Source organism: Alexandromys fortis, unplaced genomic scaffold (genome assembly GCF_014885135.2).
Source record: "Alexandromys fortis isolate MF-2015 unplaced genomic scaffold, M_Fortis_MF-2015_v1.1 scaffold_76, whole genome shotgun sequence".
Taxonomy (NCBI): Eukaryota; Metazoa; Chordata; class Mammalia; order Rodentia; family Cricetidae; genus Alexandromys; species Alexandromys fortis.
Genome location: NW_026067997.1, coordinates 5120052 through 5192140, shown reverse-complemented (window position 1 = coordinate 5192140; position 72089 = coordinate 5120052). Strand labels below are relative to the sequence as shown.

At 43.9% G+C, this 72089-nt stretch overlaps 1 protein-coding gene, 2 long non-coding RNA genes and 1 pseudogene across 17 annotated transcripts in view; 2 read left to right on the top strand and 2 right to left on the bottom strand.

The window, feature by feature from the left end:
• Positions 1–8517, top strand: part of Adamts6 (ADAM metallopeptidase with thrombospondin type 1 motif 6) — a 216220-nt gene extending 207703 nt beyond the window's left edge. For all 15 annotated transcript variants that reach the window (XM_050160420.1, XM_050160418.1, XM_050160419.1 and 12 more), the window contains one exon: positions 5396–8517. In XM_050160420.1, coding sequence (XP_050016377.1) covers positions 5396–5505 — 110 coding nt within the window. In that variant the 3' untranslated portion in view covers positions 5506–8517. The remainder of the gene's footprint in view (positions 1–5395) is intronic.
• A 25697-nt stretch (positions 8518–34214) lies between these two features.
• Positions 34215–51615, top strand: LOC126512570 (uncharacterized). Its single transcript, XR_007595088.1, has 4 exons — positions 34215–34278; positions 47205–47384; positions 48002–48195; positions 48666–51615. It is a non-coding gene; the product is annotated as an uncharacterized lncRNA (long non-coding RNA).
• On the bottom strand, positions 41332–41754 carry LOC126512569 (60S ribosomal protein L35-like; annotated as a pseudogene).
• An 85-nt stretch (positions 51616–51700) lies between the features above and the next one.
• On the bottom strand, positions 51701–59589 carry LOC126512588 (uncharacterized). The gene is made up of 4 exons (XR_007595092.1): positions 59479–59589; positions 57398–57867; positions 54050–54256; positions 51701–52820 (listed from the first exon to the last, which is right to left on the bottom strand). It is a non-coding gene; the product is annotated as an uncharacterized lncRNA (long non-coding RNA).
• Between the last annotated feature and the right edge of the window lie 12500 nt (positions 59590–72089).

The following is a 72089-nucleotide window of genomic DNA, read 5'->3' as shown; positions in this document are numbered from 1 at the left end:
TGCCTGTTGACTTTAGAGGGAACTTGGATTTAAATTGGGATTACACCATCTTGAGGCAGAATGTGGGTGATGTCCAGAGATAAGACTGAGGCAGGAGGAGGATAAAAAGCAATAGTCTGTGTTAATGTGAGGTCAGAGTGACCTGCGATGGCTGATGTCGCTTTGCTTCAGGAGCTTGTTAGTTCATCCCTTACTGCCTTAATGTACCCAAAGCCAAAGGCACTAGTATAGTCTTATCTGAAAAGTACACCAACACCAGCTCCGGCGCCAGGTGTGCGTACACCCCTTGGCTCTCTTATTTCTTGCTGGGCTCTCCATTTCCACAGATAAGTTGCGGATCATATTTTTAATTTAAAAGCTAAGCCTCGGATGTTCAACTTAAAGTTCGTTTGCTATGCTCGTCTGAATCTCACAAGGAGCTTACAGTATGGAGGGGCTGCAGTCTATGTTCATCCTGCCTTACTGTGTACATGCTGAGCACTCCAACTTGCTTAGGAAACTTCTTTCACTGGGTGTTCTAGCTCATCCCTGTGATACAAGTAGGCAAGGTCTGCAGTGTTTGATGAACTTAGTACAGGTGCATTATTGTCTGAGAAGCTGGTCTTATGTTACTTGAACCAGTCAGATTTTACAATCATAATGAATCTGAATCCAGATGCATCCTAAACCCATAGTCTCTGTTTAATTTTGAAAGCAGACCTTCTGGGTCAATGTTTTAAAAGATGAATGTAAAATACCCAGGAGAAACTCACTGCACCCCAATGATAAGTACATTCATAGATTTTCTTTGAAGTTGGTTATCTAATTTTGTTATTCAAATCTACTAACGTCTATATTTCCAGAGTGTGTAGCAGGTTACTTAGAATTCTAATAGTAGATCTAGTTTATATAAAAAGAGTTTGGGAGCACTGAATGAGTTATTCTTACTGTAAATACTTCATGGCAGTATTTCTTCAAGACTGGGGTAAGGTGTAGAGAGAGGAGACGAATGTTTCCTATTATTCACACAGTGAGGACCTCTCACTCTCCCAGTGTCCTGGGCAGAAATCAATAGAAAGAAGGTTTTCTTCCAAGAGCACACTTGGCTGGTACATGATGATAAAGGAGACAGAATCAGACTCCCTCATTTTAAACCCTCATCTTCTGCCTCTGCTTCTACTGTGTAAAGGCAACAGAAGAGTAGCCCTGCTAGCACATCTGCCTGTAGTGGAGAAATATGATAGTAAAGACCAAATCTTTAAACAGATCAAGTACGGGAGACATTATGGCCTCCCCTAAACCTAAAGAAGCCATTTAATATTTTCCCTAGATCATTTATTTGCACATTATGTACTACACGATACAGCAAAACTTTTAAGTGCTAACTGAAGATCATCCAGAAATTAATAAACATTCCTGTTGTGATTTTTTTACATCAGTGGTGGGAAAATGTGATTTTGTTTGTTTGTTTATTTTTCAAAAAAGTCTGCCTTGCTGTGGTATAATCATGCCACTCCTGGGCTCCAAGCCAGCATATCACAGCAAGACTTGTTTGTACATCCATGGTATTGCAAACTCTCAATATCTAAGTGATGGAACCACCCTAGCTGTCCCACAGCAAAGGAATAGAGAAAAAGTAGACTTCTTAAATATATAAAGAAAAATAAATTTATTTCATGTGGAGGAAAATGGATGCAACTGGAAATAATCACATTAAGTGAATTAAACCAATCTCAGAAAGACAAATATCGTATGTTTTTCTCACTTGTAGTTTACAAATTTCAAATAGGTACATAAAATAATTTATATGACATAAAAATAGAAGGAAAAATTTCTAGGCAAACAAAGGCAACTAATGGGAGGGGTAGTAAGATGGAGGGAGATAGAGAGGGTTCATGTTTAGTGCATGGTATATACTTGTGTGAAGATGTTCTTATGCAGCTCAGTACCATGCACACTGAATACCAATGAAAATTGTTTTAAACTATGATAATTAGCTTATGATATATTAGCTCAAGATTAGATGACAAGAAACTGCTTCATAATTTTAACATATTTTGAGAATGAGGCAGACTAGTAAAGGGGTAAGTTTTATAACTAAGACCTCTCAAATACATCAGGAATATGTCAGGGCAAGACAGTCTTCTCTTGCCAAATGAGAACAGCAGTGCTCAAGTAAAAATCGCCAGTACCTTTAGTCCTGGCGCAGAGATTTTGGAGAGTCTGTTCGGCTTTCTATTACAATGAGGCTTTAAAACTTCATATATCTCTCATTTGCTCATGTAAGTATGATGAGAAAAAGTTAAGAGGAACAATTCAGTCTACTGTGAGTGCAATGGCCTACAAATGGTCTCCTTTTCTCCCAAACATTTCCTCCTTCTCTAAGAAAGTAGGTTAAACTCTCAAAAGTTAAGAGGACCTGAATGTGGTCTCCTCCAGACTGGCCTGCCACTGTGTCAGCTGGGGTGGAGACTTCTGTAGGCAGACGCATTGTCATTTAAATTCCAAGAAGCCGCCACAACAAGAGTGGCTTCACAGTCAGACAAACCTGAGGTTTGACCCCAGGCTTCCTAGGGACTAGCTCCATGACCCAGTGTGGGTTCCAAAACCCTTTTGAGCTTAATCTTTGCTGTCTATGTAAAGCTGACATTCCAAGTACTGGAAAGCAGTAAATATAAAAGTATAATGCTGCCTGAGGTTCTGCCTGACATAAAGGAAGTGCTTGTATAAATTACACTTTTTAACGCTGTCACTAAGTTAAGCTTTTGTGGCATTAAAAGACTGAGCAAATAAAAAGCCTAGTTGTGGCTGAGCTTTGGTGATCACACTTGTATCAATCCAAATGTGCCATGAACTGATTTTTCTAGCCACATCAGTTTCTAGAAGACAAAACCAAAGAGTAGGAACTGGATCTTCCACCTGGCCATGCTTAGGGGCTCCACACAGTGACAATGTCCTGCATTGCCTAGGTACCTCATCAAGGTCTGCGATCCAAGTCTAGGCCACCATCCTCATCACTTGCCCAGGCCTGTCCTGGCGCTTGGCTGCTGGCCCCATCATGGTCTGCCTGCTCTGTTTAATAGCTTTCTGTTAATTTGCCTTCTGCATAAATATGTAGCCTTTTCTGGCAGCCGGTCCTCACCTGACAGATCTCAGAGAAATGATGGATGATGGCTGCTGTCAGAGACTAGTGAGAGGGGACAAACTGTGTGCTCGCTGGGCTGGATGCCTTGGCCAGTGTTTTCCATTGTATGCATTGCTTTACACATACCTTGCCAATGGAGCAAGGCTTGTTCTGCTCTTCATTTCTGAGCTATAGCACTGAGGTATGTAACAAAGGCCACGTGGATGTTGAAAGTGGCAGAACAAGTGCTCAGCCCCTCCTCTCACTGTGTGCTCACTCAGAATCAGCAACTGCCTTGCCAACCTTGATCCTGCTTCTAGGGCCCGATGAGTTTCCACTCCCAAGCAAGTTAGCTGGGAACTAACTTAGCAAGGGTATTAGGAAGTTCAGAGGAACAGGCACCCTGGACTAACACCCACCCACACTCCCACCCCCTGCTGATTGGGTACAATGCAAGGCCTCAGCTTACAGAAGAAGGTCCAAAGTCGAGCACCCACCAATGGAAAGATCCTCTACTGTTTGTTTTTCAGTTAGGTAAAGACAGAAGAATTTACAAATACCCAATTTTGTTCATTATGCATTTTAAATCAGTTCATAGAGTCTAAATCTAAGGGTTAAAGCATCTGTGAATTTACTCATACTTTGCTCAACTCGCAGTTTTCCCAGTCTAGCAACTCTTCCAAAAATGGAGTGGTAATTCTTCCAATAAAGTTATAGCCCAAAGAATACTGCTCTCTGTTGGGTCTCCAAGCTGATTTGCGTGTTTGGGGCAATATCTGAGTAGTAATCAAAATACTGTGTCTTCGTTGAGTTTAGCAGGTAACCTTTCACTTCCTTTCCAAAATCAGGCAGAAAGACCCTAGCAACTGCCAGTAACAGTAGCAGAAATTCCGTCTCCTGCCCTGTTTGTCTCCTCACTACAGAGCAGATGTGTCAAAGAGTCTATCATCTAGTTTTCTTTTTAGTGTAAAGTTTAAAGACGTTTTAATGCCCCTCCATACCATTTCAACCCAAATTTAAATTTACTGAGATTTTGAATATAAAATTTTTTGATCAAATATCTAAATGTTGTTCTCTTTTGTATTTACTCTTGAGTAGGGGAGCTAGACAGTGGCAGAGTTTATAGTTTTAGAAGATTTCAGGGCTCCTGTTTCAAATTCTAAGACTTACTGAAAGAGCCTTTAAACTGAGAGCATGAGACAACACCTCACTCTTTAAGAGGAGCTGGGAGTGCTCCCCTTATTTTATACTCAGTCCTCCATACTTATCACATACAATAGATCTTTGCAATTTGGGCAGATTTCTGAAACCAAGACAAAAGAAACAAACAACAAAAGTTGTTGTTACATTGGACTGTACTCAGGCCTTCATAAGTCTAACTTGCCTTAAGTGGTTTCCCAAGCTGCTGCAATAAAATCAGATGGAGAAATGAGAAATACTGTGTTGACAAATATTTTTAAATCCCCCAATAAAATGACCATAATGCTAGAGAGGGGTCAGTTTTTGCAGCAGGGTGGTGGACTGATGGAAGAGAAAGGTGTGACTCCTAGTCATGGAGGCCCTGTGACCGGTGCACTGCTGCAACCAGCCCTGGTGGGGCGCGGAAAAGAGTCATTCATTCCCTCTGGTTCAGGGATTACAGACTGCAACTGTGGTAGCTCCAGTACTGAGGAGAAAACACACACAGGAGCAAGGAAGGCCGTGTCTCACTTCCAAATTAAGAAAAGCCATTCCTACATGTTTCCGTAGCCCACAGACTGCTGCCCGTTGGGGCCAACCCCTCCCGGCTTTCCTCTTTGTCTAGTGGAGTTACCGAAGCTCGGCCACTGCCAGCGGTCCTTTTCATGCAGGGATTCTTGTGAGACATGTGGACTTTGGGATCAGATAATGCAACTCATGTTTGATTTTGGATAACCTTACATGTTGAATAAAAACCTTGAGAAAGGAGCAATAAAAGCACTGTAAGAAAAATGACTCATGTTTCCAAGATGTCTAAAGTGATCACTCATCCCAACAAACAGTAATTCTTTCAAGACACAGTGGGCATGTACCACACTTAGAAAAGTCTGGAAGAAAAGCCTTGCATTTTTTAATTGTGTTAAAATATATCAAAAGAATGTTTTTGGTAGGCTGTTCCAGACAGTGTGCTTAAAAACAGAAACAAGATAAAAAAAATCACATGGACATACAAGTGAAGGGGGATTGGCCAGAGAGATCCCTGCTAACAGGGCAGGCGTATCAGCTTGTTTATGTGACTCTAATTGTTTTCCACTTTCTGCCTCTATCTGTTAGAGTGCAAAGATGTGAACAAAGTGGCCTATTGCCCACTGGTGCTGAAGTTCAAATTCTGTAGCCGAGCATACTTCAGACAGATGTGTTGTAAGACCTGCCAAGGACACTGACCCACGGAAGCCAGCGAGTCCTGTCATCTCATCGTGGAAATGCGCCCATCAGAGAGAGCCGCCCAGAGGATGAGGACTGATGTCCTTATGAAGCATTACCCTGTGGAAGATGTAACCACTGGTCAGCACCAGCTGACAGGATTTCAATATTATTTTTACTTCTGTGAAGTGGGATTTATTGATCCAAAGTGCTGGACACGCTATTAGGAGGGAATGCCAGATCTGAGAGATCCAAACAACACAGGGAGACTCGCTTACTGTGGAACGTTTGTGTTCTTTCAAGTAAATCTAATAGCCTGTTTACCTCCTTGGACCATTAAGATAATTTTTATTATGGACTTAGCAATGACACTGAATCCATTTGTATTTAAGACTGTTTAAATGTAGTTATTATGACTTGGTCAACTATGGAAGTAGGAGAGATTCAGAATTCTTAAGTCATAGCTTAAAAATATTTACGATACTTTATCTCACCACAGTAGCAGCACAATTTAAATTATAAAATGGGCTTTGAACTGTAATTTAACAAAAAATTATAAATCAAAAGTAATGAAAGTTTGTGTTATTTTTCTTTATCCCACTTAATTTCCTTAGGAATAACCCCCTGTTCTGAACACTGCTGTGAGCCATGTATAAAACTCTATTAAACTGAACAGCGAGGGACTTGGTTTGAAGCCGTGCAGCAATCACTGCAGCTGGGCAAGTCTATAAATTCAGTGCTAAGAAACTGTGGCCAACTTGCCATTGTGCAAGTGAAGCTGAGATTTCCATTAAAACTTTAAGAGAAAAACATTTCAATTTCATGCAGCAGCCAGACCTAGGGTATGGCAGAGCCTGAAGTACCAGGCCCTTTGCAGCCATCACACAGGATGCTGTACTTTTTGTTTGAGTCACCGTGACTCCTTAGTGTTTACATCCCCACCAGCCACAGACCAGCTCCTGCCCTGTTGGACTGTTGCACGCATGCTAAGCTTCTGGAGATGATGCCATGCAAAAGATAGAGCCTGGCTTGCTAAAGTCAAGCGGCCCTTTTGCAATTTGCTGACAATACGATGGGTTCCAGATGTCCCTTCTTTGATATGGTGGAAGGGCATTTATTTATAAGAGAGCAAGTGTGTATGTGTGTATATGTGCGTGTGTGCAGGTGCGCCTGAGTGTGGGGACAGATGAATTTGCTTGCATATAAATGTGCTATTTCTGCGCGTTTTAAAGTAGGGAAGGATAACAGCCAAAGAAGAAAAGCTCATGCAGAGAGAACACAAAGTATAAGTTTAATAGTCACTCAGCCAAGTAATTTTTATGGGTGTTCTGAATGGCAATTAAATGTGAAACCTGGTTTCCTGGGCAAGTCAAGCCCTAAAATCACATATTACTGAACGGAACTGACTAGCTTAGGTCTTCCCATCTTCAGGCTTCACAACTTGCCGTCAAAAGACTCTACAACTAGATTTTTTTAAGGGTACTTGTTTATATTAATACTTTGTACTTGAACACTTGTGGCTTGCGGTAGGTCTTTGGTGGCTGTGCTTTGTGTCTTGTACACCTCCTTGGTCCTTCATGTATGTGCACATATGTGCCCCAAGCATAGACCGTCATCTAAAACACAGACTAAATGGCTACTTTGTAACGAAGAGAATATTCTCACTTAAGAGCATGTCTCATTTATATCTACCACTGTGCTCTGAAGTTACACTTGAGTGTGTCACAGTCACCAAAAGCCTCCTCAGCTTCTGGCTTGCTGTGTCCAGCTGGGCTGGATACTACCCCACCCTCCAGAGTAACCAGCCACATATCATTCCCTGCTTCTCTCTCAATACCATCCCCAAGTTTTCCAGAGGAGGCTTTCAAGGAAACAAAAAGTATTGCCAAGACCTCCATCTGACTGCCCTGAGAAGACCAGCCCAAGTGTCAGCGTAGTCCTTCCATTAAAGGAAGGCAGCCCACGGAAGCCTGGCCTAGACTTGAATCCCCTTGGTCCTTGTCAAAGGACAGTTGACTTGGTGCTAATGTGCCCTGGTAAAATAAGGAAGACTGGGTGATTGCTGAGGCAGTTTAGACATAGGCTTGCTATCCACATCTGATTGCTACCAACTTAAACATTAGTTCACACTTTTATCTCAAGAAGATTTCTTACAGTACTTGTAAAAAGCTGTATTTACCTCACTTGGAAGCTAACATCACAAGGGCTGTCCCCAGGTACTGTGCAGCGCCTGCTTCAGCTGCTGCTAATGGAAGAGATCAGCCTGTGTTCTCTCCAGAAGTATACCAGCCAGCACTGAGGGCAGGCTGCTTCCACGGGTAGCACAGCCTCCCACAAGGGAACAAAGCGTGGATATATCAGGACTCAGTATTTTCAGTTAGACCCTGGATTTAAATCTGAGCAGGTTAAACAAATCAAAAAGCATATCCCATAACACATCACAACACCGAAGTTGCTGCAGCCACTCACGTGGCTGCACGAGTCTCTGTTCTACCTGGTAACAGAAGGATCTCCGCGGAGGCTGAACTGCTCTGGCAGGCACTCCAAAAGTTGTGAGCTATATTGACTACTTAGGGTACAAGAGTACCCATGGCTGGGAGCAGTGTCTGCCACTGGTATAATGGCCTACCCCCAAAAGAACATTAAATGTACCCAAATAATTGAACCCCTGAAGACAGGTATGGTTTCCCAGTAGTCCATTTCATTAGAAATTTATGTATTTGAGTGAATGTTTTATAGGCATCCTTAATAATACAGAACAAAATTACCTTTGTATCATTGTGATTAGTTGTTGCTTATTATTTTATACTCAGTATTAATGTTGTACACTGTTGCTTTTTTTGCTTTTGTAAATTATATTCTAATTTATTGCCATGTTCCCTAACACCTGTCCTTTACTCATCCCTCTGCTTGTAATGAGAATGAAAGTCATTTAACACTTGATGGAGTGAAATTTCATACCAGGCACAGATTTTTTTTTAACATAGATAATTCAGTAAATAATAAAATAAAATTTCAGCTTGTAAAAATGATGCAGATGAAACTGTCTATTTCTTGAAAAGCTGGTGTTACATTTGAAGCAGAAAGTGCCTAGTACCTTTGGCTACGATCCCTAGCTTAAGTTTACCCAGGCAGCGCCATGACGGAGGTGTTTACAGTAGTCTTATCACGCCCTTAGGGATTGCACCTGTCTGAATGTATTAGTTCTAATAAACACAGTGGCTGAAGATTTCCAGTGGCTACCCTTGCAGAATAGCTAAGCACCCACCAGCCCATTATTCTAAAGCTAGATAGGAACCCATGGCCACTGCCACGCACCATCTTTCACCCCTTACACATTTTCTCTCCTCCCCTATAAATTATTCATGTTCTTAAAGATACATGATGGTTCACTGTGGAAAGAGAACTAGACAGTGAACTCATACTTGAAGGACTGTTCTATGATATGTCCATCGGGTGCATAGAAACATAATGGGCACACCTTCACCTCTTCAGACATTTCCCCTTAGGCTGACAATAATACAGAAAAATGTGACCCTATTTAATGTTTTCTTAGTAATAACCTCATCTGTTTTAACTAAGAAGACGTGATTTTTTTTTAACATGATGGTGTTTTTTACTCCACCATCCCTTGTTCCATACATACAAATGCAATATTGCACATTAAAATTAACTGGGCCAGACATGGTAGTATATATCATCACAGCACTTGGTAGGTGGAGGCATGAAGCTAGCCCTTTTTGTATATCAAGACCCTGTCTCAGAGTAAACCGGTCAATCATCAATCAGTCAGTAAGACTGAGCCAAATGAGCTGGAGAGTGTTTCCCCTAGGCTCTCCTAGGCCCCAAATGTGATAACACTCAACTAATGAAGAGAAGATGGGAGCCAAGCATTTAGCCATACACCGCATTTGTAAAGCTTAAGTCTACTAGGGTTAGTTGGGAGAAGGGACACCCAAGAAGGAAACTTACATTAACTTAAGCTCCTGGGACTGTTAACAGATTTATTTTTGTGCTTTGCTTTCAAGAGTCCAGTGAGATGCTCTCTTTCCTGCTGATGTATATCTGTAAGATGCTACCCTGCTACTCTGACTCCCAGCAGATTCTCCTGCTCCCTACGGTGCACTAGTCCAACCCCTAGGCCAAAAGGCATGGTATTTGCCCAAGTAAATTAAGAATAAAATTTTATATTGACCTGGGTCACAAAAGTGTAAATTTAAATGGCTGGCATACAATTAATTCTTTTAAAAAGAAGGAGAAAGGGGGCTGGAGAGATGGTTCAGAGGTTAAAAGCACTGGCTACTCTTTCAGAGGACCGGGGTTCAATTCCCAGCACCACACGGTAGCTCACAAATAACTGTAACTCCAGTTCCAGGGAGTCTGACACCTTCACACCAAAGCACATAGAATAAAATAACATANCTCTCTCTCTCTCTCTCTCTCTCTCTCTCTCTCTCTCTCTCTCTCTCTCTCTCTCTCTCTCTCTCTCTCTGTGTGTATAAACAGACTAGTGCTTATATGAGAGTAGTCTGAGCTCCCAACCTGGAAGGCCAGCAATATGTGGCTTCATTCGTACTTAGGTAATGTCTTTGTTGCTCAGATCACAAAGGATAAAAACATTCAAGTTTTAAGACAACGGGCTCTGCCATATATTTTGAGGTACCCTGAAAAAACATTCTATAAACATAATAAATCACTGCTTGTGTAATGATAGTTCACGACCCACTTAATAAGCTTATAGTTGTGGTATTATATCTCAATTCCTATTACTTTCAAATAAAAATTAACAGCCTCCAATGTTTTACACAATAAATTTAAGTAATGAATATTAATACATGTTAATTTTTAACTGCTACTTTATCAGTGATCACGAGAGTTCAAAAGAATTTGTTCCTCAAAGATATTATCTCACCTCTTATATCATTTAATGAATATATGAAGGCAGCAAGAATGTCTCTAATGCATCCATCTTTTGTTTCCCTGGGTCTTCCTTCTAGAAGCCTTTTTATTCATTACCCACAGATAAGTTATATCACTCTAAATGCAGTTAATGAATTTTAAATCATTATTAAATTTCAATTAATGCAAGCACCATTTACTGAGCAGCTATGTGCAAGGGTGATGAAAAACAAAGAACTGACCGTCATTCATTAGAACAGGCAAATTAAACAGACAAGCACAGTCATATTGCTCAGGCATTGCGGTAAGGTCACATCTCTAAGTAATCCTTTGAATCAAAGTAGTATTTAGTAAACCTGAACTCAGATAGATGGGCCCTGAGCCTACTGCTGGACAGTGAGCAAGGACATTCAAGAAAAAAAGCAAACAGGTGAGGTCCCAGCTTTCAGCGTTCTAACTGAGGGAGAGATAGGCACCATTAAATCTGATTCAGAACAGAGTGTGGCAAGCGTTATAAAAAGAACTGAGCACAGTGAGTCCTGTGGAGTGGGAGAGGGGAACAGCAGTGTAGCAGGAGGTGCCCCGAAAGGTGGGCAGTAAGGCAGATTTGAAGTCAGGCTTGGGCAGGGAGCCTAACATGCACAAGAAAGCCTAACATGAACCGCTCTATCAAACTCAAAATTACAGCCTTTCCCACACCTCAAGCTTGGAAAAGGAAACTTGGTACTTACAGAAGAAGTGATCTGATTGGCCTCATCTGTGGTGTGGGGGCGGCATGGCAACGGGAGGGAGGAGAGGGAATGAGTGCTAGCTAGTTCTTTCTTTCTCAATTAACCTCACCCACACACCAACTCTAGGCATCGTGTGTTTGTTCCGCTCCTGGGCTAGCTTTGAGTAACAGTGGATGAGGGCAATTCAGCTCTCGTTTAAGTGAATGAGTGGATGGCACAATTAAGCTCACCTTAGATGGCCACTTCAAGAGTATCCGCGATTGGCATCTACAACACCCTGGATTTGATCCCCATTCTCACATACACACAAAGAACAGCTTGCTGCTGTAAGGTCACTCCGGTTTTGACTGTCTCTTCCCTTCTTTACGATTTCCTTTCGGTGGAAGTTACCTTTCCTTCTAAGTGTCTCAACCTGGCTTCCACACTAATAAATGGGCTTCAGGTGAGACCGCCTGTGCTTAGAATACTGGCTTCCAATTCCAGGCTTTAGTAAGCTTGGAACATTTCCTAAATAAGAGACAATCACTAGTGCCCCTGTCTAGAGGAGAGTCCTGCTCTTAGGGACAAACAGGAGAGCAGTGAACTGGTTAAAATCCGAGGGAGAAGAACTGATAAAGTATCCTGGCAACGACAAACGTGCATGCTGCGAGAGCAAGGAATTAAAAATGCCACGGTGCACTCACGTTCTCATCCTGGATCTGAGTCCACATTCGGATCTCACATCTACCTCTGTCTGCTGCTGCTCCCCAGTGTTCCGAAAAGCATGGTATTTGTGTGTGGAATGTGCTTCCACTCCACATTTCTGTAAGGAACCACTACATCAGAGCTCGCAGACCCAAGCCACAAACTCCAACGAAAGGCTTCTCTACAGCCAGGTAACACAAAGGAGAAAGCCTTCTAGAAACATTCTTCAGCTTCCTTGTGGATGGCTCTCCTCATCTTTTTGGCCCAGATTCATAGGCACCTGGCACACATGGGCTCAATTATGATTTGAGGAGAAGTTATTAATTTGTTACCTGTTATGCTCTGAATGTGCAATGTTCTTCTGCAGGCTGGGGTGGGGGGGGGGGGGTGGGGGGGTGGGGAGAATGCTGTCTACATCTGGGACGGGAAATTGGGGAAGAGGCTCAGAGGCCAGAGAGAAGCTGACTCATGAGTCCAGAACAAGTGGGGTCCTCATTCTTAGAAAATAGTAGGAAGGACCCCAGGGTTCAAGTTGGATGAGCCTTGGTACAGTGGGTGCTCATGTTCCGGGAGGAGAAGCAGTGTCTGATGGCAAAATGACGGTTGAGGACCAAAGCGGTTTGTAGGTGTGTAGTTAGCATCTGTGGGAAAGGAGGTCAGAGCCATTCTAGGACAAAAGATGTCTGTCACAACCATCTGCAGGGCATAGTCACTGTCCCTGGAAAGCCTTGCTGTAAGTCATGGATCCCATCCTTGCTCGACAGCTTCCACCTCTTTTCCAAACATCTCCAATGACCTCCTTGAGCAGAGAACACAATGATTCCCATGTTGGCTTCAGCATAGGAAGAACGGGGAGTTTTTCTCTATTTCAGTCCGAGTAGGACCACTGGGACCTGAAAACTTAGGCCATCAGGTTGCCGCCAGTGAGAACATTCTTTGACCTTCTGTGGTAGGTCCACAGAGTGGAACCAGGTGTTCTTTCAGCCTATGCCAGAATGTACTGGCCACCCAACTGGCCTCCTGCCTCCAGCCCATGATGGGCTTTGTCTGGCCCTCTACCAAACAGCTGTTCTGAGAGTCACAGGTGCCTGCCCACGTTCGTGCCCAGCCAGCAGCTGCGCTGGCCTGACTCAACCTGGCAAGATATGTGGCTCTGCCCCCTCTGCCCCTGTTTCCCCCTAGGCCAGGTTACTTGGGGGATGAGCAGGGGAGCAAGCCAGCGTTTCATGAAATACACTCACAAACGCATCAGATTGCATAGTGTGCTCTTCCTGTTCTTTAGTGTCATTGGGATTGGTGTGCTTCAAAATCGTGTTAGTCTGACATGAGTGACTGGAACTTCATCTCCCATCTGTTGCGTGTATGATTGATAAAATTTTTTTTTTTTAAAAATCATCTCCTGGTGCTACTCATCGTTAATCTGAAGATAAAGGACAATGACATCCTCAACTGCTGTCAGAGAGACCCTCCTAAGGGCTTAGATGGTAGTGGCATACAAGAGCATATTGGACAGACATTCCTCGCAGAGGTGGCTGAAGTGTGTGGTGTGAGCCAGTGCGGACGGGCAGAAAAGTAACCACAGACAAACTGATAGAGCAAGGAAGGATTTTGGTTCATGGTTTTAGACTTTACCAATAAGAAACTAGCAAGATGGCTTGTCAGGGAAAGGCGACTGCAGTCAAGACCGGCTACCTGAGCTTGGTCCCTAAGACCAACACGACGGAAGGAGAGAACTGATCCCTGTGGGTTATCCTTTGCCCCCACACACGTGCTGTCTCTCACACACACAGACGTTAAGTAAACACACAAAGCCTTTTAAAAACTTTCGAACACAAAATAGCAAAAGTAAGCATTTTGTTTTGAGATTTAAAAGAGAACTGAGAGACTGGCATGTCGTAGGAGAAAATATAGCACACCATTCTATTCATGTAGAGTCCGTGTATTGAAAGATCACAGAGAACTGGGCACCACACATACTCAGTGTTGCTGGGTACCAGAAGATGCAGTTGCCCGATGTGCTAAAGGCCTGTCTCTCCATCAATATGGGAAGATACCACTGAAGAGAAGTGGTAAGATTTTAATCTCACATTTAATATCAATTTCAGAAGTAATTTGTGCAAACTAACCCCATCTCTGACTTTTAAAATCCCGTGTCAGAACTCACCTCCCCAGATGACTCTCCTGTGTGGCCCTCGAGATCACTCCGGGCTCAATTTAACAGTAAAATAAACATTCAGATCAGTCTTAAATCTGCTTCTCTAGACCATTTCCCAATGGAGGGTAGATTCACCTTTCGAGAAAATCCAAACTCAATCTGAAATCTAATGAGTAATCTCCATATAATAGCTTTGGTCAAAAGTAGCTTACGGGTTGAACAATTTCATACCGCGAAGGGAACTTCAGCTGTGCTGTGACTAGGCGACAAGCTTAGACTGTCCCACTCATTTCGGTATAGAAACGGCAGTGCTTTGTCTACGAATGACTGACACCGCTTCTTGCTCTAGTGTAAAATTCAGATGCTACAACAGCATGCCTTAAACGTTTTGCTGCTTCCAAATCTACAAGTGGGAACCTGACCCACCGAAATGGTGTTATCCGTCAGGGTGAAGAGAGATCTCGAGTTGGGCTGAGGATTGAGCAACCCTTAAACCCAGGAACCAAGGGCCTCTTCCCGAATCCTAGAAATGAGCAAACAGCTCATTTTGCCTTCAAGGAGTCTCTGAAGGAAACACTCTTGGCTGAGAAGAGCCAATTAAGCAAGGTCTGTCAGCGGCCATGGAGTGCTCTATGGGGTGCTGGGCCTCACTGCTACATCCCCCCCCTCCCCACACACCCTGGGCACACAAGGGTGCTTAATCTTGTTAGTAGCTTCAACACCATCCCATTTGCTTGTGGAAAGTTCAAAATGAACCTTACCTAACAGAGTAGCAACTCTCTAGCAGTGAGGATTCCCCCCTTGGCCTCCTTTAAGGATGAATAAACAAACACCTAAACCTCCACGGGGGAGGCTGCCAATCTTGAGTGATGGCAGCGAGCTTTTTAAAGAGAATAAGGACTCCACTTTCTACCTTCAACGCCGAATTTCCAGCTCAGGCTTTCAGTAAAACATGTACATATGTATATAATAAACATACACGTATAATACCTTAACATATATATTAAGATACCAACAAAACACTATTTCCCAACTTTTTTTTTTCCTGGAAATTGTCTGAGAATCCATGATTTTTTTTTTATGATGTATATCTTTTCCTCCTTTCCAAACAACCAAATCATTTAAATCTTCTTCCTCTCTTTATCCTGCCCCTTTAAAAGCTTCCTGGGCAGCCGGAAATTCCTCTTTCATAATTACCAGCATCAGTGAAGGTGCTTCTGGAGCCACTGTCTGGATCTAGATGAGAACTTCTTCGTTTTAAAGCTGACGTGAGCAGGGTGTGGTGACCCGTCCCTGTACTCCTAGAAGGCCAAGGAAGAAAGGCTACCCAGTCCAGGCCACCGCTTCTAGGCTAGCCTGAGTTACATAATGAGACCCTGTTTCCAAAAACTAAAGGGGGGACCCTCGCCACCTCCCTACCACACTCTAACCAGACTGATAGTTCTCATCAACTGCAGAATTCAATTGCTGTTATAGTTAGGAGAAAGGACCTAAAAGTCAGAGAGATGGCATCGATTTGGGGAGTTCTGAGGAAAAGGGAGTTATTATGAATTTAGTTAAAGTGTTATCTTCCTAAGGGCCCAGCATGCTTAAAGAAAGAATAGTGTCCCCTGTACATCTAGGAAATATTTAATAGGAGAGTATCTTATTTTAGACAATTATCAACATTTGTTTCATTTTAATTTGTACATTTTCAAATCTGTGTGTAGGACAGAGACTAGATCACTGACGTCATGCCTCACCCAGTGCCCACAGTGGCCAGCACACATCAATCATCTCACTTCCATCCACTCCTCTGCCCTGGGTAATTTAAACAGAAACTACACAAAGTGAGTGCTGTGCGGTTTTGTTATTGGTCTGTATTGTTTGTTTTTTTGTTTTGTTTTTGAGAACAACAGAGATTTTCTTGGCTCTTGGCAAGTCAAAAGTCAGGCAGCTGCAGTACCTGGCCATCAGCAGTCACCCAAGTCACCAAACCAGTGACTTCCGAGTTTGTTGTCTCACACCCAAGAAGAACACGGAAATGAGAACTGGGGTGGCAGGTGAAGCCTCCTATCCTGGGAGTTGCTTCCAAATGACCACAATGAGGCTTATATTACTTATAAATGGTCGGCCCATAGCTCAGGCTTGGTACTAGCTAACTCTTACACTTAATAACCCATATTTCTTATTTACCCTCTACCATGGCTTATTTCCCCATTTCCATCACTTCCTGCTCCCTCAGTGGCTGACTGGTGTCTCCTCTGACTCCACCCTTCCACATCCCATCATTCTCAGTTTGGCTTTCCTGCCTAACCTTATCCTGTTCAGCTATTGGCCAGTCGGCTTGTTTATTAAACCAATCATAGTGACATACACTCACACTGTGTGCAGAAGAATTCCTCCACAGCATTCTCCTGAACGGAGTCAAAGTGTTAAGGAGAAGTAAGAAATAACCCTTGTAAGTGGGAGGGATTTCCAGGGAGAACACCCCCAAAGTGTTGCCTTACCCTGAGTAGCCGACTTGGGGTCTCCCAAGTGCACACATGGTAGAGGCTGGACGATGGCTGGATACTGAACAAATCTCAGTTGAGTCTGTTCAGTTTTTAGTGCACCACGGCTTAAGACAGGAAAGGGTTCACACATCCGGTATCTTGTTCCTCTTGGTCCAACCAGAGAAGCGTTCTTGTGTTACTCTTCCCGTTGTAGGGGTCATGTGTGCTAGCTGAGTAGCTCATGATCTACTGTGGGCCACTCATACCATCTCTTGTCTCAATTTGGCATTAAAAAAAAAAAAGCCCAAAACAAACAAATGAGAAAGACTCGCCAATCTCTTTAGAGGAGGTTGAGCGAGGAGAGTTTAGAGTTTAAGGCCAGCCTGGACTACATACAGACTTATCTGCTCACTGGCAAGCGTATGTGAAAACAGCTGGCCTCTACCATTTCCTGACTGGAAACACTGGATATCACCTCTAGGCTCAGAAGAATGCCAGAAGAACAACAGCAAACATGGCCCAGTCATCTTTCAGCAGGGTGAACACAAATCCTTGGTGTGGCCACCTTCTTCACACAGATGATTTCAGACCTATTCTGCTTTGAAATCAGTGTGGACAGCTGCCCTGATTAAACACCCTTAAGCCCCCCACTCCAAAATTTCAGTGCAAAATTGCCAGCTGCGTCATTAATAAAAATAATTCCCTGTGGAAGAAAATGTATAATTAAAGATTACCTCTTCACTGTGGTAGTGTGCTAGCAACTTTAAAATATTTGGGGTTTTGTCGTTGTTGCTGCTTTGTTTTGCTTTTGTTGAGAGGCAATTAGGAATCGAGAGAGCAATAAAACAAACAAGGCATATTGGTGAGTAAATAGCAGAGAAGACTTATTCCATAGAAAGCGAGTGTAGAGAGAAAGCAAGAGACACACACAAAAGCCTCTGTGGAAAGTTTAAGGCTCACTAAACCGTGTGCACACAGGTGTACACACATGCACACACACATTGCACACACAATAATAAAGCTCACTGAACTATGTTCACACAGGTGTACAAACATGCACACACATGTTGCACACACAATGATAAAGCCACTGAACTATGTGCACATGGGTATACACACATGCACACACACATTGCACACACAATGATAAAGCTCACTGAACTATGTTCACACAGGTGTATACACATATTGCACACACAATGATAAAGCTTAGTGGACCTGTCTCTTCTTTTCCTCCCTTCTTTCTTCTTTCCAAGCAGAAAAAGAATAACAAGAAAGAGTCAGGGGTCCAAGTCCTTCCTGGAGAAGGTGGCCATACCAGAGAGCGATAGGCCTGAAAACCGGTCCTGAATCGTGGTCCAAGAGCGAGTTTTCCTCCAATTGTATTAGTGGTTCCATGACTTGCAGGTTGCAAGGACTGAAATTTCGGAGACCTCTGGAGCCAGGCAGAGGACGGATCCTGCTTGCCTCTGCCAAGGAAGGAGATGTTTGAAGTCTGTCATTCACCTTCCCACAGAAGTCCCCATTCTGAAAGGAAGTACCCTTGAGACCACTAAGTGAGTATGTTTTGCTTTAGAAATCGTAAGATTATCTCTGTTTTTCCAAGGAATTCCTTATTACATAAAATAGGCTCTCAGAGGTAACTGACCTGAACATTAAGACAGGGCAATCCCCAATGAAATCTGATTTTCTAGGCTGTAGGTCCTTCTCTTCCCTCATTTCCTCCCCGTGTCTGTGTGTGTTATAGCTTCTTTAATCATTAGGGATTGCAGTGATATTTCATTTGTATTTTAATAAATAAAGCTTGTCTGAAGATCAGAGAGTAAAACAGCCCCGCTAGTCAGCCTTACAGATCAGGCAGTAGTAACACACACCTTTAATCCCAGTAGCCACACTAGTTGCCATAGAAACCAGGTGATGCATGTCCTTAATCCCAGTAGTTCACACCTTTAATCCCATCCCTAGAGAGAAATATAAAATGGGAGGAGACAGCTCACAGACACAATCTCATTCTGAGATTCCTGGAGGCAGGATCACCGTTTCCAAAATGAAGTCAAAGTGAGAGCCAGTGGTTGGCTATTTTGTTTTTCTGACCTTCAGGTTGAACCCCAATCTCTATCTCTGAGTTTTTATTAATTGTGCTTCCAGGAATGTGTGCAGAAGAGACGGTGGCTAGTGAGGAAGAATAGCTGTTCTCACTGGTGTGAGAGAAAAAAGATTACTCCAAGATACAGCCAGGACTCAGCCACAGGTCCATACTGAGCCCAGAGGAGGCTATGACAACTCATTCCTACCTGTTACAAGAGGCTAGGAATGGCAGCAGAGACTAAGAGGCCATATGGTCTCAGGAAACATTACCTGGGCTGAGTCTGAGCTTATTGGCTGGAGGTCCCTGGGCTGCTAAGTTTATCTCCCAGCCTAGGAAATGCCTGAGGAGTTTCAGCCAAGTCTAGAGAAAAGACTTCTGTATTCAAGTAGCAAAGTCATCCTGGGTTGCCAGGGAGCTTGAAGAAGCCTGGCCAAACCATAGCATTACTTGCTTGGTCTCACATCTTTCCACCCCAATGAATATTAACAATTATTCTCTTCGATTTTAGCTGCCTCTTGAATTAGACACAGAAGCGGAGAGATGCCACAGGGCTGACCTTTGTTTACAAATTAAAGAAAATTCTAGCGATTCCAATTGAGAATTGTTTGTTAAAATGAGCTTTTTACCATCTTGAAGAACTGGATCAACCTACAGAAGACTTTAAATCAGCTTGTTAGCTGGCAGCGACCCTCTGGTGATGGGTACCGTGGTAGAAATGATATAAAAGATAAATTATAATGCTAAATGAAATCCAAATAAATAGATTGGAAAACCTAAGGATAATCCTCAGTAATTTTTCCAGCCAAGGGAGAAGGAGGCTGAGTAGGTGGTGATGAGCAAACCCACCATCAGGAGCAGAAGCCCTGACCACCACGGCACAGGCAAGAAAGACCCCCAATCTGTGAGAAATAGCATTCAATTTCTCAGAACACCAAAACATGGCACTAACAGGCTTCCAGGGGTTCTGCCTCTATCTGTACACTCACGAGAAGAGGCCTGAAGACATGTGCACCTACAGTTACTGCTGCCTTGCTCACAGGAACTGGATGGTAAAAGCAACCCAAGAGTCTAGCACCAGACACGTGAAGTTTATTCACTTGTATTAATCACAACTGGCAGGTGTGTTCAGACCTTCACCCCCATCTTAAAAGGAAGAGAATTCTGCACATTATGTATCAGGAACAGATCTTTAAGACAATGAGCTAAGTGAAATAAGCCAGACCCAGAGCAGGTACATAGAATGGCACTTATATCCGTTCTCTGGAGTGCTCAGTGTAATAGAAATGGAAAACAGAATGATGGTTTCCAGGGACAGAGGGGGATCAGTATTCAACAAATGTAGGGATAGATGGTGAAGGTAGGAATCCATCTCTATTCCTAATTACCTGATACTGCTGGACTCTCTGATTTACTGACCAGATGTGGTGGTATATGCCTCTAATGGCACTGCAGGGGCTGAGGCAGGAAGATCACACATCTGAGGACAATCTGAACTATATGGAGAGACTGCCTGGGGTGGGGGGGAGGCTGGAAGAGGAGAGAGATTAAATGTTTTTAATTTCAGCTACACAGGAAGCTGAGGCAGCAGGGTCACAAATTCATGGCTAGGCATAGCAAGATCCTTTCCCAAAAGAAAGAACAAAGAGTCTGGTGTGGGGAGGCAGCTCAGCGGAAAAGCATTTGTCCAATACGCACAGAGTCCTAGGTTTTATCCCCAGGACTATTAACAATTTAAGTGGAAATTTTTACATGTGTATAAAATACCATCAGGAAAGAAGGAAGGAAGGAAAGAAGGGAGGAAGGAAAAAGGCTGGTCATCTCCTAAAGATCTATGCAGATATGTAGATTTGGGGAAAGATCCCCAGCCACAGTCAGAGAATAATAATAATAATAACAATAAGCTGCATAAGTGAGCAGTCTGTGCTCTAAGTGGAACATTGCCTATCTGCCACCACCGGTCAGTGGCTCTCCCTTTCAGCTCTGCTAGTTGCCATGTTAAGTGGCACGGGCTCTGCAAGGGAGGGTTGCCTTTCTGCTCTATTGACTTGGATGTGGCCATGTGGTTCACAGAGTTCAACCCATGGGATATGAGAAAATGCGCTAGACTCCACCTCCTGTAGGATGGTGGGCGGCACTTTCTTTTTCATCCTTTGCTCTGAAACTGGCTTGTTCCAAATGGGTACAGCTTGACTGATTTGTTTTTTATTACGTTTATTTTAATGTGTGGGAGGTGCACACATATGTCACAGCCTGCATGCGATGGTCAGAAAGCAGCTTGCATGGATTGGTTCTCTCTTCTTTCCACCATGTGTGTTTTGGGGATTGAACTCAGGTCAGCAAGCTTGGTGACAAATGTCTTTACCTACTGCGACACCTCCTTGGTCCATGAAAACATCCACACTAAAAACCAAGAGCAAATGGTGACATAGTAAATGATCATGTTCATCTAGCAACAAAGTGATCCCTGTTTGCCTGCGTCGAAGCTGTCGAAGTTGCTGCCATCCCCGCTGCCCCAGTAGGAGGGCACCTCCTGAAGACGTTGCTCTAGGAAAACAAGTGTTTTGTTGGCACCTGCCTAGTTCCCCAATATTGTGGGCATGGCCTAGCTGAAGGTGACTACTTTGAGATTCTATGTGGAAAGCTTCCAGAATTATCTACAAAAGAAGAGACTCTTCTCAGGACCTTATTAGAAACTCTTGGCACTCCTGCCAGAACATGGAAGGAAAATTCTCTGCTTCAGTCAGACAAGGGTGCTCACCCAAAGTGGAGGGAGCCTTCTTCACCCTTCACCCCTGCCTGGTCCCCAAGCTTTTGCCAGCAGTCCATATCAACGCCCTGTGCCTTGTGCTCTGTCCCATACAATATTCAGGAACATTCCTTTCCCAGTTTGAGAGCTGTATGTTGCTGAACCTGGGCAGATTCCTCCTTCCCTTGTGTCAATCCCTTGGACTTCTAGCCCGTTCCTCAGCATCTGGCCAAATTCGCTAAAATCATAAGACCTGCTGCTGCCAGACAGCATCTAGGCCGCTGTCCCCAGCTGTGGAGTTTCTCTCAGGGGCCCTGGGCACTTGCCAGACAGAACATAGCCCTTGATGACAAGCTCGGTTCTCTTGCCTTATTGTGAACCCCTTTGCTGAGCACAGAGCTGGGAACCGCTCATGCCCAGGGATGTTGCTCTCTGAGCAGACAGGGCTCCACCCTGTCCACCTGTGTACTCGGTCCATGCCATTTTCTCGCCTGGCAAGCTGTTGGGAGGGAAGGACTCACTGATTCTCTGATGAGCTTGAGAGCTCGGCCCAAGAGAAAAGAAACGGGCTTCATTCAGCAGAGAGCACCAAGCCTGGTAGAGATGCCATGCAATGATCAATGATCCTCTTTGATTATGAGCAGGGAGCTGATCAACTTTGAGCCCAGGTACTGTAGAACACACTTCCTGAACCTCCCCACTGGCCTCAGAAGCTCTGATGAGCAGAATCATCCCCATTTTGTGCAGAGAAGTTTCGCTATGGAGCAGTGTGTCAACTTTTCCACCGCCGTATGGCACAAATAGCCTGAGAATTAGGTTTCCTGCCTCCCAGCCAAGGGAGGCGTTTTTCAGCGCTCTCGCCTCTTTCCCAGCACTCTGCTGATACAACTGTCACCCACCAAACATCCAAAAAATTCTAGGGCCCAGCACGGCTCTGGCTTCCAATTCAAGCTGGCAGACAATTGGTGACGTGAAATGGAGACCTTCCCAAGACGGGGTAGGATGGCAGCCAAGAGGGACACATGTGGCTTCCCCTGTCAGCGTCCTCTGCTGGAGGAAAGCAGACGCCAGACACCCCTGACATGTGGTAGAGGAGTCTCACCCCTGGGGCTCTACCATCTAGACCCTGGCTGGCTAGGGTGGCGAGCAACAGACATCACACCTGCTCGTTTCAGACTGGGGGTGAAAATGATGGCATGGCTGGAGCCCTGCAAGTACCCCATGACCCGATGTCTCCTTTCAGCATGTCTGGGACAGTGTGAAATGCCTAGGCCCACTTAAAGCAGCCAGAAAATTAACTACCTCCCCACAGGCATGGCTGCCAAGGAGCTTATCGGCAGAAGGGAAAGGGGACTTCTCAGCCCGAGACACAACATCAAAACAAAACAAAACAAAACAAAAGGCAAACATAAACAACAGAAAGGGAGGGAGAAAGAGACAGAGATAGAGAGGCAGAGAATTAGTTTAATAATAAATGTCAGATACTAAGTTCTGTAAACTCAACTGGCAGTCACTAGAGAGGGAAAAACATAAAGCCAGGAGGAGTGTCCAATCCTTGACGACATGGCGTGTGGACGATGCTGGACCAGTTGTCCAGAATGACTGAATTGCTATTGATGGGCACAGGCCTCCAGGGAACTGCGCTTTGGATGGTGTTGCCATGGCCTGATCACAGTTGTTTACATCTGTTCCTTGGAGAACTAAAACAGAGCCCTATTGCAAGCTCTGTGCTTCAGAAACCTGACTGATCCCCCCTTGAGGCACAGACAGCCCAGCTCTTAGAAGGAGCCTCTTGGCACTGGTGATCAGAAGGTACACTGTGACACTGTGTGGAGCCTGGAGGAGACATCACAGCTGCTGTGCCAGCACCTACCACCTGTGTCCCTTGGATACAGTGATGCGCACAGGGACCTTGCACAGCTACCTCCCCGACATGTTGATATGATCCCTAAATGATATCCCGTGATTGAATTCTAAGATTCCCCATTCTAGGGCTCTTCTACTGTTGTTCATTTTGGTCACAAACACAGCCTTAGATTCTTCCTCTCTCCTTCTATCCCCTCTCTCCATTCCTTCCTTCTTTTCATTCCCTTTCTCCTGGTTTGCTGGGGATGGAACCCAGGGCCTGGCTCACACACCAGGGCAATGCTCTCCCACTAAGCCATATCCTGACTTCTCTACCCTTCTTTACTGAGACCGTCTGAGTGTGCTGCATGTTTGGATATTCCTGTGGGTGGATGGCTGCTTCTCTTGAAGGACCATCATTAAATGCCACGTTCACACTGCACTGTGTACCCTCATCCCTCGAGTGCACTTTCTAGAACTACTGGCTGCTCTATCCTAAACACAGCTACTGAATACTCTGGTAAGGTTCTGAGTACAGCCTCAACCTATGCCCGGCACATCAGTCCTATAGAAAATCATTCACCAATTCCTGAGACTCTCACTACTGTCTCCTTGGTAGTGGAGTCAGTGGATTGAGCAAATGAGTAAGGAAAGTCGATTTTAGCAGAAGCTGACAAGTGCCAGGATCCAGGACCTCAACAGTGGCACCTGAGGCTGTCTGTGACAAGAAAGGTAGAATAAACTCCTCTCCCTGCAAGATGCATAGTTTTTTTAATAGTATTTTTTTTAATTTTTATGATTTATTTATCTTTATTTTATGTGCATTGGTGTGAAGGTGTCAGATCCCCTGGAACTGGATTTTCAAACAGTTGTGAGCTGCCCTGTGGGTGCTGGGAATTGAACCCGGGTCCTCTGGAAGAGCAGTCAGTGCTCTTAACCGCTGAGCCATTTCTCCAGCCCCAAGATATGTAGTTTTTAAATCTTCAAAAAATACTGCAGACTACATTCTTCACTGAAGGTCACACACAAAATCTTCCTACCCACCACACTTAACGCCATCATAGGAAAGCAAACAAAACTGATTTAGTCCTGCTCTACCTGTAATTTTAGGAACAAGTCCCTGGTGCAGTGGGATGAGACCGAGTGGGGTTCACACGAGAAAGAGAGCATCCTATGACACACACAAAGGCATGGCGCAGTGCAGTAATAGAGCTCCAGCGGGGTCACCGGGGATGAGACCCAGCAAGATGAGAGGAATGGCTTGGATATCGTGCACCCTGGAGAAGGGAACATGAAAAGGACAGGAAAGGACCAGGCTTGGGATGTAGTTTGGTGGTAGAGCAGCTGTTTGGCATGCACCAGGCAAAAGTTGGGAGCATGGGGGTGGGGGAAGGGGGTTCTGGGGGTTGGGGGAAGAGGAGAGGAGGAAAGAGAAGGGAGAAGGGAAAGACTGGGGAGAGCTTGGGGGAGTGGGAGGGTGGAGATGGAGGAAGGGCGGATATAGGAGCAGGGAAGAAGATATCTACATTAAGGGAGCCATTTTAGGGTTGGCAAGAGACTTGGCTCTAGAGGGGATCCCAGGTGTCCACGGGGACGTCCCCAGCTAGGTCCTTGGGCAGCAGAGGAGAGGGTGCCTGAACTGGCCTTGCCCCACTATCACACTGATGATTATCTCAAATATCACCACAGAATCTTCATCTGGCAACGGAAGGAGATAGCAACAGAGACCCTCATCAGAGCAACAGACTGAGCTCCTGAGGTTCAGTTGAAGAGCAGAAGGAGGGAGAAAACCAGCAAGGAAGTCAGGACCACGAGGGGTTGGTCCACCCACTGAGACAGTGTGCCTGTTCTAATGGGAGCTCACCAAATCCAGCTAGACCGGGACTGAACGAGCATGTGATCAAACCGGACTCTCTGAATGTGGCTGACAATGGGGGCTGACTGAGAAGCCATTGATAAAGGCACTGGGACTTGTTTCTACTGCATGTACTGGCTTTTTGGGACCCTAGTCTGTTTGGATGCAAAGCTTCCTAGGGCTGGATGTAGGAGGGAGGGCCTTGGACTTCCCACAGGGCAGGATTCCCTGCCCTCTCTTAAGGAGGGAGGGGAAGGGAGGAGGGTGAGTGGGGGAACCAGAGGGGAATGGGAGGAGGGGAGGAAGTGTAAATTTTTGAATGGAAAAATAAAAATAAAAAAAAAAAAAAAAAAAAAAAAAAAAAAAAAAAAAAAAAAAAAAAAAAAGGTTGAACAGCCAGAAGAGGGTAGATGGAAGTTCTGGGTAGAGAGAGAGGAACAAGCCAGCAGACTTTCGCAAGTCGAATATGCTATACTGAAGAAAGGTTGAGAGCCACGTGTTAGGACATAGGTTAAAAAGCATGAGTTAATGGGTTAATTAGGTTATAAGGGCAGGCTGGAAACAAGCCTAAGTTAAAGGCCAACCTTCCATAGTTAGTACGTCTCCCTGTCGTTATTTGTGAGCTGGTGGTCCTGATGAGAAAGTATTCCTACAGGACTCTGCAGGTGGACAGCTTCTGCTATAACAGAGAGGTACAGAGAGTGTCAGCTGACAGAAAATCCAGACATGCAGAGATGGCCAGTGCAGAGGGCCCATCTGGCCAGCAGGCAGAGCAGCTGCCTTAGTCCCAGCCGGCAGTGGAGCATCTGGTCCCAGTCTTGTGCGACAGGGCTCGTCCACTGATGGTCCATGAGAACTTCCCTGCCTTTGCGCCACCTTTGCTCTTCTCTGGGCTTATTCTGATACAAAGTTTCAATTCTGTTTCCTAGTCAAGAACCTCCTAGGCCAGATGAAAAGGCCTAGACATTATTCCATGAGTTGTGGAGACAGTATACAACAGGTAAGCAGAAGCCCTCAAACCCACATAAAGAACTTGGTAAAATGTACCTGGTGAGCGCCTGCCATGTGATGGCCATGTGGGCAACTCAACAGAGGGGCTTCGGTTCCGTTTTCTGTTGAGAATCCGGATAGGTTGTCTATACTATCCATGACCCCAAATCTTCCTGCCTCAACCTCTCAAGTAGCTGAGACTCCAGGCATGGCTGTCACCACTCTCAACTAATAAGTGACTCTTGAATTCAAAGGTCAACTTCAGACTTGAGTCATCTGTGGGACATCACCCTGCTTCCCGGTAAGAGAATGAATAGTCATGAGAAGAAACCCTTGATATCGCTCCCAATTCTTTCTGAAACTCAAATGATCTCGTATGAAGTATATTTTCCATCTATATCATATGTTTTTCAGAATATGTATGTATAATAGAATAGTGTTTAAATGGTACAAAAAATCAATCTCAATGGAGTCTCCTTGTAGTGTATGGGCATCGCAGACAGACATGATACACTTCCAAGCACTTTATTGACAAATACATAAATACATACAAACACACAACAAAAAATACCTGTGTGGACACCTACACATTTCCTTTCCAGTAATATGTCATTTCTCAGCTCTTCCTTATCTTGTGTTTTGGACACTGTTAACAAAAAGAGAGCAATGGACACAATTAAACTAGAGAATTAACACATAAAAACACTCTGGCAAGGAGACACAATTAAAGAGTGAGGTCTTGGACCCAACAAGTAAGTGTCACATTGATGTGCTAAATAATTGACTGACCCATCCCCAAATTTGTGCTGATACCCAGTTCCTAATGTGATGATAAGAAAATAAGGGGCTTCATTGGAAATGGTTGTGTCTTGAGGATGCAGCCCTCGTCAATGGTATTAGTGCCCTATAGGATGTCTTGGAGACAGTGTGGAAACATGGGAAAAAAGAGAAAATCTAGGATACAGTGGACACTCATCAGATTCGGAGGCTGATGCTCTGACTTTGGGTTGCCAAGAGCCACGGTAATAACTTCTGTTGCTTGTAAACGGCCCAGCTTATGGTTTCTGCTCCAGCATTACTCACCGTCTGGTATCTGCCCTACAGTGCCACACCATGGGCCTAGGACCCAAGTGACCCAGTTTCTCATGAAGGTCTACTTTGGCCTTTCCTATTCTTTAGTACAACTTCATTATCTGATGTGGGATGTCCTTCTGTATATGTGTTGCTTTTATTGGTTGATAAGTAAATGCCTTAGCAGAGTAAAACGAGGCGGGAAATCCAAACAGATCTCTCCTCTCCTCTCCTCTTCTCTTCTCTCTCTCTCTCTCTCTCTCTCTCTCTCTCTCTCTCTCTCTCTCTCTCTCGATGTGTGTGTGTGTGTGTGTGTGTGTGTGTGTGTGTGTAGGCAGAGTCAGGGAGATGTCATGTAACTGCTGAAGGAGAAAGATGCAGCAAGCGATTTTGTTTGGTTTTTCTTTGTTTGTATGCTTGGTTGGTTGTTTGTTTTAGACAGCAGCTCCAGTAGCCCAAGATGGTCTTGGAATTACCAAGTAGTGGGGGATGATCTTGAACTTCTGGGATTACAGGCGTGAGCACAACTCCTATAATGGAGATCACATCCAGGACTTCGTGTATGATGAGCCAGCACTTCTCCAGTTGAGCCACATCCCCAGCTCCAATTCTGGAGCATTTCTTAGTTTTGATTTTTCAGATCAAGGATGTTCAACCTAATATGAACTGTGAATTTTCCTTCTCTGTGGGTGCCTTGTTGGATTCCTGCTGCATACAATGGAAAGAGTCCTCCCTAGACCTGCAAGAGGCAGAATGCCGTTAAGTAGTTCCTTTTCATCAAGGGGCAGGTTCACAGGAAGACAAAAAGCGGCGAGCAGAGAATCCCCTGCAAGCTGGCTTCACTGTAATTCCCTATTGCCCCAGAGCAGAGGGTAGCCTGAATGCGCAGTGTCTAAGAAGTTTCACTGAAGACCCGGACAGGACAGACACCTCTGACAGATGTCTTACAGTTGTATTGGATCAACTATAGAACTCTTAGGGATCCAAAGCCACACACACACTGAAGAAGTGAGACATGGAAAAAATCAGTTTCTACAAATTGCAAGCGGCAAGCACCTTAGTCTGGAAGCTGAGCCTCTACAGGCTGTCCCAGGGCCGCAGCAACTTCTTGTAGGTTTCACTGCCATTTCTTGGGACTGTGGCCCCTTTGGCCTTCATTTTTGCTCTTTGACTCTTAGTGGCCAGCATCAAAGTCTCATAGCTGGCTGCAGGCAGTGTTTCAGATCTCCCAACATAAACAGGGACCATAACCACCGCCACCCAAAAACACTCACCCAATGCCGATATAACCAAACAGATGGAAGCAGGGGAGGAATTGAAGATGGGCCATGTGATGTTTCTATAGAGTAAGGTAGTTGTAAGGTAATTGTATTCTGTATTCCTGGAGAGAGAGAGAGAGAGAGAGAGAGAGAGAGAGAGAGAGAGAGAGAGAGAGAGAGATTTAGTAATCATTTAATTATGACCTAATATTAACAAGCTCCAAACTTCTTCAACCCCCTCCTAATAGAGCCTCTCAACTTTCAAATGACTTCAGTTGCTTCAACACAAGCCGCTCTATGTCTGGGGCATCCATTTGATTTAGAGAGCATTTCAAAATATTTATATATTTTTTTTAGGGTTTCCATTATAGCCTCAGCCAGTAACCTGCTGTGTTTGAAAACGTCTGGACAGTAATTGCCATTGTTTGCAACAGCTCTTTGGGACTCTGGAGAGGGCCGTGGCATTTTGTAGAATCTAGGAATGCAATTACCAACGTTGTGTACATAATCCAAGTGGTCTTCTGGCTTCAAGAAGCGCCACCCCTAGGGGGAAAAGGGACAACAGCTAAGCATTTGTTTAATTTTTCTCCTATAGTTGGTCAGTGGTAGGTGGATTATATTATGGCCAATTTGGCAAAAAAGATGATTAGTGTAACAATTCCTTATAAGTCCAAAACAACGTTGAATTAAACAAGGAAGAAAAAAAAAATATGACCGGGGTGAAGGGCTCTTCTGACCCAGGGTCAGATCTAAGTGTCTGGGGAAGAAATCAGATACCACGGGATGTCTGGGTCCTGGGGTGAGTCATCTTTCATGATGCAAGAGATTGTTTTATACCCGTTAAAGGAGAGAGCTACAGTGCCACTTAGAAACGAGCTGCTAACATTAGGGGCTTTGTGTTTGGAGGGGGAAAAGACAAACCCCTATTCAGTAGGCAAGAGGCCATTTTGGACGAATAGGTCAGCGTGCAAGTCCCCCCTTCTCATTGGGGATTTAGGCTTCTTAGATCTTATCAAGTTTTGACGGGGGTTGGGTTACTCCCAAATTATTTCTTCTCTTTGGTTTTATTTGTGTATTTTTTTTTCTCTTCGATGTTATCTGCAGACTGCAAGGCTAACACCCTCTCATAGTGTGAAACGGGGTCGTTAGAATGAAATAGAGCCCGGAAACAGAATCTCTTGACTTCAAGTGGACGAGCGGTTTTAGTAACTCTGAAGCTAGAAATAAGGTTTCCTTAAGACCTGTCTTCAAACTTAAAACAATAGTCTGCCGTGTAGAGATGCCCATGGTTGGACCATTCGTCAGTGGTAGAGCATAGGAGCCCCTGGAGTTTATCCCACCAATAAGAGAAAAGGAAAAGGGGGAACCACTCGTGACGATTTTGTGAGTGCCTTCTGGGCTTTGCCCATCTCTGACTCCTCTCTCTCTACCTGTGCCTGTAGAATGCTGGCAGTACCATGCCCAGGAAAGCCACGCCCCCTGGGATTTTTGCACTTTATGGGTAACTTGCTCCCAGCTACATAGGTCCTCTGATGTCAGGTTTGCTTAACAGCTGGCTTTTAGACCTCCAAGAGGTCCTCTGTAGCTTGTTGAGGTCCATGACCAAAGAAACTCGACCCCGAGCATCCCTGGGTAAGGCCTTCTGTGACTAGGACTTTTTTTCTAATTCTCCAACCAACTTGTTCACTTCATCTTTCTTTGCTCACCCCTGCATGGAATTGCACCCAGGATAGACGCTTCCACCCCACCCTATCCCTCCCACCCCCATGAAACCACCCGATCATCCTGAAGCTCCACTGGAAGGGGCCCGCCAGGCTCTCCAGACATCTATGACAACAGCAGACGCTGCGCCAGCAGCACACACACGAGCTGTCTCCAAAGCAGAGCCTTGCCAGCGACTCGGTGGGGAAAGAGCTGCCTGGAGAAGGCTAATCATTCCCAGTCAGGCTGGCTGCAGCCCACTGCGGCTGCGCAGAAGCAGCCGCTGGGCCATTGTTTCCCTCAAGCCCAGGCCCAGACTCGGTGCTCAGCTAGCGGTCAGAATTAGCGTTTCAAGGGTCCACTCCTTAAAGGAGTGGCCTTGTGTCCAATATCTTGATAAATCACCCAGAAACCTGCAGCAGGAAGTGATGATCTTCAGGGAGAGTCTTGATGGTTTTCGTCTTTTCTTTTCAGATTATGCACGTGACCAAGATAAAATACCTTACAGAGTATGGTTTCCATAAATTACATGGCTCTGAAATGCCCATTTCGTATCCGGACAGGCCTGTCTTTCAGCCAAGGGCGCTTTTACATGGGAGCTTCACTAGGTAACTCCGTCCTCTTTCATCCACACTTAGTTCCACTGGTTTGTCTTTTATTACTGTTAGCATGGCTTTGGAGTCCAGGAGATGAACACATTGGCATTTTGGTTCATTCGTTCATTCATTTCAAAAGGACACTGATGCTTTTGTGATGTAAAGATGTTCCCCAGGCAGCAATGGCAGCTTTTGCCGGAAGAGCGGATTTAACAACAAATTCATTATTCTTGCAGAATTTTTCTGGTGCCAGGAAAGCAAAGTGAGCTGAGCCTCATAGACATGGCAGGGGGGTGGGGACCTCCGTGCCCATGGGAATTCAAGCGGTAGAAAAAGGACTCCAGACCCTCCTGGGTTTACTGCAACCAAGGGAAAACACCTCATGCCACAAACTAGCAAATTAACTCCTTCTCCTGTCAAGTGTGATACCAGAAGAATGGAAAAGGGTCAAGTTCATTGTCACCGTTCATGCCTAACTCAGAAATGAGGGAGCTGAAATAGATTCTGTCACGATGTTAGAACTGCGAGAGTCCATAGAAACTGCGAAGCTAAACCCCCTATCTTTCCTTATACTTTCCTAGTGGCTCTGGAGTGCCACAGGTGTCTATCGGGCAGTCTGCAGCAGGTTGCCAGGGTTTTGCCTTTGTTTTTTTAGGTGAAGAAGAAGATTTTCCTCACCTTTCTGAGATTCATGGCTGACAGCCTCATAGCCAAAGACATATTAACAAGAGAAAAGCGTAAGAAATCCATTCCATCAGGTTTTGTTTATTTACTTTTATGTGTGGGTGTTTTGCCTGCGTGCACGTCTGTGCAGTGTGTATGCCTGGAAGTCAGAAGGACAGAGGGTAGAAAAGCCTCTAAAACTAGAGTTATGGAGGGTCACGAGCAGGCATGTGTGTACTGAGAATCAAACCCAGGTCCTCCAGAAGTCAGTGCTCCTAACAGCTGAGTCTCCAATTAACCCATGTTGTAGGACATAGGCGACTTCACAACTGCATACCTGAAGACCTAAAGAAAACTCTGTACTCATGATAGGTCTGATGAGAACTGGGCAGTCATGCAGATGGACTAGACACAAAGGGAACATGACCTAGTGGTGTCAATGGGGAGACACTACCAAGGCCTGCTAGCTCCCGTTCTGCGTGGCTGACCCCACGCATTCTGAAGGCTGCCTGGCACACAAAGAGGTAGGAGATCTCAGACACTTGTCCTCCTCTGTGCTTCTTGCCAGACTTCAGCTTAAGACATGGTACGCTGTGGGGCCATCCTGGGGGGCCTAGAATTTCCTCGACCCCAGCCAGTTATACCACCAAGTGTTGTTTGGTCCTGATTCTGTCATTAGGACCACGGTACAAGTGATTTTCTTAATGCAGAGGACTTCAAATATCTAGAGATAACTACCGCAATCCTGTTCAGTCCTTTTACTTTCTAGGTCCTGGTTGGAAATCCTTCAGGCTCTCCTCCCCTGGTATGGCCCTCGTGGGCTTCATGTTTTAATCATATCTACTAAACCCACGGCAGTGGGCCCACATCTTTAAGACACGGTACCTGGAACTGCGGACTTGCGAATGTTCCTCGGAACGCTCTTCTGTGCAGCAAGCTCCCCAGCACACAGCACAAACAGGGCGGCATTGTTTACGTCTTCTTCAATATTATCATCCGTCGTCTTTGTAAACATACATGGGAATTTTCTTGTCCTATTTGAGCGACACAAAATTAATTGTAAGAGCACCAAGGAAATGATCCCAGTTTCTCTCACTGTACCCCCCTGTGGTCATCGACTCTGGGAGTCTATGACAAACTACCTAATGCAAATCAACTTACAAGCAGCCAAGTTTCACTTTGGCTCATGGCCACAGAGATTCCATGGTTGTTTGGCCCCTTTTCTTTGGGTCTTTGGCAGCACGGTATGACATGGTGTTAGGTAAAGTGGAAGACAATCGCTCATTTATAGTGACCAGGAAAGAAAGACAGTGGAGGCCTGTATGTCCCCAGTGTCCTAACTCTTCATATTAGGCCCCTCCTCTCAAGGTTCCTTTGCTTCCCAGTAGCTCCTCAGACTGGCAATTAACCCTTTAATAGACAACCTTTGGGGAATACTTAAGATCCAAACCCTAACATGCCCCCCCCACTCCAAATCTCTTTCCAGTGCTGGGTATTAACCTAGGGTTTACACACTGAGTAACCTCTCTAGCCTTCTTCTTGCTTTCCTCATTTTAAGATAGGACCTTACTGAGTCTCCCATGCTGACCTTGAACTTACTCATAGCCCAAAGGGGCCTTGAACTTGCCATTTTCTTGTCTCAATCTCCCGAAAAACTAGGGTATAGGTTAGTGTCACCTAGCCTAGCTTACATGTGCCTCTGACATCAAGCAGCTACTGGAGATACTGTCACATCAGTTCCCAAGATTTCCTCCCTTTGCTGTTTTCCTTGTACTTCCCATGGCTTCCTCGGGCTTGCTATAGAGTTTGCTATAACAGGTCACGGCTTACTAGTTAGATCTCCGAACCAATGCTTTTGGATGTGTGTGTGTGTGTGTGTGTGTGTGTGTGTGCATGCATGTGTTCGTGCAGGTGTGCGTGTATGTGTGTTTACATGTTCATGTATTATAAGCATGTACACATGCAGTTGTATGCTTGCCCATATATGTGCTTGCACATGGAGCCCAGAAACCAATGCTGGGTGTCTTCCTTAATGTTTTCTTTTTGAGAGGAGTCTCTCACTGGTCCTAGAGCTCGCCAGACCAGCTAGGTTGGCTAACCAGCAGGCCCCAGGGGGCCTCTTGTCTTTGCCTCCAAGGAGCTGAGGTTAAATCACTATGCTTTTTTAACATGGAGGGGGGGGGGTGAGCTCAGTCCCTCCTGCTTGTGCCCAGGAGCTGCAGCAACCACTAGCAGCTCATTAGCATATAAAGGGCACTGCCAGGAGTTTAGGACAAAGCCCCTGTGCACTGTTGCCCAAAAGCACAAGCCAGATACCAATTTTGTCAGATTCAAAACACAAATAAGACTGTAGAAGGAAGCACCAAAGAGAAATTTAATGAGATACTTGCACCTTAAAAAGACCTACAGGTGGGTCTTACAACGCTTAATACCATACACAAAAAATTGTTTTGGATTTCAACATGAGAGCTGGCTCCAGGATGATAATTAGATTGTTTGGATCACCAAATGTGGGGGTCATGGAACACCTGGGATATTCAAGTCTTAGTTTTGAAAACAACAGCCACTGGGCTACCCTGATCTCTACCTTTTAATTACAGGGCCCTGTAGTTCTTCAGTGGACCACAGATGCATATAAAGGACTTTAGTCAACGTAAACACTGCATTGTGGGCTGAGGAGCCCTGAAAGCCTCTGAGTGACTGGTAGGTGCTGTGACGGGTAGACTTCCCGCCAAAGGCCCATAATGCGGGCCCCTGCTTTACTGCAACGTCCCAGATTTCATGTCATCAGAGTAAACATTTCCATAGGTCTTAAGCAGTCTGGCCGAGTGGCGCTCTGCAGACATGAAATACAAAGCTAAACCCCGAGCGTGTGTTTATCTCCTGCAGAATGAATCATCTGCCCTTCCTCAGTGGAAAGGGATCGGTGTCGTCACACAAGTGAATCACTGGTCTCCTTGTGGGGTGGAGGCGCATCAAAGACTGAACATGGATCCTATCTGCTGCCAGGCTGGATATACCGCAGCACAGCGACCGTAAGTAGCTGTCCATTGGGAGGTCAGTTCATGATCCTCATCTCTGCGGCAGAGGTCATTTTGCTCATTGTCACTCAAGGGATAACAAATGTTGGGTGCTATTTGTTTTTAGCTTCTCTTCCTTGTAGGCGTCTTCTGGCGAACAGAAACAGCTTCACACTTTGTGTTCAGCTTTATGTGCTGTAGTTAATTTTCCTGTCGGTGTAACCAAAAAAAAAAAAAAAAAAAAAAACCTGACAAAGGCAACTTCAGGGAGAAAACATTTGTTCTGGCTTAGAGTCTGCAGTCTGCAGGGATACCTCCCGGCATGGCAGAGACGGCATGGCAGCAGGTGGAGGGGCCAGGTGGCTACATTACATCCACAGGCAGGAAGAAGGGAGCAAAGATGCTGGTTCTCCACCAGGTTTCTTTTTATGCAGTCCAGGACCCAATCCCAGGGAATAGTGAAGCCCACCATTGGGGTGGGTCTTTGCATCTCAATTCTACTAATCTAAAGCTTATAAGCATCGCTTGTAGACACATCTGGAGGTTTTTCTCATTAGTAGTTCTGGATCCTCTCACGTTGACAATAATATTAGCCATCAATCACAGCCCCTGTCCCAGGACCCCTTGTCCCCTGCATTTTACTCTTCCTTCTCTTAGCTCTTGGCATCCAACCTTGCCACTCACTGTTTCCCATGAGCTAGGTTGCTTTCCAACTGTGGTCACTTCTCCCACACAGAAAGCAGACCCCACAAAGCAGGAGACTGTGCACACTGCTCAAAGTCTTGCCTACGGGAAGATATTCTTTTTCTTCTCTTCCAGCTCTCAAGACCACTCTGAGGCAGGCAGTAGTGGAGTTGCATCTACTGTCTGTCACATATCAAGCTGATTTATTTATGAACTATGCTTGCTTTTGTCCTAGCTCCCGGAACTAGCTGTAATGCTATTCCCTGTACACCCACACCGAGATGAAGGAGGGAAAGTGGTGGGTGATATTCGGGTCAGAGTCACCTGTTAACTGTCACCAGACCCGCTTGCTTGCATCTTCTTGTCCTGGTGTTGTACCTTCTGGGGGTAGATTCCTCCTGACTACAGGTCGAAGTCAATGTCCTCCTGACTCACTCAAATGAACAATTCAATTTATGATGAGCAGTTCTGGCTGAAATAACTTCGTATATGATGAATGGTTCTGGAGAACCAGTGCTCCATGCTCAGACACTCTATCAGGGCTTCGAACTGTTATAGAAGTATTTTCAACAAAGGTTAAAACATTTCATGGTGGCTCAGACAGCCTTGATACACAGTCCTAGAGATCTGCATTTGATTGTGTGGATCTTGTCATAAGCATCGTTTCCCATAACTGTAGTGCTGTAGGTTCTGGAAGGAACCCAAGTCCCAGCATGATTTGCACTACTATCTTTTGTGTTTAGACCCCACACTAAGTAAGTGGTCTTTCATTCACAAAACACACAGACTAGAACTCGGGAATACGGCTCAGTTGGTTAACAGCTTGGTTAGCGTGTGTGAGTTAATCTCCCAGCCCCACATAAAACCAGGCATAGTGGTACACACTTATTCATCCTAGAACTCCGGAGGGAGAGGTGGGAGGATTAAAATTCCAAGGTCATCCTAAGGTACGTTGCAAGTTCAAGACCAGTCTGATGCATGAAACCCTGACCAAACCAAAATAAAACAAGCCAGTCCTTGACTCGAACACTGTTCTCAGGGGTGGATACACTGACCCCATGAATGGAACAGACCCACCAGGCATTTTGCTTCCCTCTTCATGGTTCAAGCTGCAATCGTTCCTTGGATTGGTGATCATCCCCTCACCACTTAATCCCTGAAAATTACCAGTGTTATAGTCTCCTAAATCACGATAGGCCTATCTTCCCTACACTAGAGGGCACACATATGGTCAGGTTTCGCTTATGCATAACTGTCATGAAATTAGTGACGTAGTGATATTCGAAAGGCAGGTCCATATCTCTCTAGAATATGTTGTGACAAAAAGCGGGGACTCAGCAGAGCCCTGGAGAAACCCCTGGTCCTGCCATTTGTTCTCTGAGAGCGGAAACTGTTCTGACAGGGCTTTGTTAAAGGCGTAGAAAACAATGCATTCGCCAAGTCCTCAGGGAAACATCATAAACTCAAACCATGTAAACCTCCTCCAGCAAGATCGCCACATCTGCCACCTCAGCTTCAAGTTAGAACTATGGCTTGGTTGAATGCGTACTGGCTTACTGGGTTTCTGGGGCTCCGCGGGCTTTTGATGAGGCCAGACTGGAGAATCAAGTGTAGCTATAACCTTGAGACAGCACATTTCTCTCATCCTCTTGGGATTCAAGATTGACTTTGACTCACCATTTAGGGGGCAATTTCAGAGATTTCTATTTGCCTTCCTCATAATGATAACCCTTATCCCACATGCTAATATGAGGTTGCACCAACCACCAAGTATATCTTTCCTAAAATTACACGTTCAGGGACAGAGGAAATGACTATGGAGCCTGTAGGCCCATTTCCTGGACCTGGGCCCACACTCTGTTTATGACTTCCTCTATGGCTATGGCCTGAATGTTTGTGCGCCTCCATAGCTCATCTGTTGAAACCTAAACCTCAAAATGGTAACACTAAGATATAGGGCCTTCGAGAGGTGATAGGTCATGGGACAAAGCCCTCCTGATGGAATTAGTGACCAAAGAAGAGTAAGAAAGCTTGTTTGTCCTTCTGTCATATGAGAACTTAAGCGTGCGCCACCACCGCCCGGCTCAGTACTTTAATCTTAATCTTGACTTTTCAGCCTCCAGAACTGTAATAACATTGTTGTTGTTTTTGCCGCCCAGAACATTTGTGTGTGTGTGTGTGTGTGTGTGTGTGTGTGTAAGACATGTGTGCATAAATGCCCCAATACCTGTATCTTTTTAATATTTGCATTATTTAAAACAGCTTTTAAATTTACATATATTTTGATCATATTCTTCTCCTCCCCCAAGTTCTTCAATATCCTCTCCCTCTCCCTACCCACCCAACTTTATTTCTCAAAAGACAAACACAAACCTAATACAGCAAAACTTCCCCAAAGCAAGAACACACAAACAAACCCCCAAATGCAACCACACAAAATCACACAAGGATACTGCGGCGTCCACTATAGGTTGTTCATTTACTCCTGAGCATGAGGCCAGTGTCACTCCGTTGAAGAAAACTGAGTTCCCTCTCCCAGCAGGTATACATGATAGTTGAGTTGTTAACTTTTACCTCGGTGACAAGGTTTTTAGTCATTCGTTCAATTTTTAATATAACAAAATAAAACACAATAAGATAAAACAATAAGATATCACATCAAAATTGAAGAAGACAAAGCAACAGAAGGAAAAGAGCCCGGGTACAGGCACAAGGATCAGAGCCCACTCAGGAATTGCATAAAAACAATAAACTATGAACCCTAATATAAGCACAGGGGACCTGGTGCAGACGCACGCAGGCCCTGTTCATGCTGCTTCTGTCTCTGTGAGTTCATATGAGCTTTGCTTCTGCTGATTTAGAGGGCCTTTTTTCCCTTGGTGTCCTCCATCCCCTAATACAGTAGAAACTTCCTAAAATCTATGCATATAAGAAAGTTATCTAAATAACATTGCCAAAGGGAGACAGAGACCCATCTCACCATCTCTTGTCACCAAATGAAGCTTCCAGGACCGGAATTGAGTTATATCTAACACCTGTACATTCTTGGTACAGTGATGAGTACCATAGAGATATCTGGGGACTCAGACACTGAATCTAACAAATCTCAAAATCTGAGGCATTCCCCTTTGCCTGGTGTAAAACCACCCAATTAAATGTCAATAGGCTCTCTGGGGAGACACTTCTGGAATCTTCACCAGGCACATGCACTGAGGTTTCGCAGATTCCTTCTCTTCGCCTTCATTTTAAAGATCCAAGACCTCAAAACTGACTCAGGTTTGGAAACTGAGTGACATCATAATTTCTTGCAGGGGTAACTTGGTTTAGCTCCCAGCCATACACTGTTGGTTCTGATAGCACATGTAGGATTGAGCTCTTGTTTGATACCCGTCTGTGCTGCTCCTTTGTGATGAATGATTTTGTATGTCAGTTGGGTGTATTTCGTCAAACATGGTTGTTTCTATAAAGGTATTGTAGGCTGAGTTTAGCATCAAAATCAGTGAACCAAACTGAAGACATTTTTCTTTCATAATGTGGATAGGCCTTATCAAATAGAAAGCCTAAAAAGAGCCAAGACTGCCCTCTCCAAATCAAAAAGGAATTCTGCAGCAGACTGGCTACGTACTCAAACACTCAAATGTTTATCTCTTCAGCTTGCTAAATTAACCGGTAGATTCCAGACTTAGGAGCATGAGATGACATTCCTAAAAGGAAATATTTTTTCTGTTCCTATATACATCCTTTAGATTCTGCTTCTTGAGGGTTCCCTAACTCCCTCCTGTTCTACTGGCTACCTCTGTAACCTCTTGAGAGGTTGTCCCTTAGCCACTGGCCAAGGTCACACTCATTACAACAATTACATCCACTGTTATTATGTGACTTTTGAGGGTGACATGCTACCATCTCAGCAGTATTATTTGGGGAGCAGGCAACCTCTTTGTTGTTAGTGAATCTGGTTCTTCACTGGCCTCCTTCACCCTCAGGCTTGGCCAGGGATCAACCATTGTGAAATCTCTTAATGACAGGGTACCCATCAAAATCATGTATTCCTCCTGGATTTGGTAAAGGTTTATGTTAGTCTGTTTGGGCTGTTCTAACAGCCATCAGCTAGGCAGGTTACAGACATTTATTTTTTATTCTGGACTTCCAAGATCAAGACAGGCAGACTCTGTTTAGTGAAAGACATTCCTTAGATGTTTTTACTGAGTCCCCGCATGGAGAAAGATGTGAACAAGTTCCCTGTCTTCGTGAGGGTTTCTGTTGCTCTGCAGAGACACCATGAGCATAGTAACTCTTAGAAAGGGCAACATTTCATTGGGATTGGTTTACAGGTTCAGAGGTTTAGTCCATTGGCATCGTGGCAGGAAGCATGGAGGCACACAGGTAGACACGGTGCTGGAGAAGGAGCTGAGAGTTCTACATCTGGATCGGCAGGCAGAGGGAAGAGAGAGAGATAGACCCAGCTTGGTTTTAACATTTGAAACCTCAAAGTATACCCCCAGTGACGTACTTTCTCCAACAAGCCCACACCTACTCCCACAAGGCCACACTTCCTAATAGTGCCACTCCCTGTGAGCCAATGGGAGCCATTTTCATTCAAACCACCATACTCCCCAGGGCTCATTGAAAGGGCACTACTCTCGTTATGAGTGTCCCACCTTCATGACATAATAATCTTCTAAAGGCCTGTCTCCTAATACTGTCATATAAACACTGGAGGAGTGTCATGTGACTTTTCTGATATGATGTAAGGGCACATGTACTTACCCCCAAATAGGACACTGAGTTATCAAAAAAAGTATTCTGTCAAAACCACGCAGTGAATCAACTGGGTTTGTTATGGTTACTTACAGAAAAGCAGGTGATTCAATTGCAACAACAATACCAATTGAAGTACTGGCACCTGGACCACTGAGGATCCCTACGTGCCTTTGGGATCACTCACAAAAAGCTGCTTGACTGAGCGGTTATGAGCAGTTAAACTTCTGTGCAACAGCCTTTATACTACTGGGGGAGAGAAAGAGCCTTGTGAAACCTGAAGGCTTTTGGATCCTTGTTCATAGGGTTAAGGTCATAGGCCAACTCATACAGTGCTCACACCTTCTCTGATCTGAACTAGAAATGGCCATGTCCTTCCGGAGGAAACGGGTACAAAACAGGGTTGGATTCTCTAGACCCATGGTTCTTGGTTGTGGGTCATGGCCCAGTGGGGGTTGAAAGATTCTTTCACAAGAGTTACCTATGACCATCCTGCATAACAGACATTTACATTACAATTCATAACAGCAGCAAAATTGCAGTTACGAAGTAGCAATGAAAATAATTTTGTGATGGAGGGGGGGTCACCACCACATGAGGAACTGTATTAAAGGGTTGCGGCATCAGAAAGGTTGAGAACCACTGTGCTAGACCTTCCCATGAAACATGATCATTTAGTAGGTTTCCCAGCCTGCGTACTGTACTGACTTCTGTAAACTGAGAAATTCATCTCAACCTCTCGAAGCATGACTCTCATTTTCTATCCTCGAAGGAGTCATTATGGTTGGAAATTTGCATTGCCTCCTAGTGTCCGTGCCCTGGTATCACATTCTATATTTTCATCAGTAAACTTTCCTTTCTCCAATCTTGTCCACATCAACAAACTCTCCACCCAATCTTACATGCTAGTTCTTTAATCAAACAACTTCATAGTTCCCTGGCTCCCAGTAGAATGTCTTGGTCTCACGGCTCTTTACACTAGAACTTTCCTCTATGTCAGGTCCTGTTGGCCCCTCATTACCTAATCGTGGTCTGGGTAAAAGAAAGGACATCGAGGATAGACCCCAAGGGCAATGAGAGCTTCATCATCTTCAAGGAAGACTGGACTGCTGCCCTTTAATAGGGAAGAGAAGGACAGACCATCTCTGGAAGTTAAGCTGCTTCCAAGATACCGGTGGATCCAGGATCGCTCATCAGTATATGGTTCTCCTCCACTGTTTCTGAGTCCCCTTCTTTTCTAACTAAAGCTTGAACCTCCACACAGCACGCACACCGGCCACACGGTTGGTAATTCAACCTGGTTACTCTGCAGATGAAGTCTTGCTCTGAGCTTTTTTTTCTCCATCCTGAAGGAACCGAGACTCTCTGCATGGTACCTGGGATATCCTTTGTTTCAGACTTCACTTCCAACCCTTCTGTGTTCTCTATAGTTTGTTTCTTGTGTCACATTGCTTAGCATAGTTTTCTGATTCCACTGGCCTTATCCTTACTGTTACCCTAATATCCCTCAAAAGGCCAATATTTCCCTTTGGCCTCTTCGTTCCCTTCTGCTAGCATACTACGCCAATTTTACCAATAATAAAGGTTCTATTTATAGCCAGTTTTGCACTTCATTGTCTTTCTACCTCAGGCCTTGAGTGCATACTTGTTCAGCAGCTACAGCCTCTCCTTCCAAGCCTGCTCCTTGGTCTTCGGTTTCTCTTCATGCTTGACCAGTGATGTATGGCTCTTGTCTTCTTGGGTCGCAGGTCCGGAGGGCAATACTACTTGCTGCCCTTGTAGTATTTCCTGAGGCTTTCTTGAGTCTGGTTAAGACAGTGAGGACACTGGCAATGGATTTGCAGGTGACTACTATTTTGGAGAGCGTGGACGTAGCGCCACCTGTTTGTTACCTTGGTAACACGAAGCTGGTACTGTTCCATCTTCCACTGGTCTGGTTGTTTTAGCAGTTCCTCCTTCTTCCAGGCGCGCAGATCCTGAGTCATGATCTTGGTTGTGGCTGCGTTGCCAAGGTTCTGTTGAGAAAGCAACTTCCACCTAACACTGTGGTTTATTGTGTTCCACCTCCCACCAGCTTTGCTGGGAGTGAGCCTGGTCCGTAATCCACTCTTACCATCTGTGCCTCCAGACCTCTCAATTTCTCCAGACCAAGACCGGAGACGGAGCTTATCACACAGAGGATATCCCTGAGATCATTCTCTGTGAAGGAGGGAATGAAGCCGATTAGGTAAAGGAAGATAAGCTACAAGGTGCCCCTCATAATGGTCATAGCTAACCCCACAGAGAGTCCATGAGAAATCTCCCATACCGGGCAGAATAACAAGCCTTTATAGCCTTTAAATAGACGCTGGATGGAGGTCATCCAAAAAGTGCAAGAGCGAAAAATTCCTTAAACTAGTTGTGTGTTGTTCTTATTTGTGAGTTAATTAGAACAAACTGATTTTATTTCTTTAAAAGTGCAAGGCCTGCTTTGTCCCCAGGCAATCTCAGACACAGCCAAACCCCTGATGCCTGCTGTTTATCCAATGATATGCATAATCCTTCCTCGTCAGGGGGTCTAGACTCTATAGTAATGTAAGTGACATATTTAATGCTCAGGAACATTGCAGGCTTCTAAAGATATTCAGAGTCCTCTTTGGCTTTACTAATGAAATATTGACTAGGATCTTCTTTGATCTTTTTGAAATATGTTTTCGTTACCCTTAAGCAGCACGACAGAGTGAGTTAACATGTATTAGACTTTTTCTACTATATAAAGAAATATGGGATAAATTATCACTCAGGGTCAATGCCCTACCAAATGTAGTTGAAAGCAGCCAATGGAGCGCAGGCCGTGATTCTGACTCACAATGGGAGCAGGAGCTATGATGGCCATACAAAACCAGAAGCCGGAATTTATCCTTTCGTAAAATGCTCAAAGATGAGGAGTTGTGTTGATAGTCCCAAGAAAATGAAAATTTGACATATCATTTCTCAACCCATTCTCTGATACTAAACCATGCAAAGATACTAGTAAAAAAGAAAACTAAAGACCAATATCCCTCACTCATGAACACAAAAAAGTCATAGCAACTCTAACCTGGCTTTGTACAAAATGGGCAAAATACCATGACCAAATGAACATTAATATAGACTTACAATAGGGTTGCATATTTGCAATTAATCAATGTAATTATCATATTACTAAAAAAATCCTATTATCATCTTTGTAGATACATAAAAAGCTTCTGAGCAAAGCTTTGTCATCCATGACAAGAATTGTCAGTAAGCACGGAACAGAAACAAATTTTCTCAAACTCGTAAAGCCAATGTAGAAAAACTTAGTTAATAGGCAATGATACTATAATCTCAGAACATTTTTTAAAAGAAAAACATCTGTACTATCACACAAGAAAACTCAGTAAATCACGTAGATTGGAAAGGAAGATGAAAAACTGTTTGCCTGTGCTGACACAATTGCCTGCACAGAAAATCAATAGAATTGGCAGCGGAATAAAGTCACATGGCAAGGTTCACATATAAAAGGTCTTAAAGCCAAATTCAATTATATTTCTACACTTAACGAAAATAATTGGGAATTGAAATTATATTTTAAAAATAGCATTTACAATAGTATCAAAAATAGCAACGAATCTAACAAAACATATGTGCAACGTATTTAATATGAACCATTAAGCATTGATCAAATTTAACATCTAAAGCCATGGAAAAATATACCATGTACATAAATCTTTAGGCGCAATAATGTTGTCAAGTCTCTCTAAATTATTTTACCGATTTAGCATAACCATGTAAAAATTCCAGTGAAGTCTCTTTGTACAAATAAATCTCAGTATCCTTGGTTGTAGAAGATTAAAGGTAACTACTAAAAGAACATTTGTAATTTCCAAATCAATAGAAATGATTAGTGAAACATTAAAACAAATCTCAACTCCAAAGATGTTTGGAAAAGAGACCTCGCAAAGGAAATAATCAACGCTTAAAAGAGTCGATACAAGCTTAAACAGTTAAAGTAAATTTGAATATACTGGCAGTTCAAGAAAGATCTATAGATTCCACTTAGCTGTTCAAAGTCAATAATTCTCATATTGGGTTTGAAAAAGCAAACTCCAGCAATTTAATTTTTCAAGGAATTATTAAAACATGACCACAAAGAATGTTTGAAAGTGGAGGAGACAAAGCAACTGTAAATCAGACTATGATGGAAATAATCATAGCCGCAAAACTTGATTCTTTTCTAAATAAAAAATGCTATGTAAATAAACTAGTAATATAAACTATAATTATATTAACACAGTACTCATTTCAGGTTAACATGTGTGACAGTTATTTACTTATAATAAAATTTACTCAGGAAAATATGACAATAGTGCTTTCTGTTACTCCGAGTAATTTCCTAGGGGGACAGAATCATCCACTTTGCATATGTGTCTACCAGCTGTGTGCAGAAGCCGAGCTTGATAGACCCAGAATGAGGAACTGAAGAGAGACAGATGACAGTGGCTCGTGGAACGGCCTCACCATATGCTCAATGTGTGGGGTTCAGTGACATGCATTCAATCTTGCGGGCAGTGTCAAAGGTGAGCACTTTCTGAGCATAAAGGGAACATTTAGAACTGAGCCCCAACATAAATCCCAACAAATGTAAGAGATTGACTGAGCGCACCCTCACTTTACTGAGATAAAGTTAGAAATAAAATATTAATTAAAAACTGATTTCCTGTTGAAGAGCCATGGCACACACCTTTAATTCCAGCACTCAGAAGGCAGAGGCAGGCAGAGCTCTGATGGCAAGATCAGCCTGGTCTACAGAGTGAGTTCCAGGACAGTCACGGCTACCCAGAAAAATCCTGCCTTGAAAAACCAAAATAATAATAATGATAATAGTAAGAAGGAGAAAATAAAATCTGATTTTTTAAAGTCTAAGAGAAATATGAGACACTGGGAAATTATTACATTTCTCAAGGTTTTGTGTATACGTATGAAATTTATTTCCCCATCACTGATTAAATTGCTTTGGATAAAAATGAAGTCCAGAATTTCAGCTTCCCTGGTGTTTATTCATTCTTTTAAAAGATGAAATTATAGGTAAAGGCCCGCCAAAATTTTATCAAATGTTCTGCTTCAGCTGGATAATACTTCTACCACATGTCTACATGATTAAAATATTTCAGTGCTATTACATCAGTTTAGTAATCTGTATTAAGAAAATATTTAAAAATAAACTATTTCTCACATGGCCAGTCCGGCCAAGCTGTCTGTGCCATGCTGCTCAGACATGGCTGCCTCCGTCTCTAGAACTTCTCTTTGTCTGATCTCCGTTCCCCACGGGTTCTCCTTCTGTACCCCATGCCCGCTGCCTCCTCAATGTCTTTCAAGGTGTCTCAGTCCATTCCCTTTAGTATTCCTTATATATTCTTCAAATAACTCCCCCCCCCTTTTTTTTTTTGCCACTTTCAGTCAACTTTTATACCAATACCAAAGCCTGTCATTTTCTTTTCAGCAAAGAATTTTGGGGTACCTTTTACATTTTGGGGGTACTTTTGTATTTATTTAATGTCATGTGTACACATGCCTGAGTGGACGTATGTGCACCACTTGTGTGCAAGGGTCCATGGAGGCTAGATGACGGAATTAGATCCCCTGGAACTGAGTTACAGACAGTTGTGAGCCACTGATGTGGGTGCTGGGAACCAAACCTCTGTCCTCTGCAAGATCACCAAGTGCTCCTAACCCCTAAGCCCTCTCTCCAGCCCCACTAGGATCCCCCTTCTTATTATGTTTTGTCATTCTAAGGACACATTACCCCATAGGATATACAAGATATACTTTTGCTAGTTTTTATTAGATAATTTCGGGTTCAGTTTTGCTTTTTTTTTTTTTAAATCCTGTCTCCACTATTTTAAGGGTCTTTTAAAAATAAATGCTCCACTTCTCTTTGCTCTAGTTTTGTCTATAAAATGGCAGTAATATTAGTACCTGTTTCACAAGATTGCCTTAAGAGTTTAATTAGTGAAGACTTTGCAAATGCTGAGGCCAGTCTACAGTCAGAGCTTAATAAGAATTAGCTGCTATTAAAGCAATTTGCTCTTAAAATTTGATTTATGACTCTCTTGATTTCTTTTGTGAATCTTTTGCCAAATACATTCCTGCCGGACTTTTTATGGCATCATCTGTCCCCTGCTTTCTGGTTCACAGTCCAGGAAAGTGAACTACTTTTTGACACCATTGGCAAGGCTGTCTGCTTACTTTGCACAGTCGGAATGAGACAAGAGCAGAGTTTTTGGGTTTTTTTCGAAATCTGTTCCTAAATTGTTCCTTCTGCCCAGCACCTCAATCAAGAGAAATTGGTAGAAATTCTTCTCACACCTTTTCTGACTTTATCTAGCTTTCTCTATAATGAATTGGCAGACATGGGTGGGCTCAAGTTACAGCATTCACAGCCAAGGTGGCTTCCAGCATCCTCAGAGCAGCGAGTCATCAGCCAACATGGCCCCCAAGTTTTGGGCAAGTGCCAGCTGCTTCTGACATGATAACACTTGGGAAGCTCTAGTGTTCCCGTCTTCAAAATCAAACCAAATAAAGGTCCTTGTTACTCATCTATTTTCCTCCCTCCCTCCTTTAAAAATTTTTTTTCCTAAATGTTTCTTCTACTCTTCCAAGGACAGCATTATCTCCTTTAGAGTAGGCCCAAGTTTCAAAAGTCCTTTGGCCCCCTTCAGAGTGAGGCCATCCCATATCTGTAAAGCACAGATTTAAGGACAGCCTTAAGTAGCCACTGGAGTCCTTGTGTGTATGATCTCTGGAGATGTTCTCTTTGGATGAACAAACTGGTCTTACTTCCCCGTCATCTATGTAGTTACTGGTAACTTTACACAGGACCTGTCTGTAGCAGGCTTTCTTCTGGGCTACCAACCAGCTCCCAAACCATGACATGGGAACTTATTAGTTATGAGTGCTCGGCCTTATCTTATGCTTGTTTCTTGCTAGCTTTTGTAACTTAACCTGCTTCTCTTCATCTACATTTTGCCTCAGAGCTTTTTACCTTTCTTTCCTTCTGTGTCCTATATGTCTAGCTGGTTGGCAGCTGCCTGACTGGCTGGCCCTGGTGTCTCCCTCTCTTCCTCTCTCAACCTAGACTCTTCCCCCAACTTATTCTCTCTGCCCACCAACCCTGCCTATCTCTCTACTGCCTAGCTATTGGCTGTTCAGCTTTATTAGACCAATCAGGTGCCTTAGGCAGGCAAGGCAAAACAGCAACACTTCTTTACATAATTCAACAAATGCAACATAAACAAATGCAACACACATTTACATAGCTAAGGTACTCTTCCCAACACCTGTCCTTGCCACCCTCCTAGGTCCGCCTTTCCTGCAGCTGTTAGGTTGCTGTTCCACTGCATATTGTCAACACTCATGCAATTATTAGCCACTACATAGTCTACTAGAGCTTGTAGGTTCTTTCATTGCCTCTTTGAAATGCATTTAATCTGTTGTAGCCACTCCATCCTGTGTTTAACTGCCATGAAACCAGTAATCAAAAAGCGAATTAAGGAAGTAGCACCAGTGAAAATGGCTGAATAGAAAACCATGGAAGCTTGTGTCTCCTCAAAAGCAGCACACAGACTGGTGAATGGTACCAAAACTAATTGCGTTGAGATTCTGGAAATGAATCAAAGGTATGTCACAACCAGTTGACCACTTAAAGAAGGACAAAGAAGATTCTCAATCTTGACAATAGAGGTGCATGGTGTTTTCATTTATCCCCAATATCTTGTCGCAACTTGGTGACAACATTGAAGACATCGGTTCAAACCCCCAGTACAGGTTTCTAATATTTAAGAGAAGATCACAGAACAATTCTTGAACTCAAATACTTGTTATTTGCTTTGATATTGTGGAGGCTTGAACATATTTGGTCCCCATAAGATCATAGGGAGTGGCGCTATTAGATGTGACCTTCTTGGTGGTAGTGTGGTCTTGTTGGAGGAGGCTGGAGGACACTGTGCCTTTAATCCAGCCCTTGAGGCTGGAGGGCACACCTTTAATCTGGGCCACACCTTCTGTGGAAAGTGTGTCACTGTGGGGCGGGCTTTGAGGTCCTGTTCTCAAGCTTCACTCAGTGTGATAGTCACTCCACTTGCTGTTGCCTGCAAGATGTAGGACTCTCAGCTCCAGCATCACATCTGCCCACATACCGCCATGTTCCCATCAGGATGTCATCAACCTCTGAAACCGTAAGGGAGTCACCCTCAATTAAATGTTTCCTTTGCCGTGTCCTGGTGTCTCTTCACAGCAACAGCAAAGCTTGCCTTTCTGTCACCAAGAGAGGAATTCTGTGGCTCCTGAGGTGGCATTTGTTCAATGCATTGCTAAGCAAATATATTAACCGCTATTGCCCAGTGCAAGAGATCACAGTGACAGACAAAAAAGCTGGAGAAGAAATGCTAGAGACTGATAACTCTATAAACGTCCACATTCCAGCCCTGGGTGAGTGTTCAGAAGAAACCTGAGCCATTCTCCCCCCTCTGCTTCATGTCAGTTCTGCTGTCAGCAAGGAGTGAACCCTGAGACAGAGTTAACTGCCCAGCTAATTGGGGAAGACGTGGCCCCTACAGGGTAGTTAAGACCCTCCCCTAGACTGACCATGTGATTTTCTCCTGCGCCCTTCTGCTGCCTTGATTTCTGGGGGCTGGAGGGTCACCTGGGAGCTGCTTTGCCCAGAGGGAACCTGGTCTTTGACTTTTTAACTCAGCTTGATCTGGCTTACTGCATCATTGGTGAAGGAACCTATTATCAGAATACAGAAAACCTGTTAGTCTGGACATTGCACTTGTCTAACTAAGGCAAGTCTTGTGGGGGAGGGGGAGGGAAAAGAATCCCTAATGATAATTTTCTACAAATGGATATACAAATTGAATGATACTCCTAACAAAAATTTTAAAATTTTTTTTCTGTAGAAAAACTGGCCTTGCATTCCCAGAGATCAGCCTGCTCTGTCCGCTCTGGGATCCAAGGTGCGCACCACGGTGCCTGGCTTCTCACAGGTGAAAGCAATCGAAGCACAGATGCTTTTCTAGCTTTAGAGCTGATCCCAAGTTTACAGCAATGAAGGGAAGGTGGGGTTGGCGCCAACACAGACAGAAGAGCCAACGAGAAGCAAGAGTTCAGGAGCAAACTCATGTACCCATGCTCAGTGACTTGACAAGAGTGGCCAGACCGTGCAATGGGGGCAGAACCCATTTCCTCAGCAAATGCTGATGAGTCAATTAGATATTCACGAGCAAAAGAACGAAATCACATCGTTACCTCCCATCTTATACAAATACTAACTCAAAATGAGTCAAAGACCCGCTCGGAAGACTAAAACAGCAACGTTCTTAGAAATCAACTCAGGGCAACTCTAGCTAATCCTTGGATTTGGCAATAGATTTTTATTTTCGGTATGAAACCAAATACAGTCAACAAATAGAAAAATGAATAGATCAGACTCCATCAAATGAAAAAGTTTTGCACACACAGCCCCCAAAACCAAGAATGTGGAAAACAACATAGAACGCATCAAAATATTTTCAAACTACGTATCTTACAGAAGTCAGTTTTTCGGATACATGAGTGCACTTTAACATCTGTGAGACGAATAACCATACCAAACTGGCAAATGACTCAAACAGACACTTTCCCAAAGAAGACATAAAAATGATAATGAAGCCCTTGACAAGATGCTCAGAGTCCTCAGTCAATAAGGACGTATAACACAAACACCATGGGACAACACGTTCCGCCTACTAAGATGGCTATCACGACAATCCATACAATACAATTGATAGTGTGGGTGAGGAGATGGGAAACTAATAATCTTCACATGTTGGGACAGATATGTAAAATGCCCAGATACTGTGGAAAGCAGTTTGGCTTACGTAATACTAGAATCCAGTAGTTGGAAGTCTCATCCGTTCTGATATGGCCCCAAAGACCTGGTCTATGTTGAAGTCCAAAGAAGTTTGGTTCTAATAGCAATCAAAAAACAGAGCAGTGACAGCAACAGGATGGATGAACTTGCCAGCATGAGTGAAGACAAGCAGAAAAAAAAAACAAACAAAATGTCTGTATTTCCATCTCCTTTTTGTCTGAATTGCCACCAGAAGATGCCATCAACACTTACAGCAGGTCCGCCTCAAACAATTGGATGAAAAGGAGCCTTGGCTGGAGTGCCCAGCAGCTGGCCTTTTCGTCGACTCCAGAGCCAGTCAAGTGGACAGTAGAGATTAACCGTTGTAATAGTTATCAATATAAATCGTGTGAGATACATAGATGATACCAAGGAGAGGAAGCAGTTGGGCTGACCCAGAGGGCAGGATCCTGATAAGTGGGTAAAATTCGAACAGCTAGGCAGTGGGATAGGAGGAGGAATTCTATGCTTGGAGATCTAGCACACAAGGGAGGGAATATTCCAGAACATTAGGAGACCTGCTATGTTAGATCTCTTTGAAGGCTAACATGCAACTAATGAAAGGTTCAAATTAAGCTAAGACAACCAATAGTATCAGCAAACAGAGAGCCTTTCCCGCTCTGAGACTCATTGTCTCGTATTATTTATTTTCCCTTCAAAGCATCTCTGTGCGACCTGTCGCTGCCATCTAAACTAAGGTCTATCCTGCTATGTTTTGTCTTTGCTATGAGCCTGCCCTTGTGGTGTCTGGTTCTGTTCAGAAGCTGTCTTTAACAGGTAGTTGTTGTCTTTTCTTCCACCCTACTGCTTCCAGTAACATCCTTCAGGGACCATGAGAAACAATTCCACTTCTCCTTCTGTTTATATTCTGAGGATGCTTATGGAGTTTCCACATTCCCTCTGCTTTGAGCCCAGCCAAGGTATACATGCTTAATACCTTTAATCTCTCCCCCTAAGTCACTCCCTCTGGTCCCTTAATCATCTTAATTGCTCCTCTCCGAAAGGCAGCCAGCTCATTATGTGTATCTTCCTTGGGAGGCAATGAGGAACATAGTATTCCCCTTGTGGTCTCACTGGGCTCATATATTACCTCCCAGTTTCATCATCCATGGCTGGACATGAGCGGGCCCCACCCCACTGCCCTCCCTCTCCCTACAGTGCACCCCGGCCCCTGCAAATCCCTTATTTCGCCAGGTTATCTCTGGTTTTCCAGGTGGCCTGCTCTGAAGCTTGGAACCCACGCTGGCCACAGGCTGTTCCCATCCCTGGGGGGGGGGGGGGGGAGCGGGAGCCACTTACTGAAGAAGGTGGCTCAGGACCAGCCTGAGAGTCTGGAGAATTGCAACTAAGCTTGTGTAAGTCAACCTTGGAAGGGGAGAGGCTGCGGAGTGCCCAGAATTAGGCTGCTGAGTGCCATAAGCGCTGTGGCCTGCTGGGCTGTGTGAGCGAGCGTTCAGGACACAACTCCGGGGCTCCAGCTCTGCTTCTAATTATCCTGTGTATCTCCCCTCGAACTCTGCTTCTTACCTAAGTGTTTTCAGAGCTCTCAGCCGGCACTGCGTCGCTTTATGAGGATAAATGTGAAGCCAAACAAATGATAAATATCCTGTTTCAAGATGTGTTATCGCCCTGTGGATGGAAAGCCCCAGAAGCCTGAGACTTTGAAAGCGCTGGTCTTGTTTTTTTTTTTTTTTTCTTTCTAAAGCTTTGAAAAGGAACACACACACACACACACACACACACACACACACACACACACACACGACTTTCCCATTCTAAGGCATAGTGGCAGAGGTCAAACTGCCTTTGAGGAAGCCAAATGTTTGGGTTTCCACAGAAGGGTGACTTGGAAACCCACATGAAGCTTCCATGGGTGTCTGAGAGGAAATAGCACCCCTGGACGTGGGACGCCGAAGAAGACATGGTTCAAAACCTTCCTCTAACTCCAGTTTTCAGGGGATCCAACGTCGTCTGAGCTGCATAGTGCAGAGAGAGAGAGAGAGACAGACAGACAGACACACACACACAGAGAGAGAGAGAGAGAGAGAGAGAGAGAGAGAGAGAGAGAGAGAGAGAGAGAGAGAATAAGCAAATCTAAATAAACATCTTTAAAAAGAGCTTTAAAGAAATTCCAGGAGTTTGTTCCCATGGTGAGGGGTAGAACCGACAGATGGAGACGAAAGAGTGGGGGAAGGAGGGATAGAGAGAGCGAGGGAGGGAGGGAGGGAGAGAGAGAGGAGAGAAGCCAAGTAGGAAGAGGCCTCATGCCTGCTATACAGGAATCTTGTACAGCCCGGCTCTGCTCCGCATTTTATTAAAGCCTTGAGAAGCCTCAGCGCGATGGCTTGGTGGAGGCAAGACCACAGGGCAGGAAAGTCCCGCTAGGGTTCTTAAGGACCGTGCCCTGGGTGAAGCGTCTCGTTCCTTCCGACCTTCCAGGCCCAGCCCTTCACTCACGCGTACACTTCGGCCCAGGAAAACTACAGAGCAAAGAGTTTTCTTCTGGAGGAAGAGAATCGTGGGGATGAGGAGGGAAGCAAAGAGAGCGGGAGGAACTGGGGGTGGGGGGAAGAAGGAGCTGCAGAGAGAACCTGTAGGAAGAACAAGAGGGACCTAAGTCCGTCCGTCCGTCCGTCCGTCCGTCCATGTTGTCGTCATCTGCCCACCCTTTATCCCGCTTGCCTTCACCTTCCAGCCCCTCCAACATGGATCCTCTCTGCAGTAGGCCGAACTTGTGTGGAAGACTAGTCCACTTGTTGTTGCATCCTCTCCTGTCCCCTGGGTTTTTGGACCTTGAGAGCATCTGTTTAGGGATCCCAGGTCGTTGTGCTTCCGCAGCCACACCTTCTTCAGTGCCAGGATGCCAGAGAAGACTGAGAACTCCCAGTTCGATTTGAACATCAGATAAATATGGGTAATTTTGAGGACGAGTCTTCGTATGTCCCATTGATATGTCCCATTCGCCACTTTTTGCTTGAATTGTTAAATCTAAGCCCTTTTAATTCAATATTTTTTACTTCATTTCTGTCCAGCCAGAAAACGGGAAAGGAAAAAGTTCCCACGCCAGGGAGAACAGCCACATGGTCCACTCTCCTGTTTGATCCCCTCCAAACTTGGCACAGGTTCAGCTAAAGGCGAAATCTTCGAGTGATTTGGGGGACGCCTGATGGGAGAAGGAGGGTGCAATGATTTCAGATCACCTAAGCCAGCCATCGGAATTACCAGGGTGAGGTAAAGCAACAGCGCTCTCCTCTCCTCAAGGAATTTACAAGGCGTGCTGAGAGTTAAATAGTAATCGCCCGTTGTAAGCAGTGTTTCTTAAGTGGGGTTTACATTTGGGATTAATAGTAAACTCCTTAGGCCTTACTGACAGCAGAAAGCAGTCGCCCAAATAAACAACGTTTTGATCAGGACTCGGGACCAAACTGCGTCTTCCTAGCAAGGAGCGGTTCCCAACTCTGAAGTCATTTGTAATGTGCTGGGAAGACGCTTTCAAAAAAAAAAAAAAAAAAAGGATATCTTAGATTCCATAAAAGGAAAAACATTTCTCCCTTTTGAAGTAATAAATACCATTTGTAGCAGAACTCCTTCAGTGTGTGTTTCTGAATTATTTCCTGATAATGCTAGGCTTATGGTGGCTGGCTGTGGTGCCTACTGCCTAGTAAGGAAGAGCCTCGTGGAACAATGTGGGTGTGGGCTCCACTGTGCTCTTACACATTCTTCTTGGTACATAAAAACCAAGAATGCCTCCCACTGATTGGGTTACTGTAGACTTCATGGGATGGACTTTCAGGCAAAGCGGAAGGGCCCTCAGATAGTGTGCCACACCGTCTCCTGTTGCCCACTCCTCCTTAGCTTCTCCTGTGGAAGTTGTGGAAAAGGTTGAGCCTTCCCCACAGCACTTCGAGTAAAAATGTGGATATCCTAAGAAGCAGACACCAGGCTGTCTTCCCAGGTCTCAAGTCTTAAGGAAACCATCCCTCAGACAGGAACCCACAACACAGCCTTTGAAAATGGTATTCCACACTCGGAACCCTTTCTTACCTGGCATTTCCTCTTTCTCTGTGTCCCTTTTCTAAGCCCCAGACCTGTGGGCTGAGACCTGCCACTCTCGCCCGGTCACCTGGGGAATGACCTATTGGCACTTCTAATGGGCAGATTCTGTGCTAACACTCGGGGAGCCTCTCAGCTCATCTTCACACCTACGCATGGTCTTTATACGGTGGGTTCCCCCAATTTGTACACAGGAAAATCAGACGAACAGTAAAGGAACCGAGGTCCCCTGTAAGTAGATACTAGCTCCCAGGTAAAATCGTTTGTACAGGAGAAGACAGAGGGTGCGTTTGAGTTTCCTCCCCGCTTGCTACCTAAAGTGTCAATTATAATACATACCCTTCAGGATTGTTCTGCAGGATAAATGAGGAAGGCGGAGACAGTTTCCAGAATGGTCTATAGTGCTCAGTAGGAGATCAGACCACACTTGAGGAAGACAGGTGAGGACACACACCTCACAGAGGAGCGCTTGATATGACTAATGCCCAGCAGCTGGAAATAAAGTTGGAAGGGCAAAGGGACCAAGTCTGTTCAGGACTTGAAAACCTGAGGAGAGGGATTTGTGGAAAGGCATTAACGGCTTTGACAAAATACTTGGGAGTATTTTGTAGGGGCGGGAGAATCAGGAAGGTAAAAAGATAAAAATAAAATGATCCCTCCTCCCTAAGACAATGACATGCAATCCTAACTTGGATTTTATGTATTATGCAATATATTATGATCCAACTTCATAAAACACATATGCTCATACATGTGTAATATAACTTAGAATGCTCGTTACAATGATATTGTATGGTATGCCCCTCCTTTTCACTTCTTTGGCGAGCATTCTTTATCACTAAGCAATGACAGGAAAGGTTAGAGACGACAGCCTACGGACAAGCGGAAGTAGCATACCCGCTTAACCATCTCCCCATCACTGCCTACGGAAGCTTCACGCGTCCCCTGTCAGAAGAGATACTGTGACAAATATCCTCACAGAAGAAGCTTTCACTGCGTCTGCAAAGCTTATTTCCTTCAGATGAATTCCTGAAAGTGCCGACGCCTGGCCAAAGAGTCTGTCCTTTAAGGTCTTGATTCATGTCACCCAGTGTTTCCCAGACTGGTTGTATTTACGTATCAGAAAAAAAAAGTATATTCACACATACGTGGATGCAACAACAATTCCAGAAAAATAGGTCATTAATTTGAAAGAGAGCAAGAAGGAGTATATAGGAGGATTTGGAGGGAAGACATGGAGGGAGAAAATGATATAACTGCACGATAATATCAAAATTAAAAGAAATCGTAAGAATAAAGAAGATTCTAAGGAAATCAACCAAATGTACGCAAGATATTATATTTTACTATTGGCACTAGTGTTGTTTTAAGTGCTCTTCTGGGTAGAGGCTATAATAGTAAAGAGTCTGAACTCTGAACATTTTCGCTACAGCAGAGAGTATAGTTCGACAACACTAATAGACTAGCATATGTGATGTCTCTTTAAGAGAGGATGCTACACTGTTAGCCCTTGTCCATCCTACTTGCGGATACTTTTTCCTATGTGCCGTCTGACTTTTAAGTGTATTTTTAATTACATAATTAGGGGCTGGACAGATGTCTCAACAGTTAGGAGCAATTTTGTTATCCAGAGGACTCAGGTTTGATTCCCAGCACCCTCGAGGAGTTTACAACTCTGTAACTCTAGTTCTAAGGGCTCTGCTGTCCTCCTCTGGCCCCCATGGGCGGCAGGCACACACACTAATACTCAGAGACATAAAAAATAAAAACAAATACATGTACTTAAAAATGTTCCAGATTTGTCTTAAAGGTCACCATTGCTGTGTATCTATTGATTATGGCTGTAATTTTTAAGTTTCCTCTTATGAATTTAATGCTGTTTTATTTAGAGTGTAAATTCATCCTTGCTGATACTTGAAAAGAAATATAATTCTTTGACCCTTTGTGATTTTTTAAATTCTACTTTTCTTGGGGTTAGTATTGTCAACCTCATTTTGGTGAGGCTGACTGTGTAAAATTTGCCTAGGAAATCATTGGTCAAGGTTCAATTTTTTTTTAATATACTGGTTTTGCTTTGCATATAATTTTGTAATTCTTCTTACAACTCTAATTTAATCTTAATTCCATTAAATTGATCTTGCTTCTTATCATAGATCCTTGTATATAAAAGGACATATAAAGAATCCCATGAATTTTCTTATAATGTAACCAGCATTCAAAAGTCAAGAAAGAGCACAGTCCCAGCCAGCAACATGGAAATGCCTCTCATACCCTCTGCTGTCTGAGGTAAGTGCTATCCCAGCTGCTGTCATTGTCACCGTCAATGGCTTTACCTGGTTTATAACTGTGTGAGATATTATGGTTCCCTTCTCCCTTCCCCTCCCTCTTCCCTGCTCTTCTTCATTTGCTCCTCTTCCCCTTCTTTTTCTCCTTCTCCTCCTCCTTCTCCCACTTCTCCTCCTTCTTCAACTTCCTCTCTTTTTCCTCTGTAATCATGAAACAGAAAGAGATAGATCCAGATCTGGTGTTGGCCACCAGAATGGATGGTGTTTCCCTTGTCCTAGTCTCTTCTTAACTAAAGGGATTTCCCCCCTCAGGGTCATGGCTGGAATGAAGATGGGTGAGTATCAATACAGCCACTAAATGTTTAAATTCTTAGGCCTTTCTCTCCCAACCCTCTGATTCCTGCAAACTCAGAATATATGGTACATGAAAAACATAATTCCCAACACATATTGAGAATTAATTAGGACCCAGTCAATGTGTGAGACAGAGGAGAAAGAAATCACTACAGCTTATAAGAGACATTTATTTTTTCTCTCACATTAGAATCCAAAGACCAGGGCTGACTTGAAAGTTCCCCAAAATGTCCTTATAACCTAGGGTTTATCCATTTTTCTGCTTTTTGTGTGTAGATCGTGATCTATGTCCGCAGGATGGAAAACAATAGAATGCTGGGCAGTTGACTGGACAAGGTGCCTAGGGAAGGGTGAAGGGGAAAGGAGTCAATTGCTTTGCACCAGGACTTATGTGTCCTCTGCTTACATTCCAACAATCATAAGAAATTAATTGCTCTACCTGTACGTGAAGGAGCATAGTAAAGAAACTGTCAAAATGGCCAGTCCATTATTACGGGGAATGTTGTTTTATTGTTGGGTAAGAGAAAAATATATATACAGAGAGAAAAAGTAGACTGGTCATGGTGAGGGCTGGGGAAGCAGGAGAGCAGCAGAGAATGGTAGAGATGGGAAGAGATGTGGGACAGTGAGAATAGCCAAGGTATAAAGAGAGTGGGGATCTGAGGTGGGAAGGACCAGAAGGCTAGTGTGGGAGCTTTGAAATGTCTAACAAATGTGAGTGGATGGGGCCTGAGAAAGCTGGAGGCCAGCATGGGCTTTGACACGCAACCATAGCTACGGTCAGTAGAGAGCCAAAGGCAAGAGAAATGACTCCTTTTAGCAGATGAGGAACCCATTTCACAAATTCCTGAGGAATGCTGGTGCTGAAGGGAGGTCCCATGTAGGTTCCCAGCTGCCTGGCTAGCTTAGACCCGAAATAATCACAGAGAAACTGTATTAATTAAATCACTGCTTGGTCCATTAGCTCTAACTTTTTATTGGCTAAATCTTACATCTTAATTTAACCCATTTTCATTAATCTGTGTATCGCCATGTGGCAGTGGCTTACCAGCAAAGTTTCGGCATGTCTAAATCTGGTGGCAGCTTCATGGCTTCTCTTTGACTCCATTCTTCTTTTCTCACAGCATTCAGCCTAGCTTTTCCTGCCTACCTAAGTTCTGCCTTGCTATAGGTCCAAAGCACTTTCTTTATTCATTAACCAATAAAAGCAACACATAGACAGAAGGACCTCCCATACCATGCTGGCTTTTATCTACCTGCCACAGATACTTCTATAGTCCAGCTTGAGTTCATTTCTGGACATATATACTATCTGAGACCTGACCTTCTAGCCTCTTATTGATGATAAGGGTGATGTAGTTAGTCTCTCTCTTCTGTAACTGCTTCAAAGTTGAGTGGGGTCTTCCAAGGGCCCAGATAGGCTGGAATATTCCTCAGAGTCCAGGATGACGAGGGGATTTAGGCAACATCAGGAGACTTGGGAAATTCTGTCAGAAGCACCTGGTTCCATGACTGAATCTGAAGAGACAGGAAGTGGTTGGTCACATTGGCTGGACTGGTTTATATTGGCTTTGAGCCTGTACAGGGCTCATTGATTCTGCGGGACCCCCTGGGGTTAGTGAGGTGAACCCAGCTACAGAGCAGGGCCATAGCTGACTCCTGGATGATGTCTGTCATCTGGGTGGAAGTCTGCTGGGACAGATACAGACTAGGGGCAGAAGGTAAGGAGTTGAGGGAGCCCTTTATCTTGGGTGTACCCTTGAGACTTCCAGGCCTGTCTTGTGGTGCTGGTGGTTGGGGGGCATGGGAAGGAATCCCAAGACCAGGGGAAGAGCCCCACCCCCTCGGTGTTAGGCAATGTGTGGGGAGGCTTAAGCTGTTGGCTGACAGGAGCATTCGTCGGGCAGGGGATCCTGGAGGCCATTTAACCTGTGACAGATGAATCCAAGCTGTGACTCCCTGACGTGACATGATTTTTTTAAAGTTTACAAAAAGGGATAAAAGCGTTAGGTGTAGGGACGTGACTACTGTCTGCACTGAGATCTTCCTTACAGAAACCGCAGTGAACCAGTGTCTGTGAACAGCTGGAACAGACCCACGCCTTTGAGCCATAGCAAAACAAAGCCTGAAAAGTCATTAACATAACAGAAGCATAAACAGTCATTTGCAATAAGACAGAAATTTCTTGGCAGGAAAGAGAGCAAAGGGGAAGAAGAGTTGGAGGACTTAAAAGTTGGCTCTGGGCTAAAGGCATGCGCACTTTTCCCTCCGCCTAGAGGCCTGAGTATACATACATGGAAGCAACCGAAGGGAATTTAAAACTTCGGAACCTCTGATTAAAAGTTTGAGCTTGTGACTGAGAATAGTAGCCAGCGCTTTACCAAGGCTAGATTAATAGCTTATCAGAACTCTATTGATTAATACGTTACAAGTCTGAACTTTGAATTCAACATCATATATAATCTTGACTCTCATTTTCCTCACACCTTAAATCACTTTCTCAGACATGGACAACTTTTATAAACCTAAAACTTTTTTTTCTTTTTAAATCTGAAAACACCCAATCATTTACCAAACCAGACATGTCTCTTTTCCTGGCTATATGAGCAGTCATTGGAAGGCACAATTTACAATGAAGGAATAGTAACAGCTGCATGGTAGCTTGAGTTTGTTTTCACATGGAAACCTGTCTGTGAGTTTGTCTTTCTCGGTGTGAAGCCTGTCAGCAAGGTAAAAACCTCTAGGAAGAGGAAGGCCTGATTTTTACATATGAAACCAATCCAGGCTGGCAAGTAATTGCGTCTCAGCTTCAAAGTCGTTTCATTTTAAGAGACTCAAGTCATTCAGACTTTAAAGTTTTAAATGTTGTGTCTTTAGCAAGTAACATCTCCACCTTTTGCACCCAAAGTGGCTGTAAACCCAGAATGTTTTAGTTATGAATGCACTGGCCAGGCAGTGCAGTCTAGGTGGGAGGGGCTGAATGAGTGAGGTCTGCTAGAGGCTGCTGAACTTTCTGATAAAGCTAGGGCTTGCCAGCAGTGCCACCAGAGAGATCAGAGAAGTATAAGCCAAGTAGAATCTCTATCACTTAAAATAACAGAGATTAATACTAGGCGTGGTGGCACACACCTTTAATTCCAGCACTCGGGAGGCAGAGGCATCTGATCTTCGTGAGTTCGAAGCCAGACTGGTCAACAGAGTGAGTTCCAGGAAGGCCAGGGATATTACACAGGCAAACCCTGTCATGAAAAACAATCAATCAATCAATCAACCAATCAATTAATCAATACGAGAAACTTACCCACTACCTGGACAGCCAGTCTGCGTTCCTCCATGGTGATGGAGATGATTTTGTTGTCCGCAGAAGTTTTCAGACTTCAGCTGCCATACAGGGCAGCATTCCAATCAAAAAGATCTGAGAGATTTTTCTGTTGAGGAGGAACCTGGGAGCCTGGCCCACCTCTAGGTAAGACAGTGTGGAGCAGTCACCCCAGCAGTGTCTACAGTCTGGGCAAGGCCCTAGTGGCAGGCAAGGCCTGGGGCAGTTCTTTGCCCAGTAGTCAAGTGATCACACTCGAAGAAGCTCCAGGTGAAGTCCATCTTCCTTGGAGACAGCGCCAGCCGCTGCTACCAACTCTCAGGGGAAGCCTTTTTCATTCAATACCCCAAATGCCATATTCGGCAGACAGATATCTCTGAGAGGTTTGATGTCCATCATCTAATCTATTACGAATATCTGATCTTAAACCAAGTTTACTTGTTTTTAGTTATTTGCTTCAGGCTTAACCTTGACAACGTACACAGAAGGCTAAAGGTTATCCCTGTAAATTAGTTGCACTCGTACTTAGCCTGACAACAAGCATCATTCTGAGCACATTAAAGAATTTGATCATTTGTACTGGGCAGTGGTGGCTCACACCTTTAATCCCAGCACTTGGGAGGCAGAGGCAGGTGGATCTCCATGAGTTAAAGGCCAGCCTGGTCTACAACAGAACTAGCTCCAGGACACAGAGAAATCCTGTCTTGAAAAACAGAAACAGAAACAAGAATTTGATCCTTTATAAGGAGACTGACCATTAACTTGCATGTCTTCATTATTATTATTATTTATCTTCTCTCTTCTTCTTCTTCTTTTTTTTTTTTCTTTTTGGTTTCTTGAGACAGGGTTTCTCTGTAGCTTTGGAGCCTGTCCTGGAACTCGCTCTTGTAGACCAGACTGGCCTCAAACTCACAGAGATCCACCTGCCTCTGCCTCCCGAGTGCTGGGATTAAAGGAGTGCACCACCACTGCTCAACCTAATTATTTTTGGGGGGAGGGTCTTAATTATCTTTAACAGTTTACAAGTTAGTAACTTTTATAAAACTGAGGTTTTACAGTTTTATCACTATCAAGTTTGAGCCTTAAAATTTTGAAGATCCTTTAGCATCAAAAATAAAACTTTAAATAATATATATAGTTCACAGAGAAACTGAGAACCTTGTTTTTCTGATCCTTTCATAGTGCACCTTTACAGAATATCACAATTTTTTTTTGTGTCCAAATAGCTAAAACTTAACAAAGTTATAAAAGACAAAAAGGCTAGACATACATCTTTAAATTAGTTTTTGTGAGCTTGAATGGACCTAAGGAATTCATAAACCTTATTTATCAACTATATATTGTTCCTGTTCTAAAATTTTGAAGAAGCCTGGTGTTGAACACAGTAAAGACAAAAATGGGCAGGCATATATCTCTAAGTCAGTTTTTGTTAACCTGAGAAGACCTCTACAACCTTAGGAATTTATCAATCTTTTTGTTTGCCTGCTTTATTTTTTCAAGACAGGGTTTCTTTGTGTAGCCTTGGCTGTCCTAGAGCTTGCTCTGTAGACCAAGTTGGCCAAAAAAAAAAATCACAGAGATCTGCCCGCCTCTGTCTCCTGAGTGCTGGGGTTAAAGGTGTGCACTACCATGACCTGGTTAGGACTTTATAAATCTTAACCAGCAAACATATGTTGTTAGTAAGTCATATTTCCATAAGCAAGGATTGAATCCACATTACATATAAGCATATTGTAGCAAATTAAGATTACCTATTATAGAGTTTTTTTTTCAACTATCAAACCTTCTGTTAGAACATTTTATTACAGATTTTACAGATCTTTTAAACCACACCCAGTGAATTTACAAATCCCGAGAATACAGAAAGTTTATACAATGGTCTTACAAATTCTGAGATAAAAGAAAGTTTATATTTTAGCAACGGTTCTTAGGGATTATGAGGGGGTATTTAGAGAATTAAACACCCGTGATTATACTTTGTCATTTTTAAAGACAGTAAAACAAACCTAGAAGAGGAGTAGGAGATAAGCCGGAGTAATCCCTACTGGGAATGGTTTACTGTTCAGCTGGTCTTGAGCATGCAGTCTCTTTTCCCGGGCTCTTCTGTTTTGCTCTCTCTTCCCTCTCACCATCAGGTGCCCTGCCTGACTCAGAGCGGATTCTTTGGAGGAAACTTTTAACAGGCTTGAGTCTGGAGAGGGAAGGCCACATTTCCCAGAATCCGCCTTTTTCATAAAGTAGAATAACATGTGATGATTTTTAATATTATCCATATCCAAGAGACATTTGAATCTCTATAAAGGTGAATTTAGTGATCAGGGGGAGAGACTAGAGCGAGGAGAGAAAGGAGACTCGTAGATAAGACAAGAGCAGGAAGTAAAGAAGGCTGTGAGGGTTTGGAAATCAGGTGCGCCCTTTTTCTGGTCCCTGAGACTGATGGTCTAGTTTCTACAGAGGCTGAGTTGTTCGTAGTGAGACAACAGGATTTTAATGAAGTCTCTGAGTCTGAGGAGGAAAGAGATTCAAGAAAGGAGGCCAGTAGTCTAGTCAGAGCCCATGGAGTTCAGGCTCCAGTGGGCAAGCAAGGAAGACAGAGGGGTCCCAGGAGCGGAGTGAGAGACAACTAGGAAGGGAGCCAGGAACAGAGCAAGGGTGAGATGGGAGAGATTTAGAAGGGTCACACACAGCAGCTCCAACAGAGGAAAGTTTCCAATAATGTCAGGGGAGACAGAGAAAGCTCCAGGAGAGAGCTGAGGGCAGGTTGGGGAAGATCGTACATGTAATATGGTGGTCTCTGTTCTAAGAAGCCATCATCCACCTAAATGCTCTAACTGTAGAATGCCAGGTTAGCTATGAGAGGGCAGGATAGCGTCTCTGCCACATCAGTATCAGAGGTCCTTGTTTTCATCCTGCGTCATGGCAGGAATGATCTCTATAGCCCCTTTCCTAAACTCCCCATCCTGTTACATCAAGGTGGCATGCTATAACATGACATAGGTCCTGAGAGGATGTAGAAGAAGCCTTATGAGGACATATGGTAGGACCGCAGTGTGCTAATCCAAAAAGTAGAACCAGTTGGTACAATAAGAACAGCCCACCTTTTAAAGGCATGCATGTGAATGTTTGGCCATGAGGAGGAAGTGGAAAGAAATAGCAGTCTCTTCGGTTTATTCCATTTTAATTAGGGAAAATATGTCAATTTTTCATAGTACTTCTCAATTCAATCTCACATGTTTTCTCTTCTGTAGAATTCCTTCCCATATTTTAGAAAGATGCTTTTTATGTTTTTTGTTAATAGATGTTTTGGCCCACAGAAGAGAATGTCTTCCCGTATTTTAGAAAGTTGCTCTTCTATTTTTTGTTAATGGATATTTTAGCCCATAGAAGGAATTACACTAGAAATTGTTAATCAAACCTCTAGGTAATTGATTAATTTTTGACCAGAAGTTGAGGGGCTTAGAGTCATGCTTTAAAAGGATGACTTTGTGGAGTATGTTAGAGGCATGGGAGCCTTGAAACCATGACTCTCTACACTTAAGATCATGAGACCAAGAGACCATGAGCATACTCAGAGTCTGGAGACATTAGGAATGGCCTGGACAGCATTGTCTGCAAAGCAGTTTCCCCAAAGGAAACACTGAGTGTGCGTACAATGTTGGACGTCGTAGGGGAAAGGGAGAGAAACTAATCTACTTTAATGAGTTTTGTTCTGGGAGATTGAAATAATGCTATTACCACTGCAGGAATAAGAAACTAACAGGAGGAACTATGACTTATATGAAAATTTTAATTTGGAATGGGATGAATTGAAGAGAAGAACCTGTAGAGAAGAAAACTGGAGTTTTCCTCAACAACCACATAATTTTACACCTGGCTTCTTATCTTTAAGATGAGGAGTTTGTCCACAGTGGACTAAGGTTTTCTGAGGCTACAGCGATGGAGAGAAGCTGAAAAGAATAAAAGGGCCAGGATAGGTTGAAATACTGGAAGTCTTCAAATGAAGGTGACAGATGGAAGATTCGAGTCCACTGGAGTGGCCATGGACCATGAAGACAGTCAAACCATTAGACAATGGCTTATCTAACCCGGATGTCAGCTGTGGACACTCTGTCTTTTGAGTGTCATAGAAAAGCAGTTCACTCTCTTCCTCTCAGAGAGCAGAAAGCTTAGCACTCCTCTCAAGATACCAGGCTTCTGAGGAGTCCTCTTTTTGTTATCATTGTCTCTGTCTCTCATTTCGTGACTCTTCTGATCCTTCCATCTGTCTCGCACCTTGGATTTTACCTACCCTGGCTATATCCCCCTTCTTCCCCCACATTTAATTAAGCATGTGCTGAAGATTCAATGACGATATGAATAGGGGAGAGCACTTCATCATAGCTAACATGCCTCGGAGATACTTCAAAATGGAAAGTTAAAATCACCATTCTTCCCAGGTCATTATTTTATCATTTATTTATTGCATCTTGGTTGGTTCAGACATTCTCCATCTCCCTCTCAATCTCATATCCATGACCGTGGAACCCTCGCGGGTTGCTTTTCCATTCTGACTCCTGGGGTCTTAGCTAAACCCAGTGGATTTTCCCCATAGAACATAACCTGTTAAGATCATGTTCCCAACTAAGTGCAGGGCTGAGGCGAGTGATGAAGGAACTGTTTAAGAGAAGGAACTAAGTTACTTCAGGAAGGTAAGTTCCTGAATAAGTTTTTGAAGACCTTCCAAGGCAATGCGCTTATACAGCCATTGAAACGTTGAACCTTTATTATAATTTCTCAGGTGCCGAGTTAATGAGGTAACCTGCATTTAGATGCTCATCTCCTGAAAACAAAATGGCCAGAGTAATGCTTTCATCTTCCCATCATGCCTCTCTTCCCAGTCAGATCCGATATGTTACTTTAGGTCAAATTTTTGCTCAAAGAGAGACTCTTGATTCAGGAGTGAAGATGGTAATTTGAAAACCCTTGCTAGTACTCAGAAGCTAGCTGAGTTGTCTCCACTTTTTGGTTTCACTATTAAAGGACACCAGACTGAATCAAGGGCCAAATCCCAAGGCCTTTTATTAATTTATCAACTACTTCATAGCTTGCTGTGAGGATGAATCATAGTAATATGTGCAAGCTGCTTAGATCCGTGCCTTGCAGAGTAAGTGTGATTTAAATATTTGGCAGGACTTTCCTATTACTTTTATGTTACTGGTTTCTCAAGATGGAGTCTCACTATGTAGTCTTGGCTAGCCTGGCCCTCTTTATGTAGACCAGATTGACCTTGAACTATTAGAGATCTTCTTGCCTCTGCCTCTAAAGTGCTGGGATTAAATGCATATACGACCATGCCCAATTTGTTATTTCTTTTAGTTTTATGACCCTGAACAAGTAACTCAGCCCCTGAACTTCATCATCCTCATCTGTAAGATAAAGACCATCTCAATTCCACAGAGATACTGCCAGAATTGAAGTGACACACCCACTCCCATACACATAAACTATATTCAACAGCAGTTCTCTGTCCTAAGATACCATCATTATTAGACAATTTACCTTCTCCAAGGAGCTCATAATTTATTGAGGGAAACAGACAAATGAGCACAAATTACGGTTTCAATAATACCTAGGAGCAAGGTAGGCAATGTGCGTGTTTCTGCTTGACTGGCAACAGCGAGTGAACAGGAGAACCTGTTGAGAAAATACCTTAAGTCCCAGAGGAGGTAAGATTTGCCTTAGCTCAAAGAGTGAACAAGAAAGCAGGAAGTCATTTATAGCTAGCCAACTGGACTAGATCAGGGAGCTTTGGCTAGCCTGGAGAGGGACTAGAAACACATAATGAGGACACGTGTCCTCTTCAAAGACAAGCTCATACAACCCTCTTACTGGCCCTGGGACCCTCCTCGATCAGTTCTTCTTTGTCTAGTATCTTGCTCACTTTTTTGCCTTGGCGACTTCTTGGCTAAGCCCAGAAGCTCTTGTGTCCTGCCTCTGAATACTTGTCCACATTTCATCCTTCCTCAACCTTGTGTCCTCTGTGGCTTCTTTCTGTTCACTCAGCCTCCATTTTTCCCTTCCCAACTATTCCCTCCTTTGTCCCTAGTGCACTAAATTCCTAATCTAGTCTTTTCCTGAAAATGATCCTAATATAGGCATCCAGCGATTGGCCTTTGATGGGCAGAATCCAATGCCCCAGTTTCTTCTCCTCTGTTTGCCTCTGTGGCACTTGGTGTTTAGCTCTTTCTGAGCTACAAAGTTGTTGTTGGTTTTGTTTGTTTATTTACTAATGTCACTCTTCTCTACCAGCCCTCTGAGTCTTCAGCGACCTCTTCCGGTTCTTTTTTTTTTTTTTTGCCGAGGCCTAAGTGAAACCTTTGCAGCTCTCTCTCCCAAGCTTCCTGCTGACAATCGGTTATATTCTCTGAGTAATTGTATTCACATCTTAGTCATTAACTGTTCCGCCTAATAAATCTAGTGCTTCCCAAACTTCTGTGGGTTTTGCCTCTTTCTCAAGGTCCAGCTCAGAATTTCCTACCTCTCACACCACTCCTTTGTTGCTCGTGGGTCTCTAAGTCACTGCACCCCAGATGAACTACTATCTTCTCCAATAATGCTGTTTCCTGTATATGGAATTTCCGCTCATACTCCACAGTCTTAAAGCCTTATGAAGGCAAAACAAAAATCCTGCCTCACCCATATCTAACATACTCCCAGTTCCTCTAATTTTTGCTTTCCAACTAAGTCTTTGGTGCTTATCTGTCTTTCAGTATCCAGGGTCCCAATCGGGGTTACTTTGATCAACTTCCTAGCTAAAGCCATTGCTTTTATTCCCCTAGAGCCAGTCTGCCAATACGTGTTTAAATCGGTGTTCTAAGATGCCAATCTAATTAGGTTACATTCTTGTTTTAAAACGTGAAACTATTAGCTGCTGTCTATAAGGATGGGTCTCGGTTTCTTTTCCATGGAGTCTTAAACTGCATCAAAACCATGGTAGATGCCCCTATAAAGCCTGTTTACTGAGAAATGATGCAAGCCCAAAGCTACTTCTGATTCAGCAACTTTAAGTTTATTTTATGCTGTTATAAGTTTAGCTTATAATAATTACATTAAGATCATAAAATATATTCAATGTGAAGGCAGTGATTAGTGAATTCTTAGACCCCTTAAAATGACGATTGCTAGTCAACACCCATGTCTTTAAAGACAACATAAGAATCAGTGAGCTGTATGAGGTCCATGAACCCTTGAATAGTGCACAGAAATGTGTTGCTCCAGCCTTGTTTCCATTCACAATGCCCTTCTTTCCTCTCTGCCCCATTTCTCTCCCATCTGCTCCAATCCCTGTTCTTCTTATCCAACAGGCTTCCCAAGGAGGCCCCTCCTGCCTTTCCTGAGTACAGAACCCCTGCCCTAGCCTTTACCTCCAAGTCCGACAGAACATGTCAGAGAGATGTTTTGACAGTCCCATTAGAGATGCTCCTTTATTCAGCGCGCGTCCTAGGCACCGGAACCCTTTCCCAGGATGGTTCTCGCAATTGTCATCCTCGCTACATTCTGGGACCCCAGGTTCAGAAACTAGGCTTCATCCCTCTGTGTTCTGCTCTGGATTAATTTTATTTGGATCCCGATTCATTGACATTCCTCCTAGGACATTAGACCCAAACACTCATTTCTACAAGTGGGATTATTTTCTAGTCACTAAAACAAATGCCTCCCATCCATATACAATTTATACTTTGAAATGATTTTTGACATTCTGGCATTCTTCATGGCCAAGTCCTTCACTCGGCAGCATCAAAGAAGGAGTGTAGTTGGCAGACCTGAAGTCTAGCTTCATTTACTTCTCCCGCCCAGGCTCTGGTCGGGGTGTAAATGGACAGCGAAGAGCCAAAAGGCAAGTGGCCAAAGGAAGACCCACAACCTAGACGCAAGCCTGTGAAAAAGACAGATCCACAGAAGTCTACTATCGTCTCAGAAACTAGGACCTGCTGGCTCCTACGGCCTCCGAGCGGGGAGCCGCTAATGCTAGGTATTAAACATGAGGCGGATTTTTCGTGGCGTTATGGACAAATTTGTAAGGGCGAATGACTCACACGGATCTGTGAAATAAGTAGCTCGGGGGAGAATATGGGGAAAATTTGTCCTTGGCAAGATGTTCCACTGAAGGCAGGCACCGTGTGCAACATGGAAAAAATTAAAATCTCCTCTGTCTGTCCAGACAACTGCATGGTCACTGTGAGAACAGCAAAGCGGCCGTCATGATTGAGGAAACGTAGAAGAAAATTCAGCAAAAATAAATAGCAACCTAGGAGTTCTGAAGAGCGTGCTCAAGAATTAAGCCTTAAGGTCACCTCTGTGGGGACGAAAATGAGCATCTTTTTGACTAGGTGAAGAATTATTGCGGGCCATTAAAAATTTAAAGCCTCCTACACCCAGTAGCCTTATGGGCGTGAAAGCTGTTTTGCCAATCTGTGTTCCATCTTTTGGCAAGAAATGTGACCTGAACTCAACTGTCTATTTATGTTTTATTCAAAATTCCCGACTTCATGGGATAAAACTTGTCGGGCTTCCAAATTCAAGTCGAAAGAAGTTAAGATCCTCATTGTGTACAAAGCGTGTCTGTCCAGCGGAGCTGGTGTTAATTAACTCTGACATCCCTAAATTCATTTTGCATATTCAGTGGTTGCTCTGAAAAGCTGGGTCTAAAATAACAAAAAGCACAGACAGTCCCATTAAGCAGGATGCAGGCAATACATAGTTTTCCTTGGTTTGCTCCTGTTACCAATCAAACTTGCAGACGTGAGACCAGAGAGTTTCTGACAGTGAGTCCCGCAAAAAGATAGCATTCATTTGTTTTGGCAGAGAGCTGTACTATTCTAAGAAAGCAGCTGTGCATGGCAGAGTCCAACGTTATAACTCAAAATCTGTCCCGTCTCGGGATTCATGGGACATTGGGTTATAACTTTTTAGATGGAGATGAAGCAGATAGAAGGTCACATCCAGAAAGGACAGTTAAAATACCGACTCATAAAACCCTTTATGGGTAGTAAAATGTTTTCAATTACTAAAGTGAAAATAATCTAAAAAGCAGTTGACTTTTCATTGTTTTTGTTATTATATATTCCTACCATATTGGTTGATTGCCTCTCTGAAGGTAGTTTTCCAATGGGAGCTCATGCATATATTTAAATCTCAAGCCAAGAAGTTGATATTGATAAATTCTCATGGGAGATTTCCAGGTTAAGTTTGACAAATACCCTATTTAAACAGAATATTTTGCTCAGGGCCCTGGATGTAGTTGGTTGTGTTTTCCTCTTAGGCTCTTTTGGGGATCCTGTCACCCAACTCCCAAATAAATACACGGAGGCTTATTCTTTCTTGTGAATGCCCAGCCTTAGCTTGGCTTGTTTCTAGCCGGCTTATCTTAACTTAAATTATCCTATCTATCTTTTAACTCTGAGCCGTTACCTTTCTCTATTTCTGCACACCTATCATCATTTCTTACTCCGTGGCTTGCTGTGTAGCTGGATGGCTGGACTCTCACGTCCTCCCCCTTCTATCTCAGATTTCTCCTCCCATATACTCTCTCCTCCTGCCAGACCTGTCTATCCTTTCTGCCAAGCTATTGGCTGTTCAGCTCTTTATAAGACCAATCAGGTGTTTTAGACAGGCAAAGTAACACAGCCTCACAGAGTTAAACAAATGCAACATAAAAGAAGGCAACACATCTTTGCATCATTAAACAAATGTTCCACAGCATAAACGAATGTAGCACATCTTAAAATAATATTTCCCAACACTTGAGTTCATTCCCCAGCACCGAGAAAAGGAAACTATACTCTTTATTTAATGGAATCTTTTGGATATAAAAGAAGCCAGCAATACAACAATTTTTCACCTGAGCCCGTCTTAGATAACACAAATGTAACCTTGGTTTAGTCTGTGACTTGCTCAGTGTGTGTGTGTCCATGTCCCAGAAGGATTCTATGTTAGAAACAGAGACAAACACATTTATGTCTTTCTATGGTGTTGAAATTCATTGACTCACAATGAACTCACCAGGTGCAGTAGTTTCTTTGGTAACAATCTGCCAAGTAGTCAAGATTCCCTTGATAGCTGCCAAAGCTAATGCAGGTTCTTTTATTGCAAGCTTAATTGCGAACATTAACTCTCATCTCGCACTTTCCGCATCACGGAGCAAATTCCTCTCCACGTACATACACACTCTTTCTAGCCAAGCACTCTACCTACCTGGGCTATATTTTCAGAGGAGAGAAAGAGAGAGAGAGGGAAGGAGGAGGGGGGAGTGTTACACAATGGGTACAAAGGGCTAAAGAGGTCCCAGTGGAGTTGAAGGAGCTGCAAAGATCCTGGAGAGAAAGAAGCAGGAAGCTGGGAGGAATGCACAAGGAATGTCTGTGGTGGGGATTTAGATAATGAACTCTGCTGGAGGCCTGCAGCCAGAGTCACAGGCTTGAAGGGAACCGCAGGTCGAACTGAGCTGTAGAAGTAAGAAATGGGAGTGTAGGGGTCACAGAGGCAAAGGGCAGGTCTGGATTGGTCTAGACAGATGAACGGATAGAGGAGTGGATGGTAAAGCCTGGCAGATGAACCAGCAGATAGACAGATGGCAATTCAGGTAGACGCTCGAGACCCTGGGACGGTGGGGACTTCCCTTGACACACAGGCCGAGTGGCCAGGGGACAGGTCAGGAGGCCTTTGGCATCACAGTGTTAAGTGTCCTTTTTAGGGAAGCGAGGTAAGGGGGTTGTCCCCTCTCCCTGCTCTGGTGTGTCTGATAGGTTCTCGCGCCTAGTTTTTCTGCTATGATTTTAATAAGCTCAATGTGTGGATACGGTCCCAATTTACTCTGATAAGTTAATTTATAGAGTCGCACCGCTTTACTTTCAAGAGTGCTGTGTCTCCGTCTGTGCCTTGTGGGTGGTGCTGAGTGGACGCTGTCGTTCTCATGCCCGCAGAGGTTCAGAGTCATCTCTTTTGACTCAAAATGGAATCAGAAGCTATTTATAAAACAGAGTCTCTCAGAGTAAGGCCGAGCCTGAAAACCCCCGCCTTACACAATATGGAGTAACTTAGCGCAGGGCACACAGCCTGTTCTCATTAGCCGTCTGCTATGAGGAGAATGGCTTTGTCTGGGTTCACGGGGCAGAATGAAAACTCACCCTCAGACGATAAATACATCTTTCTGGCTGTCAGCAGGATGCTTATTATAAACCAATAGTCCCCTGAATGCTCAGCTGCAATGTAGAGTAAGAAGGAAAAGAAATGGCAGTGGCTGAAGCAATGTCACCAGGCAAAAAAACAAACAAACAAACAACAAAAACAACCAACCACCTTTACATACTTAGACTTTAATCAGGTTCTTGGCAATGCATCTGGAATGAAATAGGACTACCATCCAGGGGGACAGACACATATCAGGTGTTTCCCTTTGAATACCTGCCAGGGTCTAATTCGTTCCATTGTACCAACGCAAGCCCTCAGTTGTTTACGTGCGTTACAGTTTTGGAATAGAGACATAGCCTTGGACTTTAGGTCCACTTATATTCCATACTTCTCTTAAAGCTCTTCGTTCGCAGGCTATTCCCTCTTCCTGCCCTCCTTCAGACCAGACACCCCTAAAAGAATCTATACTTTGAACAGACTAAGCATTGTTGGAGGTATGTGCCACAGTTCCACGGGAACTGTCTGCGAGTCAGAGAGCAAACACTGGCTCTGTTGTATTGATACAGAGATGTGTGTTTCTAATATAACACCTGACATGTGTGAACAGGCCAAAAGGCTCCCCCAAGAGCGGCTGCACAGGATGCTGTGAGGGTTGGAGCTAATTGGAAGTACAACCCTTGACTGTTTGGAGCCCGCAGACAGACCATCCTAGAGGCTAGTCCAGCCCTTCTACTTCTCAGTGGGGTTCCTGTTTCCTAAATAGCACTGATGGTTTTATTGCAGTCCGTGGAAGACAAGAGGCCATTTGCTTCCTGTACATCAATCACTTGTGGCTCTGAAACTTCAGGGCGCGTGTTCATCAGAGTCGGCCACACAAGCCTTCTGAAGGTTTGGAGAACATTCAGAGAAGTCAGCAAGCAGCAAGAGTCCAATTAATCAGGCTCCATGTTGGGAAGAAGTGTGAAAGAAATCCCAGTCTTCAAATGATTAAACATTGCTTATCTGTTGTCTGTGATAGCATAGCCTGTTGCAAATCAGAGATTTGTAAACAAGAGTCTTCGGCTTCTTTTTGTATGGTCCACAAAGTCAAAATACTAGAGGCATATTTGAATGGTTAGAAAATACAGACAAACAACAACAAAACAAAACAAAACAAACACACAAGACTAGGAACCAAGAGCTCTATGTGGACCACAAAGCCTGAACTATCATGTGGCCTTTCCAGAAAGAAAAGTGAAGCCATGCTGATTCC